Here is a 72,089-nt window from a genome sequence, read left to right as displayed (position 1 = left end):
ACGGTGAAAAGGCCATCGCTCTAGCATACGGGAATCGATTCTGCGTGCCGCTCGACTTCGAGTTGCTCACGGGACACGCGCCGTTTTACCAGGCCGCGCTGGGTGATAGGCTCGAATACGAGCTCACGTTTAACGACTATAGCAAAGTAGTGCGTACGCCGAACGGTGATGAGGCCAGTTATGCCATAGACAACATCTCTCTGGAGTTCGACATGGTCACTAGTCCGGAGCTGGCCAGGCAGGTTCGAAGCCAGTACTCTGGGAAGATGGCTATCCTGTACGATCGCGTACTGAGGCATAGATCAGTCGTGCGAGATAAGAGCGACACTGTGTGGAATATCAACCTGAACGTACCAGCGCGATCGATGAAAGGTATCCTGGTCGTCCCCGTGGAGGATTACGATCCATTCCGGAGGGACAGCGAGAAGTTTTTCAACCCCGAGATTGAAAAGGTGGAAGTGACCATCGAGGGCGTGCCCAACCAGCTGTTCAGTCATGGTATGAGGCCACACCAGCAGTGGGATGAGATAAAAAGCTACCAGTGGGGGATTACATAACAAAGGACCTGGACCTCGGCTCCGTGCAGATCGGTGAATACCTGACCACCAAGTACGCCCTATGGTTGGACATGCGATCCACGGATGATGATAAACTGCACGGTAGCGGGCGCCGTATAGATAACGGCAGCGAAGTGATAACCATCCAGATTACTAAGAAGGCTCAAACCGCTGGTAAGTTGAAATTATATCTGTACGTTATTATGGACGCGCAACTTAATATAGACAATGGGAGATTCGTGCAAGCCATCTACTGATGGGGGGTACCCCCCCACACCCCCCAACAATAAACAAGACCCCCACACCCCCCGGGGGTACCCACAACTACCCACTGACCCACACTGCGCCATAGTGTGCGGGCAGACTGGCTGTGGGAAGACAGTTTTCGTGTTGGATATGTTGGAGGGTTACTACAAGGATGTGTTCGATAACATTGTTATCATGTGCCCTACTCTGAGCATGAATAAAACGTACGCGCGACCTTGGGTGATGACGGACCCGGACGTACACAAAATCGACCCTGGAACACGCCTGCAGGACTGGTTGAAAGCTCTTCACGAGAAATTTAAAGGGGAACCGACGCTGTTTATACTGGACGACTGCAGCGCTAATCGCGAGATAACAAAAAAGAGAGACATGCTATCGTACCTGGCCTTCTCCGGCCGGCATGCAAATCACAGCGTCTGGGTGCTAACGCAGAAGTTCAACTCGGTGTTGAAAGACCTCAGGGAGCAGACGAGATGGGTGGCCTTATTTCACTGCAAGGATAGGGATTCGTTTGAGGAGTGTTTGAGAGAGAACGATGTGATGAGTAAATTAGAACGGGAACGGGTGAAGAAACAGCTCGCTGAAACTAAACACGCTAAGCTCGTTCTAAAGACCGACCAACCAGTAGCATATATAGTATGCTAAAGCTAAGCAAAGCTAAGCAAAGCTAAGCAAAGCTAAGCAAAGCTAAGCAAAGCTAAGCAAAGCTATGATATTTGAAGTATTTGTCGTGTGCAACTTAACTTTCATTTCTCTGTGTTTTGTCTGTATCGGGTATTATATAGTTAAAACTAAATCTTACTTGTTATATTATAAGATGGAGTGTGAGGAATTGCTCGAACAATTGTCGTTGGAGGGTTCCCCCACTGGGGATTCCCCCAAGCGAGAGAAACTGGTGGCGTTGGCTGTTGGCGGCAAAGCCAAACATTACTTTGGAGACTACACCCCGGATAAAATTCACAAAATGTCAGCCGAAGAAATCGATAAGCTGTACGCTAGATACGAGTCCCGGCTCGGAGCAGAAATGACAAAGACAATAGGATCGGCTATGACCCAGATATACACCGGTATTGTATCACACTTCCTTCCCATTCCACCAGAGCGCCGACTTTACCTGTGGGAGGACCTCGAGAAAGACCCTTTTATCGAACACGCCGTGAGCTCTATCAGCTGCGGGCTGTACCACAAATATGGTATGTTGTTGGCTCCAGTGACGGCGGCGATTATCACGGCAAAACATTGTCAATTTGAGAGAAAGAATAATAATAATAGTATAGATGGATGCTGCACAGGAAACCCCAGTGAGTCCCGAGGTGACGGAACCAGTGAGTCCCGAGGTGACGGTGGAGACCACTTCAACAGTAACCAGACAGAAGAATCCTAAGAGAGTAGCTGCCGGTAAAAAACGGTGGTGTAACCAACATAAAGTGACCAACCCAACCCGACTGTTGTTGGCTGTAGGTGTAACTGCTGCCTTGGCTATCTCGTGGTTATATACACGTGAGGGAAACCCTCACCGTGAGGTGGTACCTGAGGTGGTAACCCCCACTGTTGGGGGTGTGGGGGGTACCCCCACCGTCGACCCGCATATCATGTTATAATTTTAATATTTTATATCATATACATAATGTCTGAGGGGAAAACGTTCGTCAACGACGCATACCACGCCACAGTGGTCGCTAGTCTAGCAGTAGGGTACGCTCGGTTGACTAAAATGGTGCTTAAACAACCAACTATCAAGCTAGATTTCAACCTGCAGGATATGGGTATGCTCATAATGAACCTTGGTATGGCGATGGTCACAAAAGACATCCTAGTAAAACAAGGAATAATACCTGATAATATAATGAAATAAATATAGGGATGGCCACGATAGCTATGATGGTCGGTGGGGCGTTAGTGAATGCCCTGGCATTTTCCGGGAGTAATTACCTCTTCTCGAAACTACGAGATGATCATGCGGCTGAAATACAGGAAGAAAGGAAGCGACACGATCTCGCTACTGAGAAATTACAAAGAGCACAGGACGAGTACGTTAAAAAACGCCTCCAGAGGATCGATTTTATTAACGAACAACTCAAGCGTGAAAACCATGCCATTAAAACATTCTACGATGTCGATGAAGCAATGAAAGAATACTACCTACTAACTGGTAAACAATTGGAACCGCTCAATAAACCCACACTCGCTCAGTACTACACACCATCCAAGGGACAAATGAATCGTGAACTGGGCCTCATAGTGTTGGGTATAGCAGCTACTGCGTTGGTTGCAAAGCAATTAAACTAAAATACCTATATAAGTAAACATGAGACCCGCTCCATACCGATGCGAATACATACTTATGGGGAAGACCGAGGCCTGTGGTAGGAAATGCAGGAATCAGGGGTTCTGTTGTTTCCATATGGGAAGTCCTAACTACACGTGTTCTGTGTGTGGTATCGGGGTTAAAGGACACTACTGTCTATGTAAAGCTCACGGAGCGAACGTAGTCAGACATCAACTCATATACGAGAATAAAAAAGGCTACATAAAAGAACGTAGGCGACTGCTCAAGATAGCCACTTAAGGGTTACCTCCCCTTACTGTGAACCAATTAGACATTAGTTCTCTTAGGTGTAAACACGATGTCTACTGTAAGCGAGCTCAAGAGGGTCGCAAAACAGAGAGGTGTTATCGGGTATTCTAGAATGCGGAAGTCAGCATTGTTGAGATTACTAGGTTTAGAAGCCCCTCCTACGGTAAAACAATTAAAAGCTCAAGCAAAACAGCTTGGACACACGGGTTATTCAAACCTGGGGAGAGCCGGGTTAACCGCATTGTTATCACATGCCCCCGTAGCACGTCCCACTGTAAAACAACTGAAAGCCGAGGCACACGATTTAGGTTTAGGCGGGTATTCCCGTATGAGAAAACCACAGCTTGTAGAATTATTACGACAGAATAGAGCTATTGACCTACAGTTCGTGCGCACTGAGCGCGCTGTAGGCAACTATTTGAGAGGTTGGCGCATGCACGTTGATAGAAACATAGACATTACAGATATCAAGCCTCTGATAGCTGATAAGGTTAACCAGGAACTAAATAACCTAGGAAGTATCAAGTTTCAGATCACAGTGAAAATGTCGCTCGATAAGCAGGTTGGGAGTACCACTGAGTATGTTCAGCCTTACTTCCGAGGTCAACAAGAGGTCGTCACACATGCAGAGACCATTGACGCATCAATCGATACAAGTTTTCAGCAGATACGAGAATACCTAGAACGCTATACACACTTGGGGTCCGGGTGGGCTGTAGATAAAATCGATAATGTCTATCTAGACATAGCTAACTACGTGCCGTTCAGAGGCGGGTCATACCTAGCCTTGCCTCCCTACTATAGGAACAAACATGCCATAGTAAACGTTAAGAATAGAGGAAACGATTGCCTTAGGTTAGCTATCAGGTCAGCCTTATTTCCAGCTGGCACTCATTCAGATAGGCTTTCTAGCTATCCCCAAGATGATGGGCTTAATTGGGATGGTATAGATGAACCCACCCCCATATCCCAGATCACTAAAGTAGAAAAACAGAATAATCTGGCTATAAATGTCTTTGGGCACGAAGGTAACACAACAATAGTACACAGGGTAAGCCCGGTGAAGGATCGCCAAGTTATCAATATATTCATGATACAGCGAGGTGAAAAGTATCACTACACATGGATAAAACACTTTAGCAAGCTGTTGTATGACCAATCAGCATACAAAGGAAAGACCCACTTCTGTGAACGATGTCTACACGGTTTCAGTCGAGCTGATTTATTAGAATCCCACCGGGATGATTGTCAAGGTGTGGGGCAGACGGCCATACGAGTCGAAATGCCTAAGGAAGGTGAAAATATCCTAAAATTCAGTAACCACAAGAACCAAATGTCTGTACCTTATATTATATACGCCGACTTCGAAGCCTTAGTTGTGGGTGGGGATTCCCCCAGTGGGGGTAGCTTCACCCACAAGACACAAGAGCATAAGGCCTGCGGTTTTGGATACATTGTCGTCCGTTGTGACGGGGAAACTAAAGCTCCGGTAGTGTATAGGGGCCCTGACGCGGCTGAAAGGTTTCTAAAGTGTTTGCAGGAGGAAGAAAAAATTATTAGGAATGCATTGTATAGAATCGCTCCCATGCGTATGACCCGAGCCGACAGGCTAGCTCACGCTAGTAGCACTAACTGTCACGTGTGCGACTCACCACTTAACGGTGATTCGGTGAGAGATCACTGTCACATAACTGGTAAGTATAGAGGCGCCGCTCACAACGCGTGCAACCTCAAGCTTAAAATCAACCCTAAGACAATAAACATCCCCGTTGTCTTTCACAACTTGAGAGGGTACGACTCACACTTGATCATGCAGGCCATCGCGAAAATCGATGGTAATATAACGTGCATCCCCAACAACATGGAAAGATACATCTCCTTCAGCTTAAACGGACTTAGGTTCATTGACTCGTTTCAGTTCCTCCTGTCGTCACTCGACAGTCTGGTCAAGGCCAACAATACCTTCCCTATCACCGATCGATACACAGACGCCGAGACTAGACCCCTGCTTATGAGGAAGGGTGTGTACCCCTATGAGTACATGGATAGTTGGGCTAAGTTCACCGAGACCAGACTACCTCCTATTGACTGTTTTTATAGTAATCTGAATGAGGCGTCCGTCTCACGAGACGATTACTCGCACGCGACTAACGTATGGAATAAACTGGGTTGTAAGAACCTGGGTGATTATCACGACCTGTACTTGAGGACAGATGTACTGCTGTTAGCCGACGTGTTTGAAACGTTTCGGCAGACATGTTTAAAGCAGTATAAACTCGACCCCGCATGGTATTACACCAGCCCAGGTCTGTCGTGGGACGCCTTGCTTAAAAAGACCGGAGTTAATTTGGAATTGCTCACAGATTACGACATGCACCTATTCATTGAGAAAGGTTTGCGAGGTGGGATTTCCATGGCATCCAAACGATACGCGAAAGCAAATAATCAATACGTGAAAGGTTACGATCCTAACAAACCAACCAATCACATTCTCTACCTCGACGCAAACAACCTGTACGACTGGGCCATGAGTCAGTATCTACCTACAGGGGGATTCGAATGGGTACCCCACGTTGATGTTATGGGGGTTGCACCAGATTCGAACAAAGGGTATATCCTCGAGGTTGACTTAGAGTATCCCAAGGAATTACACACATCACACAACAGCTACCCCCTGGCCCCCGAACGTATGAGGGTTAACCCAGACTGGATGTCTGAGTACCAACATAACTTGTCAGGTGGGCGTGTGACAGACGTTGAAAAACTCGTGCCTAACTTAATGAATAAGACCAAGTACATCGTTCACTATCGCAACCTACAGCTGTACCTGTCGTTGGGTATGAGGCTGACCAAAATACACAGGGTGCTCATGTTCGACCAGAGTCCATGGATGGAGCCCTACATCAGAATGAACACAGACCTACGAAAAAAAGCCACCAGTGATTTTGAGAAAAATCTCTACAAGCTCATGAACAACTCGGTGTTTGGTAAGACTATGGAGAACCTGAGGAAACGCGTGACCGTGAAGCTGGTTTGGTCGAGTGAGGAAGACAAGCTCAGGAGATTGATAGCCAGTCCGGCATTCAACCGTAGTAAGATATTCACAGACAACCTGGTTGCCATACACATGAAGAAAAGCCACATAAAATTTAACCGGCCTGTTTACGTGGGGATGAGCATCCTCGATTTATCCAAACACCTGATGTACGATTTTTACTACAACGAGCTCAAGAAACAGTACGGCGACAGGTGTGAAGTGCTGTACACTGACACGGATTCCCTGCTGATGGAGATTCGAACCGAGGACGTGTACGAGGACATGAAAAAACACCTTGATTTATACGACACCAGCGATTACCCTAAGACCCATACCCTACACAGCACGGTAAATAAAAAGGTCCTAGGTAAGATGAAGGACGAGTGTGCTGGCACGCCCATAGCCGAGTACATAGGTTTGAGACCTAAGATGTACTCCATACTGAAAGCCGACAATAGTGAGATCCGGAAGGCTAAGGGGGTTAAGAAGTATGTGGTGAAACAACACATCAAACACGCCAGATTCAAGGAAGCCCTGTTCAAGACCCGTACCTTTAGACATAAAATGAACACACTTAGAAGTGATGGGCATAAGATATACGGACTGACTATAAACAAGACGTCCCTATCGCCTATGGACACGAAACGTTGGATAGCTATTGATGGAATAAACACATACGCGTATGGACATGAAAAAATTTGAGGCTATTTACTACAGCCCGCGTGGGTACTGGAAAGGAGCTAGCGCAGTAGATAAGCTAGCTAAACTAGCGCGAGTACCCCCGGAGGAAGCCAAAGCGTGGCTTGAAAAACAAGCCCTGTGGCAGATCTATTTGCCGGCACCACGCTACGTGCCTAGAAGGAGGTTCGGTATTAACATACCTAATAGCATTCACCAGGCAGACCTACTGTTCCTACCCCACGACAAGAGGTACAAGTATGCCTTAACCGTAGTGGACGTAGCCAGTCGTTACAAGGAAGCCGAACCCTTGACCACGAAAGATTCGGCCCAGGTAGCCAGAGGATTCGAACGCATATACAAACGCAGCCCGCTGACGTGGCCAACAGAGCTGCAAGTTGACCCCGGACGGGAGTTCATGGGTGCCGTGTCACAACTGCTAGCCAAACACGATACAAAGGTCAGGCGTGGCACGGCCGGAGCCCATCGCAGCCAAGCCATAGTTGAGAGATTTAATAGGACTTTGGCTGAGCGCTTGTTCGGCTATCAGTATGCTAGGGAGATGGCCACCCCTGGAAAACGATCGACTGAATGGGTCACGAGGTTACCCAAGGTGGTGTCGGCAATCAACCATGAAGTCACCCGTCTCACCGGTAAGAAACCGGCAGACGCTATCAAACTAAAATCAATAGTTGCAGAGTCGGCCGCTCCATTGCGTGGGAAGGAGAAACAGATACCAGATAGGGCCCTAGTGAGGTATCTATACCAGCCGGGGGAACACGAGGGCGATAGCCGTAAGCGAGCCACCGATCCTATATGGTCAGTCAAAACTTACAACATAGATAAAGTGGATATGAAAGCCGACGAACCTAACTTATACTACTTGAGGGATGGGCCGGGTAGGGGTTTTGTAAGAGAAGAATTATTGATCGTACCGTACGGCACAGTGTTACCTCCTACCAAGGCACAGTAATTTTGTAGTAGGGGTAATAGTAGCAAGAGCTAATGGCCCAACTAAAGCCTTATTTAGTAAATAAGGCTTTGTAGAGACATTTCTTGAAAGTGGTCCAGAACCCCTATTACCTATACTACTCATCTTGATGAGTATCCCTTAGATACTGCTGCAAACAGTTTGTGTATGAACATTTACTAGTACTTGTAGACTGCCCAGTGCCTGACTGTAATATAAGATTCATCATGTGTATGTCTCATCTTGATCAGTATCCCTTAGATACTGCTGCAAACAGTTTGTGTATGAACATTTACTTGTACTTGTGGACTGCCCAGTGCCTGACTGTAAGATAAGATTCATCATGTGTATGTCTCATCTTGATGAGTATCCCTTAGATACTGCTGCAAACAGTTTGTGTATGAACATTTACTTGTACTTGTGGACTGCCCAGTGCCTGACTGTAAGATAAGATTCATCATGTGTATGTCTCATCTTGATGAGTATCCCTTAGATACTGCTGCAAACAGTTTGTGTATGAACATTTACTAGTACTTGTAGACTGCCCAGTGCCTGACTGTAAGATAAGATTCATCATGTGTATGTCTCATCTTGATGAGTATCCCTTAGATACTGCTGCAAACAGTTTGTGTATGAACATTTACTAGTACTTGTGGACTGTCCAGTGCCTGACTGTAAGATAAGATTCATCATGTGTATGTCTCATCTTGATGAGTATCCCTTAGATACTGCTGCAAACAGTTTGTGTATGAACATTTACTTGTACTTGTAGACTGCCCAGTGCCTGACTGTAAGATAAGATTCATCATGTGTATGTCTCATCTTGATTAGTATCCCTTAGATACTGCTGCAAACAGTATGTGTATGAACATTTACTAGTACTTGTAGACTGCCCAGTGCCTGACTGTAAGATAAGATTCATCATGTGTATGTCTCATCTTGATCAGTATCCCTTAGATACTGCTGCAAACAGTTTGTGTATGAACATTTACTAGTACTTGTAGACTGCCCAGTGCCTGACTGTAAGATAAGATTCATCATGTGTATGTCTCATCTTGATTAGTATCCCTTAGATACTGCTGCAAACAGTTTGTGTATGAACATTTACTAGTACTTGTAGACTGCCCAGTGCCTGACTGTAAGATAAGATTCATCATGTGTATGTCTCATCTTGATGAGTATCCCTTAGATACTGCTGCAAACAGTTTGTGTATGAACATTTACTAGTACTTGTAGACTGCCCAGTGCCTGACTGTAAGATAAGATTCATCATGTGTATGTCTCATCTTGATGAGTATCCCTTAGATACTGCTGCAAACAGTTTGTGTATGAACATTTACTAGTACTTGTAGACTGCCCAGTGCCTGACTGTAAGATAAGATTCATCATGTGTATGTCTCATCTTGATCAGTATCCCTTAGATACTGCTGCAAACAGTTTGTGTATGAACATTTACTAGTACTTGTAGACTGCCCAGTGCCTGACTGTAAGATAAGATTCATCATGTGTATGTCTCATCTTGATGAGTATCCCTTAGATACTGCTGCAAACAGTTTGTGTATGAACATTTACTAGTACTTGTAGACTGCCCAGTGCCTGACTGTAAGATAAGATTCATCATGTGTATGTCTCATCTTGATGAGTATCCCTTAGATACTGCTGCAAACAGTTTGTGTATGAACATTTACTAGTACTTGTAGACTGCCCAGTGCCTGACTGTAAGATAAGATTCATCATGTGTATGTCTCATCTTGATTAGCATCCCTTAGATACTGCTGCAAACAGTTTGTGTATGAACATTTACTAGTACTTGTGGACTGCCCAGTGCCTGACTGTAAGATAAGATTCATCATGTGTATGTCTCATCTTGATGAGTATCCCTTAGATACTGCTGCAAACAGTTTGTGTATGAACATTTACTAGTACTTGTAGACTGCCCAGTGCCTGACTGTAAGATAAGATTCATCATGTGTATGTCTCATCTTGATCAGTATCCCTTAGATACTGCTGCAAACAGTTTGTGTATGAACATTTACTAGTACTTGTAGACTGCCCAGTGCCTGACTGTAAGATAAGATTCATCATGTGTATGTCTCATCTTGATTAGTATCCCTTAGATACTGCTGCAAACAGTTTGTGTATGAACATTTACTAGTACTTGTAGACTGCCCAGTGCCTGACTGTAAGATAAGATTCATCATGTGTATGTCTCATCTTGATCAGTATCCCTTAGATACTGCTGCAAACAGTTTGTGTATGAACATTTACTAGTACTTGTAGACTGCCCAGTGCCTGACTGTAAGATAAGATTCATCATGTGTATGTCTCATCTTGATCAGTATCCCTTAGATACTGCTGCAAACAGTTTGTGTATGAACATTTACTAGTACTTGTAGACTGCCCAGTGCCTGACTGTAAGATAAGATTCATCATGTGTATGTCTCATCTTGATCAGTATCCCTTAGATACTGCTGCAAACAGTTTGTGTATGAACATTTACTAGTACTTGTAGACTGCCCAGTGCCTGACTGTAAGATAAGATTCATCATGTGTATGTCTCATCTTGATGAGTATCCCTTAGATACTGCTGCAAACAGTTTGTGTATGAACATTTACTAGTACTTGTAGACTGCCCAGTGCCTGACTGTAAGATAAGATTCATCATGTGTATGTCTCATCTTGATGAGTATCCCTTAGATACTGCTGCAAACAGTTTGTGTATGAACATTTACTAGTACTTGTAGACTGCCCAGTGCCTGACTGTAAGATAAGATTCATCATGTGTATGTCTCATCTTGATTAGCATCCCTTAGATACTGCTGCAAACAGTTTGTGTATGAACATTTACTAGTACTTGTGGACTGCCCAGTGCCTGACTGTAAGATAAGATTCATCATGTGTATGTCTCATCTTGATGAGTATCCCTTAGATACTGCTGCAAACAGTTTGTGTATGAACATTTACTAGTACTTGTAGACTGCCCAGTGCCTGACTGTAAGATAAGATTCATCATGTGTATGTCTCATCTTGATCAGTATCCCTTAGATACTGCTGCAAACAGTTTGTGTATGAACATTTACTAGTACTTGTAGACTGTCCAGTGCCTGACTGTAAGATAAGATTCATCATGTGTATGTCTCATCTTGATGAGTATCCCTTAGATACTGCTGCAAACAGTTTGTGTATGAACATTTACTAGTACTTGTAGACTGTCCAGTGCCTGACTGTAAGATAAGATTCATCATGTGTATGTCTCATCTTGATTAGTATCCCTTAGATACTGCTGCAAACAGTTTGTGTATGAACATTTACTAGTACTTGTGGACTGCCCAGTGCCTGACTGTAAGATAAGATTCATCATGTGTATGTCTCATCTTGATTAGTATCCCTTAGATACTGCTGCAAACAGTTTGTGTATGAACATTTACTAGTACTTGTAGACTGCCCAGTGCCTGACTGTAAGATAAGATTCATCATGTGTATGTCTCATCTTGATTAGTATCCCTTAGATACTGCTGCAAACAGTTTGTGTATGAACATTTACTAGTACTTGTGGACTGCCCAGTGCCTGACTGTAAGATAAGATTCATCATGTGTATGTCTCATCTTGATGAGTATCCCTTAGATACTGCTGCAAACAGTTTGTGTATGAACATTTACTAGTACTTGTAGACTGCCCAGTGCCTGACTGTAAGATAAGATTCATCATGTGTATGTCTCATCTTGATGAGTATCCCTTAGATACTGCTGCAAACAGTTTGTGTATGAACATTTACTAGTACTTGTAGACTGTCCAGTGCCTGACTGTAAGATAAGATTCATCATGTGTATGTCTCATCTTGATTAGTATCCCTTAGATACTGCTGCAAACAGTTTGTGTATGAACATTTACTAGTACTTGTAGACTGCCCAGTGCCTGACTGTAAGATAAGATTCATCATGTGTATGTCTCATCTTGATTAGTATCCCTTAGATACTGCTGCAAACAGTTTGTGTATGAACATTTACTTGTACTTGTGGACTGCCCAGTGCCTGACTGTAAGATAAGATTCATCATGTGTATGTCTCATCTTGATTAGTATCCCTTAGATACTGCTGCAAACAGTTTGTGTATGAACATTTACTTGTACTTGTGGACTGCCCAGTGCCTGACTGTAAGATAAGATTCATCATGTGTATGTCTCATCTTGATTAGTATCCCTTAGATACTGCTGCAAACAGTTTGTGTATGAACATTTACTTGTACTTGTGGACTGCCCAGTGCCTGACTGTAAGATAAGATTCATCATGTGTATGTCTCATCTTGATTAGTATCCCTTAGATACTGCTGCAAACAGTTTGTGTATGAACATTTACTAGTACTTGTAGACTGCCCAGTGCCTGACTGTAAGATAAGATTCATCATGTGTATGTCTCATCTTGATGAGTATCCCTTAGATACTGCTGCAAACAGTTTGTGTATGAACATTTACTAGTACTTGTAGACTGCCCAGTGCCTGACTGTAAGATAAGATTCATCATGTGTATGTCTCATCTTGATGAGTATCCCTTAGATACTGCTGCAAACAGTTTGTGTATGAACATTTACTAGTACTTGTAGACTGCCCAGTGCCTGACTGTAAGATAAGATTCATCATGTGTATGTCTCATCTTGATGAGTATCCCTTAGATACTGCTGCAAACAGTTTGTGTATGAACATTTACTAGTACTTGTAGACTGCCCAGTGCCTGACTGTAAGATAAGATTCATCATGTGTATGTCTCATCTTGATGAGTATCCCTTAGATACTGCTGCAAACAGTTTGTGTATGAACATTTTGTAGTACTTGTAGACTGTCCAGTGCCTGACTGTAAGATAAGATTCATCATGTGTATGTCTCATCTTGATTAGTATCCCTTAGATACTGCTGCAAACAGTTTGTGTATGAACATTTACTAGTACTTGTAGACTGCCCAGTGCCTGACTGTAAGATAAGATTCATCATGTGTATGTCTCATCTTGATGAGTATCCCTTAGATACTGCTGCAAACAGTTTGTGTATGAACATTTACTAGTACTTGTAGACTGCCCAGTGCCTGACTGTAAGATAAGATTCATCATGTGTATGTCTCATCTTGATGAGTATCCCTTAGATACTGCTGCAAACAGTTTGTGTATGAACATTTACTAGTACTTGTAGACTGTCCAGTGCCTGACTGTAAGATAAGATTCATCATGTGTATGTCTCATCTTGATTAGTATCCCTTAGATACTGCTGCAAACAGTTTGTGTATGAACATTTACTAGTACTTGTAGACTGTCCAGTGCCTGACTGTAAGATAAGATTCATCATGTGTATGTCTCATCTTGATTAGTATCCCTTAGATACTGCTGCAAACAGTTTGTGTATGAACATTTACTAGTACTTGTAGACTGTCCAGTGCCTGACTGTAAGATAAGATTCATCATGTGTATGTCTCATCTTGATTAGTATCCCTTAGATACTGCTGCAAACAGTTTGTGTATGAACATTTACTAGTACTTGTAGACTGTCCAGTGCCTGACTGTAAGATAAGATTCATCATGTGTATGTCTCATCTTGATGAGTATCCCTTAGATACTGCTGCAAACAGTTTGTGTATGAACATTTACTAGTACTTGTAGACTGCCCAGTGCCTGACTGTAAGATAAGATTCATCATGTGTATGTCTCATCTTGATGAGTATCCCTTAGATACTGCTGCAAACAGTTTGTGTATGAACATTTACTAGTACTTGTAGACTGCCCAGTGCCTGACTGTAAGATAAGATTCATCATGTGTATGTCTCATCTTGATTAGTATCCCTTAGATACTGCTGCAAACAGTTTGTGTATGAACATTTACTAGTACTTGTAGACTGTCCAGTGCCTGACTGTAAGATAAGATTCATCATGTGTATGTCTCATCTTGATGAGTATCCCTTAGATACTGCTGCAAACAGTTTGTGTATGAACATTTACTAGTACTTGTAGACTGCCCAGTGCCTGACTGTAAGATAAGATTCATCATGTGTATGTCTCATCTTGATTAGTATCCCTTAGATACTGCTGCAAACAGTTTGTGTATGAACATTTACTAGTACTTGTAGACTGTCCAGTGCCTGACTGTAAGATAAGATTCATCATGTGTATGTCTCATCTTGATTAGTATCCCTTAGATACTGCTGCAAACAGTTTGTGTATGAACATTTACTAGTACTTGTAGGACTGTCCAGTGCCTGACTGTAAGATAAGATTCATCATGTGTATGTCTCATCTTGATTAGTATCCCTTAGATACTGCTGCAAACAGTTTGTGTATGAACATTTACTAGTACTTGTAGACTGTCCAGTGCCTGACTGTAAGATAAGATTCATCATGTGTATGTCTCATCTTGATGAGTATCCCTTAGATACTGCTGCAAACAGTTTGTGTATGAACATTTAGTAGTACTTGTAGACTGCCCAGTGCCTGACTGTAAGATAAGATTCATCATGTGTATGTCTCATCTTGATCAGTATCCCTTAGATACTGCTGCAAACAGTTTGTGTATGAACATTTACTAGTACTTGTAGACTGCCCAGTGCCTGACTGTAAGATAAGATTCATCATGTGTATGTCTCATCTTGATTAGTATCCCTTAGATACTGCTGCAAACAGTTTGTGTATGAACATTTACTAGTACTTGTGGACTGCCCAGTGCCTGACTGTAAGATAAGATTCATCATGTGTATGTCTCATCTTGATGAGTATCCCTTAGATACTGCTGCAAACAGTTTGTGTATGAACATTTACTAGTACTTGTAGACTGCCCAGTGCCTGACTGTAAGATAAGATTCATCATGTGTATGTCTCATCTTGATGAGTATCCCTTAGATACTGCTGCAAACAGTTTGTGTATGAACATTTACTAGTACTTGTAGACTGTCCAGTGCCTGACTGTAAGATAAGATTCATCATGTGTATGTCTCATCTTGATTAGTATCCCTTAGATACTGCTGCAAACAGTTTGTGTATGAACATTTACTAGTACTTGTGGACTGTCCAGTGCCTGACTGTAAGATAAGATTCATCATGTGTATGTCTCATCTTGATTAGTATCCCTTAGATACTGCTGCAAACAGTTTGTGTATGAACATTTACTAGTACTTGTAGACTGTCCAGTGCCTGACTGTAAGATAAGATTCATCATGTGTATGTCTCATCTTGATGAGTATCCCTTAGATACTGCTGCAAACAGTTTGTGTATGAACATTTACTAGTACTTGTAGACTGCCCAGTGCCTGACTGTAAGATAAGATTCATCATGTGTATGTCTCATCTTGATCAGTATCCCTTAGATACTGCTGCAAACAGTTTGTGTATGAACATTTACTAGTACTTGTAGACTGCCCAGTGCCTGACTGTAAGATAAGATTCATCATGTGTATGTCTCATCTTGATTAGTATCCCTTAGATACTGCTGCAAACAGTTTGTGTATGAACATTTACTAGTACTTGTGGACTGCCCAGTGCCTGACTGTAAGATAAGATTCATCATGTGTATGTCTCATCTTGATGAGTATCCCTTAGATACTGCTGCAAACAGTTTGTGTATGAACATTTAGTAGTACTTGTAGACTGCCCAGTGCCTGACTGTAAGATAAGATTCATCATGTGTATGTCTCATCTTGATTAGTATCCCTTAGATACTGCTGCAAACAGTTTGTGTATGAACATTTACTAGTACTTGTAGACTGTCCAGTGCCTGACTGTAAGATAAGATTCATCATGTGTATGTCTCATCTTGATGAGTATCCCTTAGATACTGCTGCAAACAGTTTGTGTATGAACATTTACTAGTACTTGTGGACTGCCCAGTGCCTGACTGTAAGATAAGATTCATCATGTGTATGTCTCATCTTGATGAGTATCCCTTAGATACTGCTGCAAACAGTTTGTGTATGAACATTTACTAGTACTTGTAGACTGTCCAGTGCCTGACTGTAAGATAAGATTCATCATGTGTATGTCTCATCTTGATTAGTATCCCTTAGATACTGCTGCAAACAGTTTGTGTATGAACATTTACTAGTACTTGTAGACTGTCCAGTGCCTGACTGTAAGATGAGATTCATCATGTGTATGTCTCATCTTGATGAGTATCCCTTAGATACTGCTGCAAACAGTTTGTGTATGAACATTTACTAGTACTTGTAGACTGCCCAGTGCCTGACTGTAAGATAAGATTCATCATGTGTATGTCTCATCTTGATTAGTATCCCTTAGATACTGCTGCAAACAGTTTGTGTATGAACATTTACTAGTACTTGTAGACTGTCCAGTGCCTGACTGTAAGATAAGATTCATCATGTGTATGTCTCATCTTGATTAGTATCCCTTAGATACTGCTGCAAACAGTTTGTGTATGAACATTTACTAGTACTTGTAGACTGTCCAGTGCCTGACTGTAAGATAAGATTCATCATGTGTATGTCTCATCTTGATGAGTATCCCTTAGATACTGCTGCAAACAGTTTGTGTATGAACATTTACTAGTACTTGTAGACTGTCCAGTGCCTGACTGTAAGATAAGATTCATCATGTGTATGTCTCATATTGATGAGTATCCCTTAGATACTGCTGCAAACAGTTTGTGTATGAACATTTACTAGTACTTGTAGACTGTCCAGTGCCTGACTGTAAGATAAGATTCATCATGTGTATGTCTCATATTGATGAGTATCCCTTAGATACTGCTGCAAACAGTTTGTGTATGAACATTTAGTAGTACTTGTAGACTGCCCAGTGCCTGACTGTAAGATAAGATTCATCATGTGTATGTCTCATCTTGATGAGTATCCCTTAGATACTGCTGCAAACAGTTTGTGTATGAACATTTACTAGTACTTGTAGACTGCCCAGTGCCTGACTGTAAGATAAGATTCATCATGTGTATGTCTCATCTTGATGAGTATCCCTTAGATACTGCTGCAAACAGTTTGTGTATGAACATTTACTAGTACTTGTAGACTGCCCAGTGCCTGACTGTAAGATAAGATTCATCATGTGTATGTCTCATCTTGATGAGTATCCCTTAGATACTGCTGCAAACAGTTTGTGTATGAACATTTACTAGTACTTGTAGACTGTCCAGTGCCTGACTGTAAGATAAGATTCATCATGTGTATGTCTCATCTTGATTAGTATCCCTTAGATACTGCTGCAAACAGTTTGTGTATGAACATTTACTAGTACTTGTAGACTGCCCAGTGCCTGACTGTAAGATAAGATTCATCATGTGTATGTCTCATCTTGATGAGTATCCCTTAGATACTGCTGCAAACAGTTTGTGTATGAACATTTACTAGTACTTGTAGACTGTCCAGTGCCTGACTGTAAGATAAGATTCATCATGTGTATGTCTCATCTTGATGAGTATCCCTTAGATACTGCTGCAAACAGTTTGTGTATGAACATTTACTAGTACTTGTAGACTGCCCAGTGCCTGACTGTAAGATAAGATTCATCATGTGTATGTCTCATCTTGATTAGTATCCCTTAGATACTGCTGCAAACAGTTTGTGTATGAACATTTACTAGTACTTGTGGACTGCCCAGTGCCTGACTGTAAGATAAGATTCATCATGTGTATGTCTCATCTTGATTAGTATCCCTTAGATACTGCTGCAAACAGTTTGTGTATGAACATTTACTAGTACTTGTAGACTGCCCAGTGCCTGACTGTAAGATAAGATTCATCATGTGTATGTCTCATCTTGATGAGTATCCCTTAGATACTGCTGCAAACAGTTTGTGTATGAACATTTACTAGTACTTGTAGACTGTCCAGTGCCTGACTGTAAGATAAGATTCATCATGTGTATGTCTCATCTTGATTAGTATCCCTTAGATACTGCTGGAAACAGTTTGTGTATGAACATTTACTAGTACTTGTAGACTGCCCAGTGCCTGACTGTAAGATAAGATTCATCATGTGTATGTCTCATCTTGATTAGTATCCCTTAGATACTGCTGCAAACAGTTTGTGTATGAACATTTACTAGTACTTGTAGACTGCCCAGTGCCTGACTGTAAGATAAGATTCATCATGTGTATGTCTCATATTGATGAGTATCCCTTAGATACTGCTGCAAACAGTTTGTGTATGAACATTTACTAGTACTTGTAGACTGTCCAGTGCCTGACTGTAAGATAAGATTCATCATGTGTATGTCTCATATTGATCAGTATCCCTTAGATACTGCTGCAAACAGTTTGTGTATGAACATTTACTAGTACTTGTAGACTGTCCAGTGCCTGACTGTAAGATAAGATTCATCATGTGTATGTCTCATCTTGATGAGTATCCCTTAGATACTGCTGCAAACAGTTTGTGTATGAACATTTACTAGTACTTGTAGACTGTCCAGTGCCTGACTGTAAGATAAGATTCATCATGTGTATGTCTCATCTTGATGAGTATCCCTTAGATACTGCTGCAAACAGTTTGTGTATGAACATTTACTAGTACTTGTAGACTGCCCAGTGCCTGACTGTAAGATAAGATTCATCATGTGTATGTCTCATCTTGATGAGTATCCCTTAGATACTGCTGCAAACAGTTTGTGTATGAACATTTACTAGTACTTGTAGACTGTCCAGTGCCTGACTGTAAGATAAGATTCATCATGTGTATGTCTCATCTTGATGAGTATCCCTGAGATACTGCTGCAAACAGTTTGTGTATGAACATTTACTAGTACTTGTAGACTGTCCAGTGCCTGACTGTAAGATAAGATTCATCATGTGTATGTCTCATCTTGATGAGTATCCCTTAGATACTGCTGCAAACAGTTTGTGTATGAACATTTACTAGTACTTGTAGACTGCCCAGTGCCTGACTGTAAGATAAGATTCATCATGTGTATGTCTCATCTTGATGAGTATCCCTTAGATACTGCTGCAAACAGTTTGTGTATGAACATTTACTAGTACTTGTAGACTGTCCAGTGCCTGACTGTAAGATAAGATTCATCATGTGTATGTCTCATCTTGATGAGTATCCCTTAGATACTGCTGCAAACAGTTTGTGTATGAACATTTACTAGTACTTGTAGACTGTCCAGTGCCTGACTGTAAGATAAGATTCATCATGTGTATGTCTCATCTTGATTAGTATCCCTTAGATACTGCTGCAAACAGTTTGTGGTCGAAGAAACATTTGGTTTACTTTGTGGCCAGATTAATAACATAATATTATACAATATTTAATGATTTTATATGAACATTATAAGGACAATCTTTGTATCGGATCACTGCCATTTGTTTTCTTAGTCGATCAAGATGCCATGTTGAAATTTCAAAATCAGAATTCAAATTGGAAGTTCAAAAGGCATGCGATCCTATCCTGTCATCTGGTAACATGTTTTCATGACTTTTCATGACGTCCTTTGAGAATGCAAATAGTAATCTTGATATTTCGAGGACGAAAGCAATATTTCTGGCTCTAATGGGTTTCCGTATGGTTAAACAAGGGGGCTGCATTGTCCTCAGAAGAGAGGGTGAAGGTCTCGGTGTTTGATACTCACTTACGGCAGCAGAGTTGTCTCCCGTTGACTGTCACGGCATGTCGTGCAAATCTTGGCACTAATTGTAGGAAACATTATGCTGTGGAAGTTAACTCTTCCACATTCACCTATGATTTCATTTTTATCATGCACATATGGATTATTGCACAACATGGCTGACACTGGGAAGGTCGGTTTACTAAATTTCCTGGGCAAATACAGAGGCCGTTTGCCACATGAGAATGTGTTTGTTACTTGCTTCTCAAATTGGGGCGGTGGAGTAGCATGATAGTTAAAGCATCCGCTAGTCACGCTAATGGTCCTGGATCGATTCCACACATGGGTAAAATGTTTGGAGCGCATTTCTGGTTGGAAGATTGCTATAAACAGCGTAAAAGCAAACTCACTCCTTTCTAAACTGAATAAACAATTTAGACTCGTCAAAAGCTGAAATATCTGGCCGTTTCCAGTCTCTCAATACAATAACTCCTCGTAAAGCTGAACTCACTCACTCACTCACCAAGTGCTGCAGTTGCGTGTATGTAAGACATGTAATCTGCGTGTTTGTGCTTTCTGAGGCTAAAATGCTGACGGGTTGATGATTACGGCCGAAACTAAACTCATTCACTCACTAAATCCGTCCACCCTACCAAAGACGTATAAAAAGATGGTGCTTTTTGTTTCTGTGCCTGGATAAAACTAAGGCAGATCGGCTGTGTGTGTATGTTGTCACACTGGTGTGTGTGAGTGGAGTTAAGCCATGGTAGATATGAGAGTCGTCTTGCGCGACAAAACGGGCCCAAGCCCGTGAAACACGGGTAGGCGCAATATACTTTATTGTGACGTTAAACCTCATTTACATTTGTCAAAGGATCTGGTGTATTCACAGGCCGAATATCTTCGAACTGGGGACAACAGTTCCGACAACCATAGTAACAGCGTCAGCGTGTGGAGGGATAAAGACCCAAATGTATCATGGCTCCAGGCTGGTGCAATGTCACGCTGAAGTCCTGGGTTCGATTCCCCACATTGTTACAATGTATGGAACCTATTTCTGGTGTACCCCGTCGTGACTGTGCTTGAATATTGCTGAAAGCGGCGTAAAACCACACTCACTTACTTATGGAAAAATTACATTGTTACCAAGAAGCCCACTTCACGACATCTGTAAGGGGAGGTAAGTTCATCGTTTTGACACATATATTCGTGGGTTACAGTGGTTTTGTCGGATATTGCCGAAAATACCTCGTGATATCTATTGATGAGTTAAATATGACATTAACACAGACCTTTGAATATTATGGCAATTACGTGCCAACTGAAGGCGGTTGATTTATGTGTTGGCGACGCTGTACAACCCAAAGGGGACGATGTTGGAGGAAGTGGACATTTCCACATTTTGTTTGATTGTCAGTTTGAGTAGAGGCAGGCTTTCTGTAACAACGTCAGCGTCAGGTACAGCTACAATGGGGACGGTCCTAGTGTTGAGGCAGTGATTACTGTGACAAATGGCGATCGTCAGAGCTCGAGGGCAGACTCGGGCATAATCCAGGAACCTTTGAATATATACACATGGAAATTAGGTAAGCACCCCTGACATATCTCACGATTGAATGATCCCTGATCTTAACCATTTGGTGCATATCTAGGACATGGTTGGTCGTCGTGTGCAACTAAGGGATCGTCCTGTACAGAACCTGGCCCAGATGGTAGCTGCTTTACATGGGGAATGGAGTAGATTTTCAGAGGATCAGGAGGCTAACAAGAGTATGAGGAGAAGAGTGCTGGCTGGGGCAAATCACATAGAAGTTACGCTCAGTATTGAATGTGAAACGTGTAAGACACACAAAATTACAATTTTAACGTTCACATTCATCTATACGTTGAACATTAAACATTCCTGAACCATACTTGTCCAGGTCTGATTTTGTGTGAAAATCAGTGTTTTTTCAAAAGAGCACTTATCATCATAAATCCTTTTGTCGCTCTTTTATGGATCAGATATGGAATCCTGGAAGGGACATTGTCGCGTTGTCGCCCTCTCAAATGCAAGATAACGGGGCAAAAATTATTCTAAATTAGTGTGCTAAAACACCCTTGACTGGCTCAATTACATTTACAGTATAGTAAAATAATAAAGCATCAAAGAAAGATTTGCATGAAGTTCAAGAAAACGGTCCCATTGCCATTACGAGCACTACACCCTTTTAAAATCCATTGGAGGTAACAGAAGACCAGGGTCTCCTTTCACGAATCAATCTTTACTAAGGTTAACCTTAACTTAACTCCCATTCTTTAACATTGCACCAAGTTTACCTTAGTGACTTACGATCACCTTAGTGCTTTGTGAAAGGAGGCCCAGTGAAATCTGAAATAGAGAACAACTATTCGGGCGCATGCGTAGTGTAACTGACTGTCTGCACATGCGCACGGGTAACAACGCGACAACGCGACATACACACATGTTAGATGGGGCGACGGTGCGACATATTTTGACCTTGAAACTTGTCGCTATGTCGCGTGTCGCGTGTCCCTTTTTGGAGGAATAGAAAAACGTTATTCAAAACTCTACATGCTACATCGCGACAATGCGGCAAATTGGCGTTGTCGCATCGTCGCACTGTCGCCGATCAGATGGTCGGAAACGGGATTCGAACCCACGATTCAAGCATTGCAGCGGTGTTCACCTTTACAGCAAGGCTTGCTTCACAGCCGTATAAATGGCTGGCTAAACGCCCAAATGATGGTAGCCTTGTTGGTAAAGCATTCGCCCAACGCGTAGAAAGGAGAGAGAGTGAGTGGGTTTAGTTTTACGCTGCTTTCAACAATATCAATTTGGGGTAGGGTGGGGAAGAGGTGGGGTGGTGGGTGTTGCAGAAATGACCTTTACACATTGTTCTCAAATGGGGAATCAAACCCGGTCTTCGGCGAGACGAGCGACCGCTTTTTTCACTGGGCTACCCATGTAATTGCTGAAAATGTTGTTAAAAGCTTCTGAAACTCAGAATCAGAACCTACGCTAACATTAGATGCGCAAACTTATGTATTCACATCTGTGATATCTGAGAAAAAGTTCCACGTCATATCACACTGACGTTTAGCTGTCAGAAACTGAAACCAACTCATTAATTGTTCCTGCAGTGACATAGCAACCATACTGAGGACGAATGATGCCATATTCATACGAACGTTCTCACGGGTGCCCGTATGAATACTGTGTCAGTATTGCTGGGAAGCTGAAAAAGAATGCTGTTACATTTCCTCAACTCTAACCGGCAAATAACAAATGATCGCTGTTCATAGCAGTTCTAAGTTGGCTGACGAGAAGAGGAAGAAGAGGAAAATCAGGGGAGACAATTGGGAAGAGCAAGACGCGGAGGAGAGACAGAAGAAAAACTACAAAGTGAGAAAGATGAAGAGAAAGAAAGAAAGAAACCATCGAAGAGATAGAGAGGAAAAATGAAAAGTCAGAAATAAAGAAGCAGGTCACGGAGAAGACTAAGCGGAACAAAATGTGCTTGGAGAAGAAGACAAAGCGGAAGGAAATCACTGAGAAGACAAAGATGAGTAAAAGACCAAGGCGAGAAAGGGAAAGAACACTCCTGAGGAGAAGACAAAGAGAAAGACGAAGAGTACGGGGTAGAAGACAAACAGGAAGGAGAACATCACTGAGGGAAATAAACAGTGGACTAAGAATATATCTTTGAAGAGAAAGTTGATGAAGAAAAGCAAATAGGTGAGGCAAAGAGGAGGAAGAATATCATGGAGAAGAAGACGAAGTGGAAGAAAGGCACGGAGAAGTGAACGATTACTAGCACGGAGAGGAAGATAAAGAGAGTGAATTAGAACACAGAGAAGATAAAGAGGAAGACAAAGATTATTAAGGAGAAGGCAAAGAGGGGAAGAAGGTCTAGGAGAGGAATGGCACAAAGATGAAGGCAAGAAGGACAGGGAGGAAGAAAGACACGGAGATGTAGAACCTTGTCAAGTCGGTTTCAATAATAAATTGTAAAGATATCGAGGTTATCACACTAGTGTATGTTGACTGTATGGTTGTTAGTACTCGCCCTTGGAAGATACTGCGGTGTAATATTGTTACGGCAATATTACACTAGTGAAATACCGCTTGACGTATGACGTCAAAATGGTTCAAAGTTGTGACGTCACAATGCTAATGTCACTGTTATAATTATTTTTTACTAGACCTTTCTTGCCTCGCTGAAAGCTGAGAGTCCTCACACTGTAGTCAATTTCGCTCGCAGTTTCTGTCAATTTATAGTGCGAGTAATTAACAGAATACTAAACTCTCTTCCATGAAACACCATTAAAAACTCATTAAAGATTTTGTATCAAACTCGCTTTCGCCCGTTTGATACCAAATCATTATCTCGTTTAAGTCGTTTATTATACTCTATATATCCTGCATAAGGAATAAAAAATAGTATTTAGTGTGCCTTGGAGAGAGTGTTTTGGGGTGGTTAATATCCTTTGTTAGGAATATACAATATATTTAGCGGGTTTTGGCGAGCACAAGAGTGTGAGAACCTATTTATCATACAGTGTTAGTCTTGCTTCATATAGTTTATCACAAGTCAAGTCACGCGATGCACAGATACCTAAGACGTCACAAATATGTGTGTAGTAATACGTGACGTCACAATCTCGGTAACAATTTGCTTCTGATCACTCACTTGACTGTTTTCTTGCCATAAATGTCCCTGCTAGTTCTTATCTTAAAACATGCATTGTTGTCACAATGTCAGGGTACAAATAACAGCAAACTCATTTGCAACTTCAGAAACCTCCAATTAACCTTTTGAACAACAGATACACTTCATATTTGCGTGACATTCTTCATCTATTCGTGTGCCGTCTGCTCGCTAACTCAGCTGGTCGGAATGCTGGTGTCGGTATCATCGTATGCCCAAGACGTTGTATCTCCACTCCATCTATCATTACCAGGCATGAATGTTCTTGGAACAAAGCATTGACAGATATGCGTTACTGTGAAAATAGTCCCTAAACTTCCATATGACCTCTCTAATTTGCATCGATATTTGCATTTGACCCCAGTGGATACCGAGTATATCCGTTGGTTTTATCCTGCTGAGCGCGCTATCCCTTGTATGATAAAAACATATACTTAGATAAAATCAGACAATGTGTCCATCCACAATGGCATTCCGTGCTTTGTACACTATTGGCATCTCAGACAGTAACAGATTTTTCCAGTGGAAGTTAAATAAACCATGGCGGCATTTCCGGATTGTGTACAACAACTGACATCAACTTCCAGATCTCGTTCCACCATCAGTCGCTCAGCAGAAATACCTATTTTCGCTGCAGTCCAGGGTCCACTTGCACAAAGCGATCTTAGCGCTACAATGATTGTACCTCCCATTCTTCAACATAGACTTAAGATAGTTGTAGCGCTAAGATTGCTTTGTGCAAGTAGGCCCAGAACAGGATGAATGCATGTGCGGAGCACTCGGAATAGCTTAGGCTTCGCCAATAAATCTTGTTTTATTTTCTTGAAAGAATAACGCACTTTGTCAGTCTGAGGAAGTCCAAATCCTGACCTCCACTGTTTGTTTGGCAGGAGGATATTTATAAAGGCAATGTTTATGTGTCTTGAAGACAGAAGCACGTGGAGAGAATGCACAAGTCGCACGACGTCGACGTCGTTGTGGGTGTTGATACACTCTTCAAAAAAGTAGGGGACTGTATTTTCAATGTACGATTGTCGAAATTGGGAGATATATGGGTCTGAATCAATGTTGATACAATAACAATGATGTTTTGAGAATGCATCACCACATGGATTTCTTTCAAAGCGAAGCTGTTCGTTCAGTTATCCCCCTTAATTTTTAGGTGACTGGAGTGTGATATAATAAATCAGGTTTACAATTTTCAGTCAGTAGTGAGTGATTTGACCCTGAAAATCCTGACCATGCACAGGTGCAAGAAAAGTAGCGGAAAAATGGTCTACAGTGATTTATCCACCTGCCTGAAAACGTCAAGGCACGTGTAGGAGGCTCCCACGTTGTGCACGTGCTTCCCATGCATTGTATTTACGTGCGGTGATAACACGAAATGATGCTGCATACACGAGATGAATGTCATCGTAACGTTCCTCAATGGGTTTTCTTTCTACAAGTTCAGGTTCCCCTACTTTTTTAAAGTGTATCTGTCAACCCAACAGCCAATACGATGAATCGGAGAAGGTGTAGACTAACTCATGCATACTCCTGGACGAAGTTGGACGGCTGGTTACAGAGGTTACAGAGGTTACAGCGGTTATAGTGTCACGACGATGGTGTGTTGTTCATGTTGCCGGTAATCATGCACTGTAAAACTGTTGTTTTACATCTTAAACGTTTTCCTAAACGCATGACTTGTCCCGTTTTCTAAACACATAACTTACCTGAACATGTTTAGACTCTAAACACATTTTATGGGATTAATATCTAAACACGTTTAGCTTCTAAACATGTTCAGAAATATGTTTAAATCCTAAACTCATATCTAAAATGTTTAACTTGAAAACATGTTTAGAAATGTGTTGAGATCCTAAACATAACGAAATATGTTAACATGTTTATCTTCAAATAACAGAGCTGTAAGGTATATATTGGCTGAAATGAATGTCTTGCATTTCATTATATCCTGAACTGTAAAATGAACGCAGGTTTCTAAAAAATTAAATCTCAAAAAAGTAAGCGTTTATGTTTATGCCCTCTATTTAAAAAAATGACCATAGAAAGAAAACCAGTTGCGTTTCTTTTGGTGTTCTGTATATGTACTTCAAGCCGGTATCTTAGACCAAGAAGTTGCGAATAAATCATCATTCATAAGAACCACACTTTAAAAGTTACTGACCGTATATCTCTTGTTCATTTTTATACTTATTCAGACCCCTAAGTCTGAGTTAAATAGCAATGAAACATAAACAAGTCTGATAAATGATGATTAGTCAAGCACCAGACCCATAAAAAATAATAAATACAGAAAGCTTAAGTAGACAATCTTTAATTAAATAAAACATCACAACAGGCTAATTTCTGAAGGAAAAAAAGCAATAAATGTGCTACACTACAAGTCCCACTATTAGCCACCTGCAAATACTCATTCTAAAATATGCTCTGTTGTTATTCAGCAGAACTAGATAAAAGATAACCCGTATTACACCACCAAGAGCTTTTACTGACTTAATGTTCAAGTTCAAACATGTTCAAAACTGCAAAAATATTCTCCGGAAAGTTCTTGGTGGGTTCGACTAGGCAGTGTTTTCTGGGAGAAGTCCCATTCGCTGTCTGGGCTGCGTGCAGAGGGAGTGAGGGCCCTTACTGGCCTGACTGTGCCAGGATCACCCAAACCCTCCCTGATGCATATCAGTCTTAATCTGTAAAACATACTAATAAAAAAAAATAGAAAAAAAATGCAAAACAAACTATGAAACGTACATCTTCAGGATCTCTCGAACTTAAATTTTGGAAAGCAAAGTATGGTATGCACACCTTTAGGAGGAGAGCTAGGGCTACAGAAAAGGGTATTGTTTGCCAAAGTTCAAACATGTACATGTTCAAAATAGCAAATTTTAATATAAATGGACCATGGTACCATACTATCAAATGTACATCTTCAAGATCCCCTACCTCTAAACCATAAAGAAAATATCAATGACATATCTACTACAGAATTACGTTGCTGTAAACATGACAGAGCATAGACGTATTAGGTATGTAGCTCTAAGCTTCAGATCACTACTAGGAAACATGGGGTTGCAGGTTAAATCCTTCTATATTTACAGTATGTAGTGCTAGACCTCAACTACTCAAAGCATGGTGAGTACATATGACCTGAATGGATACAGGTGTCTGGAGTCCTGGGAGAAGAGGATTAACGATAACCTTTCTACAGTGGTCACGTATGTAGGTATTGATGAACAAGGGTGATCCAGTATACCCGCATGTACTGCAGGGCCATAAAAAGTTGTTCAGTTATGTTGAATGTTGCTCCAGCTTCGTAGCAAATTTTATATATTCCGAGCTCTTAAAAAGTCTGTGCTGTCCTTTAAAACAAAAGACTGCAAAATTCCCAAAAGTTGAAAATGTTTGGAGTAACAAAGGCAGGACATCACAAGTGACAGGACCGCCCATTTGATATCTTTGCTGACATTAATTTGAAATCCATCAGCTACAACAAAGGAGCCTCCAATCCTCCCCCGTGGAGTCCCTACAATTAACCTTAGGGCTTCTTTCCTTCTAGTTGAGAGGTCACCATTCCTCACCTGGAAAGACAAAGTGAGAACCACATTATCAATGCAGCCAAGCTTTTTTCTAAATAGTATACTCTTAAAAAAGTAAAGAATCTTCATTTTTCTATTTACGATTAAAAACATTTAGGAGATTTTTCGGAGTCAATCCATGTTGATATGATATTATTGAATGTTTTGAGAGTGCATCACCATTTGCACTTCCTTACAATCACAGTTATTTGGAATGTAGTCGCTTTTGAAAGATGATTGGTATATGGCATGTAATTTGCATGTATACGATTTTCGTTTTAAAACAATCGACTAGAACAAACAGTAACAAATTTGTGATGCAAGATGAGTGTCCAAACTAATGTTCTACGTGATTTCTCGACCTTCTGAAAAACGTCAAAACCAAGAATGGGACCCCATGCGCGAGTATGGGGCTACTGCCTTGTGCACGTGCATATCATGCGTTGTGTTTAGGAGTTGTAATAGAGGCGGTGCGTTCATAAGATGTCTGTCCTTGAAACATCTGAGAGAGAGAGAGAGAGAGAGAGAGAGAGAGAGAGAGAGAGAGAGAGAGAGAGAGAGAGAGAGATGGAGGTGAGGGTTGTTCACTTGTGAATTATAAATCAACACTTCAGATATATCTGTTGCGTCGTGTTTGTCCAAAGTTAGCACTCCTTTAGAAGTCCAGTTTGACTTGAGCAGAAGAAATTCTTTGGCAACCTATAAATAGACAAAAGTGTGATCATTAAAGCACACGGAATTCCAGCTATATAAGCGTGACCATTTTGACTTGAAAGATCTCCTTGGGGATGATATATACGTTTTTTTCATGAAACTGAAAACCTTACTTCTGCTTAGCGCTCATAAGCTAATAATACCTCAGGTATGGCACCCCACATGGGTACAATGTGTGAGGACCATTTTCTGGTGTCCCCCACCGTGATATTGCTGGATTATTGCTAAAAGCGGCGTAAAACCAAACTCACTCACTCACTCAGGTATGGCACGTGTTTTTTAACAACACAAACCTGTCCCTTGTCTTCACAGTAAACGGAACATTTGGTGCATGAGACCATGAATGTTTCGGTTTTAACGTCTTTATATATCTGTATAGTCTACCTCGATATCTGTGAATAACTTTCATGACTAGTCACTCTGTCAATTCACAGTTCAAAATGATATCAAATTACACATGCAGAAGTGTGGAGTATAGTGAACAGAACTCCATGCGAAATGTACATTGTGTAGAGCAACCAGTACTTCACCTTCTATGTTGTACAAGTACAGTGGTCTACTGTGGCCTACTTACATATCTTTCATGTAGTTTGAAGACATGCCTAGACACGCTTACGAGTTCTACAGCAACAACATTCTATTGATCTGCCACCTGCATAATGTAAAGGTCCTTGTCTCTTGTGTACGCACATATGAGGTATGTTCAACGTCTGGCTCTCATTTTCCACTAAGCTGAGCGATATCAATGATGCCACAGGGACATATATATATATCCTTCCTCTACATCCCTCACTTTGAAGTCCAATAGAATTCTAAATATACCTCGCATATATGAATACTTCACAGTTTTGCGTTCTGCGGAAAATTCCCTGTTTCACCCTCACTCACTCACTCACTCGCTCACTCACTCACCCTCCCCTAAACCTACTCGCTCGCTCTCCCGCCCACCCAAAAAATCCAGGCCACTCACTCACGGACCAATCACTCACTCACTCAGTCGAAAAACCCAACCCACCTGAAATAATAATGCTGAGTGCAGTTATACCGCCCAATGTTCCACACCAACACGGACGATGCCCAGATCGCGCACAAATACTACAACATTTACCCCATGGATGCCACAGGGACATATATGTCCCTCCACTACATCCCTCATTTTGAAGTCCAATAAAATTCTAAATATACCACGCATATATAAATACTTCACAGTTTTGGATTCTGCGGAAAATTCCCAGTTTCTTGATACCATCCACTATTATCTCAGACCAAGTTAAAGTGCTTAAAATCGCCATTCAAAATAGGCTTCATCGTAAATGTCGCCATTTTTCAAACTGTACAAAATCGAAATTCACAGCGTTATTTGAAGTATGTTTTGAAATGTGAAAATCGGATTATTACTGGGAGTAATGAATTTCAAAAATAGCATATTAATGATCACTGATATCAAGTTTTCATGTAACCAGGAATGATAATTCTGAAACGTAACAGATGTACCCAGAATCGGTTGGGATGTTTTCGAAAATACACTTACACGAACGCCGAAGTGCGCTTTCCGCCGTATTGGAGAGTGTTTACAAAATCACGTTTCGAGAAGGCCGGTATTGAGACGCCTATTACATCATGTATACTTCATAGTCAGCTGCGACAAATGCATCATTGAATTCCCTAAGCATCTTAGAATCAAATTACAAATGGTCTTCGTCACCAATACCAACTGTCTAGACAAAACGAAACGAAATATACTTAGCATGAAAACGAACGCTGTGCTCGAAACACAGCGCTTGACTGAAATGTAAACAATGAAAAATTCCAATTTTACACTGCGTAGCATTTTCGGAAATTGTCCAACATCCATCCGTCTAATCGTTGCTTACAATGGCTCAATACGCTTAGTATATTCAGGGGAAGAGCATCGTATCAAGAAAAAGCAAATTGAAAATAGATACAATGAAAGGATTTGGTAATTCATAAGAAACTGTCAAACTTTTAGTGTAGCGTGACGCCATGACTGACGCAAAATCACGCAGAACAACAACGGTGCTTATCGGCATCTCTGGCTTCTTCCGTCATTTACAATGTAAACGATAAGAACATATAACAATACACAGATAGCCAGAATAATTCTGATTACTTACATCTCACATTTATATACAAAAGATCCCTGAATCAAGCAAACAGTTCTCGCAAAATCCTGTGTACCCTTGTCAGCGAAGCCGCCATTTTGAAAGAAATCGGCCATCGGTAGTGATGTCACACGTCAACATTGTTGCACATATTTGGCAATTTCTTTGAGGTGAAGGTCTGTTGAACAAGAGTAAACACAATGCACATACCTTTCCTATTGCACTTTTAGTATTGTGATGTATATTTTGCGCATCGTTCAGATATTTTTTTCATGAAATTGATTTCAGTATCTACATATATCCATGTTCAACACCATATCATGTGTGGATATATGGTATGCGTTTTTATTCTTTGAAAGCTTTTGATTGTTTGAATAATATTTACATTACAAATTGACTCAGTAAGTGTACTATACCACATTTTAAGCCTCTACGCAAGTGTTGGAAGATCACACGTAGCCATTACTGCAACATGTGCTTTAGTTCCCGTGATGTGCAATATTCAATACGTTGGGACAAATATTGCAGTTTCATGTGAACAGGTTAATAAACAGCGATTTAATTCCTACTTATAAGTAATTTAAAACGGATAATATTAATGAAAATTATTTGTACATTTTATGAAATGTAGGGGCACACATACTACTATTTAAAGGAATTGTCTTGTTCATTGTATTGGTTTGTGTCGTTTTTATAGACAAAACAATTATGAATATTAATTGATGATGTGCGAGTTTGTCAAAACGTTTCATGATTCATTATCATTTTTTTCGATAATAAAGTCAATTCAAATTCGATTAAAATATATCTGATGGCAGAATGTCTAACTCAAACAATATTTATACGAAAATTGTTAAAAACTTATAAACCAGGTCGTGTCTTAATTTGAACAAGCCTTACGTCCATTTTCTAATACTTCTTTACTGAAAAAGCGATCTCTTTGTACCTTTCATTGCATACTTATGAAGGGAATTTATTTCATAATCATGAGAAGAAAAGTCTATTTCCTAAATGAATACTCAATGAATATTCAGGTGTTGTGAAATTTTCACTGTGAACAAAACATAACGAAAATATACTGTCGGTATCCACAGCAAATTCTCTCCATGTGATCGGATTTACATTGACCTAATGTAAACCGTAGCTGAGTTATGCCCCCTTATCTTTATACGTGCATGAATACTCTGTCGACGTTTGACGTCATAGTAGAAAGTCGAATATTGACATTTATTGCAGGTCATTTTTTATTTTGTGATTATGACGTTATGCATTAGCACATACATCCATTTCATATACACTTATGTCGTTCAGATATCAAGCTGTATTTTCTTCGCTCACACTTTCCGTAAAGATGCCAAATATACTACTGACAGAAAATAAGGGAACCAAGAAATTGAATGTAGATGACTTTGACTGTGACAGGGTCCGTTATCGTGGCGTATCTCCCAAACGCAACATCCAATGACAATTGAATTTCGCATAATGCATGCCCAGCACGTGCTACACGTGCATACAGAAGTTAACTCCTGTAAATGTACTAGAGAAGTCGCAATCACTAATGCAATAGAGATTGACACTTACTGACAGAAATGCCTCCGAGGCAGTATCTCGGTGAAGCAACAAAATGGAGAATTGTGGGGATGATAGAGGAGGGGGACATCATTATGTGAAGTTGCCCGGCAGATGGGTAAATCAAAAAGTGTAATTTCACGCCTGTGGGATAAGTACCGTCAAACGGGTGGGGTTGCAACGAGACCTGGGCGTGGTAGACCAAAATCAACGACACCACGACAGGATCGCCTCATTACGTTAATTGCTCTACGCGATAGGTTTAAATCGGCCCCTGCCATCAATAGAGAATTCCGCACACTCACTGGAAGACGCATTTCAACCTCAACCGTTAAAACCCGACTCTATCAAGCTCGTCCGAAAACAAGACGGCCTTTTAAGGGTGTCACCCTTTCAGCTCACCATAAGCGCCAAAGATTGGCATGGGCTAGGCAGCATCAGGGACGGGCTATGCGCCACTGGCGTTTTTGCCTACGATTCACAGATGGCAGAAAACGTTGTTGGCGTCTGAGCGGAGAGCGATATGCCAGAGCAGCAATTCTTGACCATGATCGATATGGAGGTATAGTGTCATGGTGTGGGGTGGGATTACACATGACAGACGATCAGATTTGGTCATCATTAACGGAGCCATGACTGGTCAGCGATACGTTGACCAAATATTGCGTCCTACTGTGGCTCCATTGGCTAGAGTTATCGGCCGAAATTTTGTATTCCAAGATGATAATGCCAGACCACATCGGGCCCGAATTGTCTCCGCTTATCTCCGACAAGAAGGTATCCAGACATTGGACTGGCCCTCTAAGTCCCCAGACCTGTCCCCAATTGAACATCTCTGGGACGTTCTTGGTCGAAGGGTGTACGCCAGGGACCCAGGACCCGCCAACCTGGCCCAGCTTGGTGCAGCTCTCCAAGAGGAATGGCGGGCAATACCACGGGCAACCATCCGGAAATTGATTAACAGCATGCCATCAAGGTGCCGTGAATGTGTTGCCCAACATGGTGGACACACCAGATATTGAACTTGACGCCTAAAATTGATTTAGTGGATATTTAAAGCAGTTTCAAATTCGCTATTATTTCATTAGTTCTCTTATTTCCTGTCGGTAGTATAGAAAAAACCGTAGCAGAGTGTTTTTATTGGTGCACGATAAAAAACGGAGAAATTCACTGTTTTTCAACACACACACAAGTTTTGGACAACTTTTAGCAGTGTCTATTTCTCAGACCCCTGAGGTAGCCGCATATATATTTATACCAACTGATGGGAAATTAAATATTCTACATTTCTGTGCAATTTTATAGCCGTACGCAGATCCAGTACCACGCGAGCGCAAATCTCGCACAACGTTCACTTTTCAAACCTTACGAAAATGTGCGCTTGAAAAAAAACTCGGCATCCAGGGGGTTAAGTGCTCCAGATCGTGAAACTATCAAAAACTGATTGACATTTGTTGATTATTCAACGTTCACAAATGAGTTAATTTGACGACACATGCAACTATGATGTGATTCGATACATTCAGTTGTGAAACAAGTATCTTGCAGATCCCTTACGAGTTTCTTAAAGGTACACATGCATGTTTTATACACTGAATCTAATTTTAATTCTCAGAATCAACCAGGGCCCACTTGCACAAAACGATCTTAGAGCTACAATTATTGTAAATCCTTAAGATCGCGATCTTAGGCTTCGGCTACAATCGCCATCCACTTGCACAGAGCGATTGTAGGCTAAGATCATTGTAAGTTACAATCAAAACTTACAATTGGTCGGAACCAATTGTAAGGAGCTAAGATCATTGTAGTCAGTCGCAAAATGGCGTTCAAGTTGGTGTCAGTTTCACGCAGATAATTAGCTTTACGTTTGGGGATTGCTGATATATAGACCATTCTTAATTTTTATGCATGTGACCTTTGACCGATATCAAAACGAGGTTATACCCGCGAAATCTGCGAATCGTGATGGCGACGAAATCTGGAAGCGATCTGACAGCTGTACCGTCTCTCACTTTTTCCTTCGTGGAGACTTATATTCAGATGAACAGCAGAAGTGCCGGTACTTCCCAACTGAACAAAGGCTTCAAATATTACAGTGAAGGTTTCATTTTCAATTTGCGAAGTAAGTTTCATTCATCAATTTCCATCTGTAAATGGTAACTATCGCACTGGCTGTCAATGTCATTATGTCATTGCCGATTTATGACTGAAGATGTTTTTATTTTCACATAACATGTTATCATATAAATACGGGACACGCTAATTATTATGATGTGCAACGCAGAAGCTCTTTTGTGACTTCTTTTAGTTAGATTAATGACAGACATTTACAATGTTTACATGTCACTGTGACCTACATTCAAGCATGTCAATAATCAAGGTAGTAATTGTCAGATCATATTATGTTAAATTCATATAAAATTATTCCAAGTAATTTCTATTTTCTTGTCTTGTATCTTTTTTCACTTGTAATCGTTTTCTTGCAGCATCATGTGATGACACATCTTGTGTAATAACAGCTGGCTGTCACCGTTCCATGAAGAAAAATGAATCGCCACATAAAGTAACTGTAAGTTGGGTACATGATATTGTCTGGAAACAAAATATATATTTATATATGTATATTGTTAGGAATGCATATTTTGTTAAATGTCTCACTTGTGTTTATTAATTGTGATAGCCTAGAGCCTAGTTGATTCATTTCATACAAGTACATGTACTATTAAATGCAGGTCACCTTAGAGATCAGTCCAGTGGTCAGAGTGGTCAGTACCAGCTGGAACTGTGCTACAGGTCAGAGCCAGTGCTGTGGTCATGTGACAGATATGTCATGAGCCTATTTCTATCAGGGATGGTAATTTTCCACGGAAATCAGGTCCTCCTGTTTCCTTTCGTGTTCTATGTATAATATTAATATATGTCTGGGTATTTTTAACTCAGGATCTGATTCTGTCATCCCTATTGTTTGAAAATATGTTTTTTCTTCCACAGGTGTTTTATACCTGATGGCCCACTATAAGCACCGAGGATTGAAGTCCATCCCACGGGATGTTGCCAAGACCTACATGCCACAGACATGGCACATCCCTAGGCTGGATAAAATAGCCGGTATGTCAGTACCAGAGATAAAGGTGTCTGGTTACAAGAATGATGGAGAGGACCGGCCTGTGAAATCAACCCTCTACAACCCCATTAGGTCTGCCCTTGCACCGTTGTAACCGTTTTTGTCATCTCGCAAGTTAAATTATCCCAGAGCAGCATGGATGGCTGCTTCTCCAGACCGAAAGGTGCTAGACCCCAGGTCCAACCCTCCTTTTGGCCTACTGGAGGTGAAGTGTCCAGACCTGCGGAACAAGGACCTCCATGATCTGCCCTACCTCAGCCGGAAAGACAATGGCCAGCTTGCTCTTAAGATAACATCAAACTACTATCATCAGATCCAGATGCAGCTGGCAGTGACTGGTTTGAAGTGGTGTGATTTGTTTGTATGGTCTGAAAGGCAACACCATCTTGAGAGAATTGACTTTTGTCCTGAGAGTTGGCAAAGTGTGAAAGACAAGGCAGATAAATTCTACTTTGATTACATTCTCTCTTAGGGTCTGTATCACTCTGTTACCAGTCATTTCTCTGTCTATATTAATTACCTATATAATCAGCATTATTCTCAACATCAAGACAGATGAAATTAGATCATTAGATTTAATGCATTCAGAAAAATACAACAAAGGTAAACCTCTTTCATTGTTTAATTGAGGTAAGCATGTCACATATACATAAGACATTTTACCTTTTCATATTTATATTGTAATTTATCCTTTTTGAAACAAAACCTTACAATAGTATGGTATGGGCTAAGGGGAGATAATCACAGTTCCAGGAAATAATTTTGTGAATTTTTACTGAAGCTGTTATGATGCATTCGCATATCCGGTGAATTGAACCATAGCCTTTCATGAATTCAGTTCATTATATAGTCCCCAGTACCAAATATGAATGATTTACATTTGTTTTAATGGAGCATGTGTTACTTGAGCCCTTATGTCTATTTTCAAAGTGAAATATGCAAAAATGTAATATGTACTAGCCTTGCAGAAGTGCAAGTTATGTTGGTTTGCAGTTGTCGCACTTAGTACTGTGGACTATGTCAGATCACTGGTTATTACTATTGGGGTTCCGTATTATTCATTAATCACTTAATCAGGGCTACAGATAAGGAGCGTACAGGCGTAATGTACGCCTAAAACTCAATGACATACGACATAATATAAGATTTCAAGCGTATCATGTATGCACATAAATACCTTTCTACGTCAAACATAAATGAAGTTTAATGAAGTTTAAGATGAAAAGTTGTTTAATATTATAAATAACAAACTATTTCCCCGGCTTGCTGACTCAAAAATATACCAATACTCTTTCAAACCTCTCAGTACACTTCCACTTGCAGCATGAGGGGTAATTACACACACACACCGAAAAGTTTTCTAGAGCCCTGCTTAACTAAATTATTGCATTCATGAATAATAATTTGTTACCAAATAGTTGTGATACATGTCATATTCAGCACTTAGAGTATCCGTTGCAATCCTTACTTTTACCATCTTCTGTTTCCAGTACAAAATACCGACACCTATAAGCCTATAAAATTTAATAGATCTGTATATTCAGAAATTTTACATTTCATGAATATTACATATTTCACCATTTGTCAAAAAAAATTTCTTATATTGCTGCAGCACTGATTCAATGAAATGTAATTATGACATATTTTAAGGTTTGAAAAAAGATATGAAAAACCACAGCATATCATCTGTAAGTACAAATTTCTGTTTAGAATTTCCACTGTCACTACAGTTTCATTATGTGCACTGAATCTATTACAGACTGATGAAAACTAACACTGTACATAAATACTCTCTTATAGCATTAATGTAAATATGATGTATATTTTATGATCTCATAAAAATAAATTGCACATTTCTATTAATGAACATGAACACTCAATCAGTTTTCATTCATTTCTTTTTTATCAATGGTCCTTGAAAACTTGAAGTAATGCAAGCTACAGTCCACAGCTGATTGATGCTGCCCAGCTCTGCAAGAGATACTGTAGAATCAAACAGGTGATTCTCTTTAACTCTTCTGATCAGTCTTTCCACATGAATCCTAAGTGATGCAATGGGTCTCCTCTACTTCACTAGGTGTGAACTGCCCAGAGGAATACAGAAATGGAGGAATGTTAAGACCAACACCTCTCTCACTCAGTATACTGGCAATAGTAAAACCTTTGTCAGTCATAACACTGTCCCCTGGCTCCAGCAAATCTAGAATGCCAGACAATTTTGTTATTTCAACATCTGACATGACACTTGTGTATAGATTAGATACAAAGGTAATAGCACCATTTGGAGCAATGCCAATCAAGCCTTTCAGAGTGCAGGAGCTTTTGTAATGGGAATAAAACATGGAATTTAACACCAAAGCTGAGGGAATTTGGATCCTGAGCTCCGTACAGTCTAAAATGACTCTAGTAGATGGGTATGTTATCTGAAACTCAGGAGGCATGTATCTGTCTACTGGCACTCTGGAGGGCCAGATAGGAATTGATCCTAGAACAAAATACAGAAAATTTGCCCAGGTGATAATTTTTCAACTAGCAGTCGAAATGTGGCAATTAAAACGAACAGCAAGATCCTGCTCTGGTAAGCCAAGCCTCAGACGTACAAAAAACATGAACATTTCATCAATAAGGGCCATGTTTCTTGGCCTACCTGCAAGAGAAATGGCATTTGCACATGGCGTAATACATACTGCACATATTGGAGGCACTTGGCTTTACAAATTCAAAAAACTGTCTGAACAATTTTTAAGAACGAAATGATGTGTAGTACTGGATGAGATCATCATTTCCAGCGAATCTTTCTAATCCAAATCTCTCAATGGTGAGCTGTTGTTTTAACAAATCTTTCTCCTTCTCCAGCTCCAGAATTCTTTTTAGAAGATGCTGTGTATCTGGCAGGCTGACATCTGTCTGGGTCTGAGCTGACAAACTGTCCTCCTCTTCTTCATGGGGGTCACAGTCTAACAGGGAGCTTGTAGGACTGGAAAAATAAAGAATTTTACTTACAGTGGAAATCAAGAAATGTGTGTGTGCATGTTTATGTGTTTGCTCATTTCTGAATATCATGAAACACAGACGTCGGATTAATGTTTCTTTCAAAGGAATCAATGATTATGATTATCAATGAGGTGTTGCAGATACTAATCAGATTTAATGCTTTAAAATTAAACAATGCTACTAAAAAACAGACTTTGGTTTGAAGAGCATTTGAACTGAAGTAGAGCTTAAAATAAGAATGTTTTCTCATCTACAAACATGTTTCTAACTTTAAACCGACCTTTCTGATGAATTTGAATTTTTCGGCATAAGTGGATGACGGATGGCTGGTGCTTTCCTCGACTTCATATTTTCCAAGGTCCAAGGAAATATGGATGGCACAGATCCTTGCTTGAGGGTCCTCCTTACTGGTGTGTACTTGTAGTCCTCGGGCCGGAAATGCTTCGAGCATACAACACTCTTCCTTGTTATCTAAATACAAGTGAAGTTAAAATGAGCCCATTGCCATTATAAATATTTAAATCAAAGCTTTAAAAAGAAGCAAGTCTTTTTTTCGAATGATTACAATAAATAGTTGTAACCTCGCGCACGCAACACACTTGCTTCTTTGAGTATATAATCATTGTTCTTGCGGTCCATCTGCTACTTTTTGAACTTTTTCAATTACAGCACCACACTGAGCAATCGTTACCATGTGTTGTTAATTAACTTAATTTATCGTTTAGGCACCATGACATGTTGTTAAGGAATAAATATTATTTTTCTGTTGTATGCGCTGCTTGACAGCTGCACCTCCGATAGATTGATTGCAGTTTGAATTTGGCGCCTCAAATAACTCGAGATTTAATTCAGAAAATTCTGAATGAAAATTATAGCCTACCGTAAAGAAGGGTCCTACGTCTCGTCGAATAGCAACTTTCCACCTCTTTCGAAGAGCTTCGGGCTTTGGAAACGTGTGAAATGACAGTGAACCGTCGTTTCGTGCAACGGATGTACACAGAGGTACACAACAATGGTCAGCAGCCATCGTTGCGGGTATAACCTCGTTTTGGAATCGGTCAAAGGTCACATGCATAAATATTAAGAATCGGCTATTGCATAAAACTGTATGATTCGCCTCGACACTTCAACAACACGGAGAATGCAACATCGATTTAACGTCTGAAATACCGTATTCGAGGTAGTGAACAGCATCATTATCGAGTCGATATCATAGAGTACAATTCTCACCCGATTCAGTGCTGGAAAAAGTATGAACACCATACCTTTTTGATAAACAAGGAAAAGATAGTAACGAAAGGTGTCTGCATGCGATTAGCAGTGGCCATGACCTTTTCAATAACTCAAGGGCAGCTAATCTTGGTTTTTACGCAAGATGGGAGTGGTTTCCCTTTGCGTATTATACCGTTGCTGTAAAATCTGCCATGCCCCAATACAATGTATGTTATATTGTGACAGCGCAGATCTCCACATATATTTCTTTTTGATCATAGACGTGCCAATAATCTACAGTTTGTTAACGTACAAATTTATGTTTCTTTCTGACATACAAGTATTCTTCAAACAGGAAAATACACTTGCTGAGGCATGTGAAATTTGCGTAAAAGGTTTTTAAACAAAAAGAAAAAATAATTGTCAACAAAATAGCGTAAAGCAATTAACATACTGTAGATAAGTATTTAACAACACATACAAAACACACGGAACAATAACGTTTTCATATTTCCCTGTCATGCATTTTCCACAACACTCCCACTTTCATGTCACACTTTCATATCTTTACACATCTAATGCTTGTGGGATATATTTGGGATTTTACTCCAAATAACACCAACCTGATACCAAACACAGATTCATTGACAGCCATTGACAAATCATGGTACATTTAGGTGCTCTATCATAAGGACATTTTGTTTATAATTTATGTTATTTTTTAATTTTCATGAGTACTAGGTCAGTAACTCAAAACCCAAATTTGTTAATGTACTTGTTTGTATTTCAATATTTTATCATAAAACGTGATATTTCTGTGGTTGCAGTATGAAATTCTTAGTTCATAAGTAATATTAGAATGTAGAAAAATCAGAGAATAGCCCACGAGGTACGAGTTACCACATATGTTATCTTCCACGTTATCATTGCGTTATCGTTATTCATTTGTGGGGTTTTCTTGCTTGTTTTCTCTTCTTTTTTTTGCCCTGTTTTGTTTTGTTTTCATGAAAAATCTGCAAGGTGCGATTAAGGAAGGGATGTCATTTGCGTGCAGTAACCAGTTCCACGTTTTATTTGCGCTGCATGCTATGCGCACTTACAGACACCTGTAGACAGGAGTCCAGTTTAAGACATGTCTACCTCCAACGTTGAAGAGTTCGATCTTAGTTAAGATTACGATCTTAAATCCATGCTGTCTTAAGATCGTGTTTGTGCAAGTGGATTAGAGCAATTGTATGGTGATTGTAAAGTTGATTGTAGGGGCCTAAGATTGATTGTAACTAAGATTGCTCTGTGCAAGCGGGCCCAGGACAACATTCTTCAGCAACGTTTTCCTGAAACCTGTTTCGGTTTTAAAACCATATAATAAACAAAACTACGCTATTTTGTCATTTTAATGCATGTAAAAAGTGGGTAATAAATAATATACCACACTCGGTCTCATTACATACGAATTATACGAAACGGATGTCCTATCACACCGAGCGTAAGCGAGGTCAGATACCATGGGAAGGTCACGTGTATGAGACCTCGTTCAGTATTCTCTAGTTATTACCTACGAGGGCGAACATATCGAGGTTCATATTTTTCATACGATGCCCTAGGGCAAAATACGATGGTGCCATGACGCCATGAGCAATGCTATGACGTTTCCTCTATAACTTTTTGTTCTACAGGTAGCAACGGCGCGTAGACAGTCTGTGTTTGAAAGAAGATATGGCTTCATTTTCCTCAATTTGACGACTTCAGTTAAAAACATAAACTTATATTCGTGCCCATAACATTCTTGCCCGGCCAATATACAATTCCACATAAGGTTTATGGCACACTTGCTCTTGTATAGTAATATTACATAATACTTTCTATATCTGTCATATACGTGTATATTCGTCATATGAACGTGGTCGACATAAATGTAGTTCACTGATTTACATGGTCGTTCTTCAAGGTCGTCATCTTTAACCTTTTTCGAGTCAAATGCCTGAGTTGAAAGACAGAAAGCGAGGCAGGGAACTACTTAGACGTAGTGTTGTGATGAACACGGTCCACAGGAACCTGTCGTGTATCTACATGTGCTGACATAAATAGTCTGGATGATTTACGGGGTCACCTGACATGCTATGTACATGTGAGACAGGGAACATGACAGAAACGACTTCTCAAAGTCAATTTGGAGCGTGTATGCGGTAGGACACGTCCAGTCGATTTGATTTATCAATGTCTTCAATGTATAAATGCTTCTCGGTGGGGGAGGGGGGATGGTTCATGACAAACTGGCCATTATACACATCTTCATCACAGTTAGTTCCTGTTTCCAGTGTTGAATAGAGAGTATCTGCCGTGAGACTGCCCTGTAACCTGTCCGTATGTCGCACGTGCACGTGCATGACGTAGATCGATAGCATGGATTCTAGGATGTAGACCGCTACCACTGTCACACAAACAAACAAACGAAATCTTGCACCATCGAACATAACCATTAGGAGTAGCACCTTCACATTCCGAGAATGAGAATGCTACATAAAATAATATTTTGCTTCTTGTATCGCCTCCCACTCTGTACCGAGAAACAATCTAATCTTAATTAGGTGCACATGGAGAGATGACTACACCATGTACAACCCAATGTTTAGGCACACAATAAGAGATTATTGTACCCTATACGAACCACCGTTTAGATACACAAGAAGAGAATGATTGTACCCGGTACAATCCAATGTTTAGGCACACAAGGAGAGATGATTCTACCCCGAATAAACCAATGCTCTTGGTACACAAGGCGAGATGATTTCTAACCTGTACGACACAATGCTTAGGTACACAAAAAGAAATGGGAGTGCCATGTATAACACAATGTATAGGTCTGCAAGGAGAGATTATTTCTCCCTGTACCACACAATGTTTAGCTATGTACACAAGGAGAGAGGATTGTACCCTGTATGACACTATGTTTAGATCTGCAAAGAGAGATTATTTTACCCTGTGCAACCATATGTTTAACTACACAAGGTGAGGTGATTGTACCCTATACAATAGGCTCACAATGAGAGATGATTGTACCCAGTAAAACAGAATGTTTAAGTACACAAGGTGAGCTGATTGCACACTGTACAACCCAATGTTTAGATCGGCAAGGGGAGATGACTGTACCCTGTACAACCCAGTGATGATTGTACTCTGTTTAACCCGGTACCAGAGGAATAATCTAATCAGTCTTAACATGGATTAATAATATACTGTTGTTTTGTACAAGCACGAAGCCATAAACGACATAAGGAAACATTCCAGGAATATATCATGCTTTTGGAAATAATACATCACTCTTTTCCACAAATGACAGTTTGACAATTCAGCATTAAAGGTCTTTAAACACATGAATTATTCTTTTAAACTGGAAACAAAACGTTTATACAGGAGTTTAATTAAAAGTGATGTACATCCAACCCTCTGTCCACAGTGACTGACAGTGATTCGTGTCAGTAAATGTCACCACTATTTACAATGGACTACGTTTAGGCAGACGCTCAAGACTAACATGACCGGGTGTGTGGCGTGCAGAGTCACAAAGCTGTGTCATATGGTGCAGGTGTGGTAAAGCTGGGTTTTATAGCCACACCAACAACACACGAGGGCACTCAAATAGGGATCAACCCTGGGTTTTCAGCGTAACAAGCCAAGGCATTTACTTCAAAGGTACCTTACCAAAATTAGAATATTACATCATCAAAGCATAATTACACCACGCCGTTTACAAATTGGACAAATGTAACATACAAGTATGTTATTTTGGGGCATTACACCTTCCGGTATGTGGCTGTGACTGAGCGGGTAGGTGACTTTGGGTCTGGCCAGTTAGCTACCTCACTCTGAAGGTGTGGGTTCGAATCGTTGATGGGACTCAACCCCCAAAAGTACCACAATCTGTACTTTATTAAGTGCGTAAAATCCCAAGTATGACATGTTTCATCATCAAAGCAGTTTGGGGGTTTGTTTTTTTGTGCCAATATCGGCATTCGATGTTTTCGTGGTGGGTGCCAGTTGCATGCCGAACTGCCTTATGCCTGATAACCACGGAGGTTGTTCTGAACACAGTGGACATGAGGGCTGAACATCCTAACGAACTGACATCTTCCATTACAAAAAGAACCACAACCTCAATCAACATCAGGTCAACAGTATATCACAACATATATATCACTATCACCATGGCAACAGCCATTACCATTAACATTTCATGTGTTCACGGACAATATGGTAAAGCCAGATACAGTTCTACAGTTACATTTTGCTTCATACGTTAAACATATGCATGCATTGGCTAGCCTTTCCGCTTTCTAAAGGCAAAACCAAACAAACCGTCCTCCGGTCAACAAAACTCTCAAATCGAGCGATCTTGCTGCAGAATATGCAGGATGTCAATAGCTAAGTGCTTTCATCAGTTGATTTACTACCCCAACGAAAACAGCATATGTGTCTACCTGCCACAGTCTCCCGTAATAATGACGTCCATTGTTTCAAGCCTGCCTAGCTGAGGCTTGAAAAGACAATGTCATGGTTATGTGATAAATTGATCGTTTAATCTTACACCTTGACACGGCGGTCACGTGCATCTGACCTGGATTAAAAGATTATCGTTAAAACGTACCTGAAGCCCGGAGGCCATGGTCAGACACAACAATGGCAGCCGATACTACTATATCCAGGTGATTAAGTCTTTCGATGGAACACATTAAAATTTCACATTGACCTTTTTTCCGAACAATATCTAAGTACTGCTAACATTTTAGCAAATCATATGGAACTTCCACACATTCAAAGTAGATTTATATGTATTAACCTCCCAAAATCCTTCGTTTAGATGACAGATTAATTTTTCTTTCTACAAGTTGTAGACATTTGGTGCCAGATCCTCCAGGTACCCTGGTTCTGTGATGTAGAACTCTCTTCCCTTCAGACGCGTTCCTTCCTTGACTGCTTTTAAATTTGGTCTAAACACCCACTGGATCCTTACCTGCTGACAATTGTTCATGTTTGTTGTCGTACCAATCAAACAATTGATCTAACGTCTCACCTGTGTACTTCAAAGCACATTCATGAAACATTATAAACAATGCTAAAGTTAAAACAGAGGTACACAACGAATCCCCCAGCAATTTATGAGAGACGACGCAAGGTAAACTTAGCCACTCATAATGTTATATGTGAACATGTTGAGGTACAACATGTATTAGAAAACTGTATAAGAGCTGTATTGGACACAATATCTGGTAACCTTAAAACGAGGATAAATTTATCACGAACAAGTATAACACTAAAATCATCCCACAAATGTTGACAGATGTATCAAAGGCTTTCACATTCTGTGGAAAACACGGGACAAATTACAAATGCGTGTAGTTCATCTCAAGACTGGTTTGAACAGTTAAAACAGTTCCTATTTTTCAGAGGTTTTAATATAGGACAGTTTGCACATGCTCGGTCGTGTAGTACAGCTCCATTTTAGTGGGTTCGGTATCATTAAGCGAACGTTGAGAGTCTTTAAACATGTCCCAATCAACTATGCCCAACGTGGGTATCTGAATGGATTCAACGCTTACATGTAAAGCAAAACAATCATAATTAATATAAAACGATGAAGTTCTACACGTTTAGACGCCATATGAGATAGGAATAGTAATTAATTACTACATTACACCTGCTTTAATCAAATATCACCCCTGGCATGTCAAGACTAATGACGAATCCTCGGCTCTATTTTAACCTGGAATGTGTTTTTAAAGTGAATAACTGAAACGCCTTTGCATGTGTTTATGTCGTGAACCAGGAAACGCTGGGTATAAAAATCGCTATACTGAGTCACAAATACATGCTCATTATATAGTCATACTTGTACAAACGTCTCTGCCTTTTTTCAGAGATTTCTTATGCATTAGGAATTGGTTTTATTCTATTTATGAACACGTTCCCATAGTTTATAACGCTTAATGCCCGTGATAATTTATCGCAGGTGCTCAGTCTACTCCAGCCATTTGTTTGTTTCAGTGATGACAGAGGTGTACGTCTTATTGCCGTTTTTCTCGATCTCTATCTTGTTTTGTAAAACATTATCATCGTGTGTTTTGTTTTAAAGGAGGTGGTAGGCTACGGCTTATAGAGTTAGCTCGTCACCCGGAACCCCCCGCGTTCCATTTCTCACCTGGGTACAATGCGTTTGTATATTAGGAGTACCAAATATGTCAAAGCCACAGGTGCTTACGGTAAAATGTAATGCGAGATAACTTGTGCACAAAGATATAATATTTTCTTTCGATCAAACCCGAAACTCATGATGTCAAACACTGTTTTCCCATTACGATTACTGACAAGGCTGGCACATGTCATCGGTTCCTAATTGCGTAGACCGATACTCATGCTGTCGATCAAAAGATTGTCTGGAGTCTCGGGTATTTACAGACATAGAGCTGTAACATTGCTAAGTGCAACATAAAATTCGGCTCACTCACCTAACGGTTACAGAGGGTAATCACACGTTTTTCCTATTGAATATAAACTTTATAAATTTGAGGATCGCTTTTCTATCATGGAAAGTATGTGATATTCCTAAGAAAGGTCGGGTAGTATACATACGTTATCACTCTGAAGTAGTCATACCTGGCCGTGGTTTATTTGTATTATCAAATATGATGTAAGTTCCTTCAGTGACATTAGCAGTTCCATCAATGCCATTGTATAATGACAACAATCGACAATACATATGCATTCGCCAGGGGAACATAGATGTTCATAGTCAAGCGCTGTACTTCTAGCCTGTTACGTAACACCCTTCAGCAGCTAACACAGGTTGTTTCTGTACACCGAGGACAGCGACATCTCCAGGATGGATGAGGAGTCAGCCCGTATTCACCGGACCCATAAATTGTCCCGTTTGATAGAACGACAGGGACAGAAACGGCGCCCCAGGCTACCTCCAGCTTCTAACAAAGTCCCCTCCAGACGCTGAGACGGTCATTGTGAATCGGCATCGGACAGAGGGCAACACCGTTACCATGTCTTGGCTTACGAACAGTCTAACCCTTCTCGGTAAGTACAGTAGTGTGTACACAAACACGGGGCTTGAATAACTGTCATATCCCTGTTGTTAAGTGGAATCTGTCCTGTTATGAACAACAATATATGCACACACTGAAACTCCATAACTTCCATATCCCTGTCGTTAAATGGAATCAGTGTTGTTATGTACAACAGTATATGCGCACACACACTTATATAGGTTCCTCAGTTTTGCTGTTAATAGCATATTGTATACTATATTCTACTGTATTTTGTAAAATCCGGTGATAGCTAAGTTGTATTCGTTATAGCCAAAGTCTTGTCACTCATTTCGAATAAATTATGCATAGGACAGAAACAAATCAACCCCAGGCTGCAGCACTTTCTCCTTGGAAGCATATAATCTCGGAACTGCATTTCCACTTCACGAACTGCTGTTCGGACTCGAATGGCTGCAGAGACATATTGTTTCGACCACCGTTATGTTCATGCGAAACCCTTATTCTACCGCGAGTTACTGTATTAAAAACTAATATAAGTGTGTAAAATACCTACACATCTCCAACGATCATTCTGTGCAGTTTTTCCTAGCGGTCTTTATGTCACTTAAGCATAAAAACCCCCAACTCAGATTACACCCCACACGGTACAACCTTACAAGGTGTGGTCATATATTATGCGGAATTATGCTCGTATATATATACACGAGAACATCTTTTCCGCTTCCATGCTATTTATACACAGAACCTTTCAACTGTTTTGGTCTGGCCGACTAATGACCCATATGCGCAGGAGAAATATTTTACCACACAGCAAAAAGCCTACACGTCCTATCATTCTGTCTAAATGGTCCCTTAAGTTGTCAAGATTTCTGAAATCTGTCTGGGACATCTGACGTTTCCGGAAGTCCGTCTGTCCGCCAGGTAGTGAGACATGTGTCCTTATACAGTCTTTACATTTAATTTAATTCAGTCTGCTTTTGCAGTGGGATATCTGACAGAAAGTATTTTTGAAGGAAATGCGATGTTGCTTTCAGTTTTATGTATCAAGTCAGTTTTAGACTTGTATATGTCAATCAACAAAATATGTTGGAGACTGGGGCGGTGGGGTAGCCTAGCGGTTAAAGCGTTCACTGGTAAGGCCCTATATGGGTACAGTATGTGAAACACATTTATGGTGTCCGATGTCGATATTTTGATGGAATATTGCTAAAATCGGAGTAAAACTGAACTCACTCACTCACTCACTGTTGGAAATAACAGAAAATTCATGTGATAAGTGCTAGGCATATCGCTGGTCAAATAATGATTAGTATCACAAAAACTAGTGGGATCTGTCGATCGGTTCGACTCATCCGAATTCGACACTACTGGGTCCAAGTGTAGGAAGTTGGAAGTTGATTTCATGTGAAGTGATTTAAATGAAATGCTATTAACTGCGTTGACTTTGAGAGAAGGCTATTAAACGCAATTGGCTCCGGTCATAAACGTTTTGTAAAATTACGAGTTAACGTAAACATGTGATCATACTACATTTTGAAAATTAACAGATTTATGTCATGGGGGCAACAAAAATGAGCTCCTTGCATTGTACACATATTGGGAATCGAACCTGGGTCTTCGGCATGACGAGCGGACGCTTTGACCACTAGGCTGCCACACGTACCTTAGGCTAAGAAGGTTGTTGAGCAGAATTCATTTAAGTCATGGTATGAACAGCAAACCAATAAGTACATACACGCACGTTAGAGTGTCTGATATTTGAGTATCCATTAGAAACATTGACTGGCAATGAAATTGAACACTTTTTCTACGTATGAAATAATCTTAAGACTGATTGTCGCGTTTTGCGAAACAGAAGCTTCTTGTTTAAATAAATAATCTACCCCAAACCATAACTGATGACTAATTGTTCTTTGTATATTGTGAAACATATCGATACCCTCACAAACATAAGTATTTGGTGTTTATAACTACCCTGTACAACTATTTATATGATTGTTTCTCGTTGTTTCAGCTGGACTTTTCTGTCATGTCTTCTCACAAGGTACGTCATCTTCGTGCTTTCTGTTTATACAGTACGGAATGTACTGAAACTTCATACTCGACATTAGCTACGTCAATGTTCTTATTGATTGTTGTATGTCTCTTTAGTGCACTTGACAATCTGTTCCATGTAAGTGTAAAGAAAAACATTGGTACCCGTAAACACTGCAGTGTGACATAACTGTTTTAGCTGATCTACCTTCAAAGTCAATGTTCCACCTTCACGAACTCATTATGTAAATCAAGGTGGCCAATACTAACACCCTGACTTTAAATTGGAAAAGATACATGTCCACACACGTCTTGGACGTCTTGTTAGTCGTGATATGGGTGATATGTAAGGATTATATCTTACCGGGTCATATACAAACAATCGCTCACAATTCTTAGCAAAGTTATAAACGTGACAGCCAGAACATACTTTATGAAATCCCAGTGTAACACACAACCGTTCTATGTGCTTCAGGTGTATATCAGACATTGATCAATGGCAGGACTAGTTGCCCTTCTTGTGTCGTGAGACTATGGGGCATTTAAAGGTTATGCACGTAAAACACATCAATCATATTCAATCTACTTGTATATTCTCAACCATCGCCATGGTTAGTGAATGCCTTTGTAAGACAGATCTCTGTAAGACACTCACAGCACCATCTCCGCTAACCATGACGGCAGTTTAGCAGTTAGGACAACCTGCTACGTCACGTGATCACTGGTCTCATCATACACTGATACATAAATCATGCATGATGTCACATAAATAAAAGTAGCATCCACATTTACGTGCGTTTTGACATTTTATCTCTCGAGACAAGGTAGTATTCCAGTCGGTCATTTTATAGTCCGCCAATAAAGATGATGTTTTTGTATGAAATTTAGGAAATTGTAAACTTTCTATGATTACAAAATTATCGAAATTATTTGTGAGCATATAAAATTTAAAGTTCGAGTGGTTCACAAAAGGGATTTTTGACATGACACGATGTCTGCTTTAAAACAATCCAAACCTTGGCATCTATAGAATTCGTCGTTGTCATGATAGATGCTTCAGAAAAGGTGCTCCCTGCTATAATTCACAGGCTGGGTCTAACTCCTGACAAAAAAGTATGTTGAGGACGTATATTCATACATTTATAGGTTAACTGGCATGTAAGGTTTTAAAGCAAAAGCTGTTCTCATAGTTTCTTGTTGTAATATGACACTTAGGTAGTATCTAACAGCTAAACTCCTCTCACTGTGTAATCACAAAATGGTACTGTACTGTACTTCAACAAGAGTAATAATAACGAAAATAATAGTTCCAGCCAGCACTTCGTCCTTCATGTTCAGACTGCCAATGCGACTGTGGATTTTAACTCACTTACTAACTCATGTTCAGAGCTCTGATTATTCTTTGTGAAAAAAAACAAAACAAAAAGAAAACCATGCAAAAAAATATTACTGTGGTATTTCACTTTCAAAGATCCAGTTTTTCTGAAGTAGCATCTGAAGACGTTCGGGAGTATACTTTCAACGTGCCTACATTTACACACCTGATAATTAGATTTAACAATTTAACACCTATCTTACTGAGCAATGTTGTACGTTACCAACAGTTAGTCAACAGTTGTGTACTTTACGTTCAATTTTAACTCGCCCCGTGAAGGTCCCGGGGTAGAACAGGCCTTCAGCAACCCACGCATGTCGTAAGAGGCGACTAACGGGATCGCTCGCTGACTTGGCTGACACGTGTCATCGGTTCTCATTTGCGCAGGTCGATGCTCATGCTGTTGGTCACTGGATTGTCTGGTCCAGACTCGATTATCTACAAACCGCCGCCATATAGCTGGAATATTGCTGGGTGCGGCGTAAAACTCAACTCACTCACTCTCTCACTCAGTTTTAACTCAACTGCATTATAAAATAAAAATGCCCAAACATTTTAGGCAATATATTCACAAAACTCATTCTGCCTACTATTCTGGAGTCTGATGTTAATTTCAGTACATTGTGGGAAATGTGTTTTATCATATTTGAGTAAAGACTCTAAGTTAAGCCAAAACTCAGACTTAAGTTTGTTTAAAAAAATCGAGGCCTGATAATCGTGTCCTATTTTATGTTAATGGCATGTGACTTCCGTCAGTGTTACCATAAACCTACATAAAGCGACACCTGCCTGGAGTGTGACACACAGGCTTACTGGTGTCAGAGGGTACATCACAGTTATCAGATATATCATCATCTTAACGTCATCACGATCACGATGACTACAAATAACAACATCCAAATGCAGAACAATTAAACACAGAGTGTGTCACTCACCTGTCTCAGTCATCACAGTTATGTGAACTTACCGGGATATCTGACATAAAACATGACTATCCTCACCTGTATATGTGATAACATAAGAGATACAAGTTATTAATGCACGTAATGTCCTAGCGTGAATTTGGTTAAACTAAACTCTCTTCTTTGAGTGGCAAAGAGTTCGGAAGTACAATAAAGATTAACAGAAATGCGTGTCCATAAAGTTTGTCAGTATTTCAGATTAAACCAGTTTAAAGCTAAACATGTCTTAATATTTGTTTAAAAGGTAAATTGTGGATATTCCATACTCCTTTATGTCACTTTATGGTTGTTATTCATCTCACATCCTGATGCAAACATAGAAAATATCTGCGTATGTACCTGAAACCTTTTCTTTCCCCGTTGAAGCTGCATCACAACAATAAATTGATAGCAACCCCGGAGTATCCCTTTAATAACACTGTCAGTTTCCTGGCATCCTAATGACCTGGTGCCTTTGTTTGTCTGAGAGTACAGGAATCTTGGAAGATGGACTTTATCACTGCATGAGCATATTCATATTGAAATAAAGACACGTTAACTATTTGTTTCATTCTGTATGCAAATTTTAGCAGTGTGATCAGAATGGCAGTGAAGGTAGGACGTTGTTTGATTGGCTAGTCAGGCAGTGTATTTTTACCTTTCTGCTATTCAGATGGGCCACTGTTATTAATTGATGCTGTTTTCTGATTGGCTGATAACTGAAAGGGCGGGGTTTTGGTGCAGTATTGGCCAGACCCTTGTCACAGCTTCCGCGTTGTCGTATGAAATCGTAATGTCACATAGCTGTCTGTGAAGTTATACTTTGACGTGTTTTGATAAAAACTGACCTGAATATATATTTGCCTTTTTTAAGGGAAGAATGGGTTTAGGTCATATGTTGTTACGCTGACACGTACATTGGTGTAGTGTTGACATCTCCATTGATTCAAGATGCAAGACGAGCGTAATTCAATAAAGCGATTTCCATTCCACAATGTACCTTTGTTAAAACCACAGACTCTTGTATTAGAAAGTATCCAGAGTTTGTTGTGGAAATATGCTCCATTTATCTCATGACAATAGCAATTGTTTTTCTATTCTTCAGGACCTAACAACTTTCGCATCCTTGCCCCCGGTGAGTACACACGTCATTATACACTCTAACACATGATGCACGGTCTCAGTAAAACTACAGCTTCGTACTTTTGTTGGGTTGAGTCCCACCTAGGATTCGAACCCGCACTCCCAGACTCAGTTGTGCGGTCATAACCATTACTACCTACTACATGAGATGTGTTTATAGGTGTTAACCGTCTACCGCTCGTGGTATATATGTCAGACCCACGGTGAAGCCAGATCGTTGTATGTTGACAAGATTACATACTGTAACTCAGTACACATTCACATTAGAGTCTTGGAATGACATTTAGATATGCTACACATAAAGGCGAAACTTTGTACATATCAACTGGTTCACCCTCCGGAATGTGGTGTTTCTGAGTGTAGGTTTACCCCGACATCGGGTAAATGATGATTTTGGTAAGAACATATTCAGAAACTTCGTGTTCCATTTGTGACCAGCTCATGTTTTTCCGGAACCAGCCGAATAGTGGTTACGGAAAGGGGCGAGTGGTGTCGAATAGCCGTGTGAAATAAAGTCGGTCAAATCCATACGTTCGCAACAGCATACATGATTATAAATGAATAGTTAAAAACAGAATCCTCCTCTTTGTGGAATGTGTTTTTCACTCGCTTCGTAAATGGTATACGGATGTCTCTCATCACCATTGTTACACCAGACATCACTGTATCGTCTTTTTAATCTGTTTCTTCAGGAAACCCAATGACAGCCGCTTTCAAACCCAATCAAGGTTGGTGACATTTAAATACATAGTTCTTATTCATCTTCCATGATTTTTTAGTTAATTATGTCAGTGCAATCTTGTGTCATTAGTGAGTGAATGTGTTTTACGCCGCACATAGCAATGTCCCAGCTATATGGTAGCTGTAAATAACTGAATCTGGAACAGACAATCCAGTGATCAACGGCATGAGCATCGGGACACGAAGACATGTGTCAATCAAATCAGCGAGCCTGACAACCTGATCCCGTTAGTCGCCTCTTACGAGAAGCATGGGTTGGTGAGGATCTGTATATTTATTGGACAAGTTGCGAATTGTTGTTAATCAGGAAGAATTGATAGGTAAACCGGGGCCATGCTATATTTTCACAAATGGAAAGATTCATTGCAATATTATTTGTATTATCAGGCCAAACTTTTCGAAACTATACAATTATATTAACCGGTGTCATGTAGATGTCATGTAGGGTGTGGCAGCCCGAGAGGAATAATATGTAATACTGGCGTTATATCAAGAGAGAGCGACAAAGACAATAGTGTCATAGTGTCCGTATTGTGACGTCTAACATTCCTCGTGCATCTGAATCTCAGACAGAGAACACTGTCGTAGTTTCAGGAATAGTCACCATACGCTTTAATGGCTAAAGGATTAGGCTATCAAAGTATTGTACATAAACACCAATGCTGCACACATAACGCCGTTCTGTCTATAGTAAGGATTAGATTAAGGAGGTTTTGCAACAGGACAATTTTATTGTACAATTGTACAGTATTTCAGGAATACTCGCCGTGGAATATGCACCGTAAGTTATACACACCAACATCCAGTAAGCTTGAATAATGAGACATAGTGTTATACGCCCATGTATTGTATATATAGACGTAGCGCTGCTTTCGACACTATTATCCTGATGTATCTGCTTGGTGTTGGAGTGAGTGAGTGAGTGTTTACTTTCACGCCGCTTTTGGCAATATTGAAACCATATAACGACGGGGTCACGAGAAATTGGAATCGAACTCGGGTGTTCCGCGTGACGAACTACCCCATCGTTCCCCGTGGTGTCGGTGAAAATATGTAGCTGTCAACACCGGAGAGTAGCCAGACCCAATTATCCAGCAAAACAACTGTCATTGGGTGGTGAAGGCAACACAGTGGTGAAAATATAAATGAGTGACTGAACAAGTAAAATGGCGAGTTTGGCCCATCCCGATAGAGCTAAGGGAAGTAACTCAGCTGAATGAAATTTGTCAAGAGTTACCAAGGATGAAATTTGCAGTTACAGGGTAATTGGGGCACATGAAGACTCACATTCACCATATATTTTAGATTAATATTCCTAATGGTCATGTATAGTGTCATTATATATATTGTAGCATATATTAACAATTAGATTATCGTTGATATAATATCATAAATTATTATCTATATCGTACCATATATTATTAGAATATTATCCACTGACTAGCTTTGAAAACTTATTTCCAGTGTATCTACGGTTGTGGTTCAGCATTAGACAGTATTTAACCCATAGTTCTTCTCCCGTGCTGGCATACCTCAATATATCTGCTTAGATAGTATGCTTCAGTTAGCCCTGTACTCTGTTTTATCCCGTCACTAGAAGACGTCGAGTTGGGTGTAATCCCGCTGCCGGCAATAGTTCATCACGACTTGTCATTCCACAATGTCTTCTATATGCAACATGGTATTGTCTTGAACAGTCAGGGGACACAACTCCGCCATGTTCAACGCAGCTATTTACATCGAAGGGGCTTGTGTTTAAAATGACTGGGGGCATTATGACAAGCTTCTGTATAAAGATGCGTTTCTAAGTATTAGCAAATACCCTGACAGTTATGACATTCTTAAACTTATACAGACAAAATATACTTTCAGTATACTTAATATCAGTTTCACCTACATGAACATGCTTGCATTCCTATTCCTTTGAGAGCCTGTATATTATTAACTGTTCTGTATGACTGGTATTTAGGTATGACGTAATGTTTTCACGGGTCTAACATGTGATTATTTTCAACATAGGTTTTCCAGAACCATCAAACCGATTCAATGGTAAGTTTGTGTATTGGCTGGTCATTCCTCATCCACACCCGATCATTTCAGTTTTTTGCTCTGCTCATTTGCACGTGTATTTTACGCAACGTGCAATAAATATTTAAAGGCGTGTTCTGCAATACATTAACCCGGGTACATAACATTGAACTTCTTATTCTGATTCCAAAGTTCTTTGAGGTGCCGAGATTCTTAACACAGTCTGGTGTATCTGTGTAACTTCACATACAACAATACAATTATCAATAGCAGTTGTTCAGTATTCTTGATGTCTTTGATGAAGCTTATGGATCATTAGTCGAGAGTCGACATGCCTTTCACTCTTTACAACTTGTATAATTATGTAGGTTTCCAACACCCTCAGCCGCAACTACCGTCTAACAGACAGGGTAAGTCAGCGTAGGACACCCGCTATAGGCCTTGCAGTAGTCTCCATCTTAGTGTAGAAATCGTTCTTTACATTTTACATGATTTCCATCTTAGTGTAGAAATCGTTCTTTACATTTTACATGATTTCCATCTTAGTATAGAAATCGTTCTTTACATTTTACATGATTTCCATCTTAGTATAGAAATCGTTCTTTACATTTTACATGATTTCCCTCTTATTGTAGAAATCATTCATTACGTTTGACATGATTTCAATTCAAGTATTGCAACCATAATTTACATTTTCCACGAGTTCCATTTTTAGAATTGAAATTATTTTTTTTACATATAACACACTTTTCATTTTTAGTGTAGAAATCATCTATTATATTTTTAGCCGAATATAAGATATGATTACTATTCCTTTCCTTTGTATATCATCACATACTTCGTTCGACATTGGTTTCACACAACCAGCGCATCCTGGAGGCTAAGGGAGATAACTCTTTATGCAGTTGGTGGTTACCTGTAAATAACAGTGTAACTCAACAAACGTGTATAGAGTTTATTTATAGAGATGCGACACATGAAGATGTTAAGATGTAGGTGGCTTACTTTGATGATATGTACTGAACAGAATAAGTTATGGATCAAGGGTCCTTTTGCATGACAAAAAACAATACCCCTAATCCTGATCCTAAACGTTTTCGTTTAGTACATGTGTCCTTACTGCTAGGCTTTCAATCACCTCACCACCAACACCAACATTATCAACAACAACAACAACAACAACAGCAACATCAGCAACAACAACAACAGCAGCACCACCACCAACAGCAGCAACACCAACAACAGCAGCACCACCACCAACAGCAGCAACACCAACAACAGCACCACCACCACCAACAACAACAACAGCACCACCACCACCAACAGCAGCAACACCAACAGCAGCAGCAACAACAACCGAACGGTCAAGGTATGTTACACACTCAGGGTGACATGAGTGTTGTAGGAAAATGGCAGTGAAGGTCTGTATAGACAAAGCAGTTATTTGGATCGACAACGTCTTTATTGTAATGGATGCAACGTTTGGAAGTAGAAGCTAACGCCGTTATCACTCGCAGGTGGTTGATGAGACTGAAATTCCGACATGTCAGTGTAACAGGAACATTCGAACACAGAACACGTATGCATGAGGAACGATTTAATATTGAGAATAGTCCACTATTACTGATAGCTATCAGTTATGAATAACTCGGTAATAACGAATCACTCCTTATTCCAAAACGTAGACAGCAACAGCGCAGTCCTCCAAAATGTCATAATGGATGCAACGACCTTGATCTTAGATTGATAAGTAACAGGTGCTCTCTCGCCAACGACAAGGAACCGTGAGTTTGTGTGCAGTGTGAACTGCGAAGAATATACAGTAGAAAAATGTTTCCAGGAATATTATTTATATGGTTTCTAGTCTATACTGATCTGATCTCATATTTCTACTCTAACACCCCAAGCTCCGATGTCGCCCAGTCCTCCTCAAGGTAAATTTCATACTGTTAGCATGCGCTGTAGACATGGCAACTGTATGCTTACTGTTCGCAACCGGATGTCTTCAATGTATGCCTTGTTACACCCGAGGCTAACGACCTCCTTTATAATTAAGCTGCTTGTAGAGTATTCTGGGATATAGACAAGGTGAGACACCTGATGGTGTTTCGGTTGCTGGAGAAAGTCAGGTAACGTGTGGCGTCAGATCTGTATGACGCACCTGCAAGCGTTCTGATTAGGTCAGTCAGATTAACTGCTTCAAGCATCTGTATATGTGTGCTTGAGCTATATATTCCACTGCCTTAAAGCTATATGTACATACAACAATCATGTGCAGCTCGACGTCATGCGCTTGCCGTGTGCATATGATGTTTATTGTATGAATGTGCTTTTGTGCCGCTTTTACAATATTCCATTAATACAATGCTTCAGATGTATTACCACTGGTGGGCATTAAACCATGGTCAGTAGCAAGGTGAGCTCTGCCAGCTATGCTACCGTCTCGTTATGAAATTCCCATACATGACAGTGGTTGTTAATAGTTGGTTTTTGACGTAGTTCCATAATGACATACTTTTCAATCTTTGACAAATCTGAATCAAGTTGCTGCTACCTGTAATGCTTACCAGCTTCTGTTCTTGTCAGCAAGGTGTGTAGATCAGCTGCTGTACAGCGGATTGTTATTGTGTGCTTCACGTGTTTTCTTTGTGAGGGTATGAGTGAGTGATTTGGGTTTTCCCTCATTCTTCAGTATTGCTGTTAAATTTCAACGGATCACTTTAACGAGGAACAAATATGGATAATTCTTAAATAAATACTTTTTTTTATAAATAACACAAGTTTGTAAAACATATTGTGTTGACGATTATTGGTAAAACCTTGTCTAAAGTCTGAGAAATCATCAAAGGTAGCTGTTTAAATTTGCTTTATAACAGTAAGATTCTTGTAGCATGTGAGACAACACGACCCTCTATGTCGTGAATGTTATTATCACAAGCTTACCATGATCTTCAATACTGTCTACACAGTTCCTGCCAGCTCCAAAACAGCTGTGACCGCAACAGCTGGTAAGTGAGGTCTCAGAACAGCTTCAATATTAAACTGTCGGCCTAAAGATAGATTTCTTGTGGGCTGAATGAGTGAGTACGGTTTTACATTTTATGCCGTTATAGCAATATTTCAGCAATATCACGGCGGGGGACTCCAGAAATGGGCTTCACACATTGTACCCGTGTGGGGAATCGAACCCGGGTCTTCTGCGTGACAAAACGTCTCTTGGCACTTTGGACTTGACCGAAACATACCAAGGTTCTCAACACAGTTGAACGTCATGAACCTTTAGTCCAAAACGGAAAAATGACATCCGTATAAGCGTCTTTGTGCATTACCTTGTGTGACGGTTTTGCATTTCAGTTATAAGAGATGCTGCTGTTATTGCAGGTCGTCGATCGACACTGGAAGCAGCATAGAAACGTGAAACCTATGCTGATGAAATGACCATTTATTGTTTGCAATGACGTTTGGTGGCTTCTTGTTTGGCCCAAACACAGAACCATGTCTTGTTTTAGTCCTGCTATCGGTTCACAAGAACACGACCTCGCCTTCTCTGTAATAACCGTACACTTTGACCCTTGTGGAAAAAACCCAGAAATGGGCTCCACACATTGCACATCCATGTAGAGAATCGAACCTAGGTCTTTGGTGTGACGAATGATGCCGTTTGTTTTGCGTTTTTTCTACGTTATAAATTTTCATGCTTTACTCTTCAGCCTGCTGTCGTTTCACGCGCAAACTGCAAAGCAACTTGCAGCTGCAGTTTGATTGGCAGGGGCGTATCTGATGTTATGAAAAAAAACCCCCAAAACAACAAAACAACAACAAGTCTGGTTTACACATGATTTTGGCTTAAAAGGTTGAGCAAACTCTCAGTACGATAAGGCTTTGCGACCTACCGGACTTACACAAAAGCAAAACACACACATACATAAAAAAACCCAAAAAAAAAAAAAAAAAAAAAAAACAAAAACAAAAAAAGACAACAGGTTCCCCATCCCCCTGGGAACACCCCTCCTGTTTCTGCTTCATTCAGAAGTGCATATTTGTCTGCAGGTCCGACTCCCCCTGCTTCCGGGACCGCAACAGGCACTGTCCCTCCCACGATACCAGGTATGAATATACATATTTCCATCAAGGTCATGTCATCACAGTGCTACAATGTGTTACTGGGACATACTTTAAAACGATTGACCGTCCAGATTTGATGACTAAGCTGGCCATTGTCTCTGTGTACTCATTTTAGGTATAACAGCAGTGGTTCGCAGTTTGTCTGGAACTTTTTGTCAGCACGAACGATAATATTTCTGTAGTTTTGAATTACATACATTGTGTACAAATTCAGAGTTTCGTTGCCTGTATAAGCAAAGACAACGATTAATAAATTTACTGAAAAATGTAAGCGATACAAACAAAATGGTTATAGCTCAATGAAAACGTCCCCGTAGTCTTACTGATCCATGATGAGTTCCGGCTTGGCATGTTCTCTTCCGTGTATGTGTATGCTCGCTTTGCGGTGCTGTTAGGCAGAAGGAACAATATCATCTCATTCACTCACTATCACTGTGTTCTGTATGTTTTAAACCTTTTGTTTCCCGATTTCAGCTGTGGTCACACAGTTCATGGGCATGAGCATACACGGTAAGTGTTTTAATTTAAATACAAAACAAAAAAGAAAAGTTAAATGTAGATAATGAACCATGGCTGTGACGTAATGTCAACACGGCCAGGAATTATACCGTCAAATTTCAAACTTTCATGCCTTTTTAGAAATATTGATGACTAATGATAATGACGATTCTTATAGTCATTAATACATGACACAAACATTCTTTTGTTTCAGACATCTGCGCTACCTTGAGTGAGTACATAAAGACCTCTGACGTCACTACTTCATTGTGTGACGTAAATCACTATATGACGTGACAATGGACTGTCTCCTTTTGGATTAAAATAGGGATGATATACAAGTGTTCATGTAGTATCGCCCTCACGTGTAGACTATTAAAAAGTGGTAAATTTATCGTATGTAGAAGTGTTATGGAAGTGTTTGCATTCAATATAGCCTCATTAACGTCATCGTGTTTATGTTTTCAGCATTGAAGGGGACCGGAGCCCAGTGTATGTATAATGCTTTACTTATTTGTAGTGTGAGTGAGTGAGTGAGTGAGTGAGTGAGTGAGTGAGTGAGTGAGTGAGTGAGAGTGACCGCCAGGACATGGAAATGTAGGGATTCGAACCCAGTTTGGACAGGTCGAAAGTGAACTTTTTGACCGCGGGTCTATTAAACTGCCTCTTAGACATGAAATATGTCGCGAATCACTACCTTGCAAAAGAGGGAATGCAAAGAACAAACAAACCAGTTTATTGAATGGCATGTTTTGTAGTAGTGCTCTTTTTTGTTCATCTGTTTTAAGATGTCTAGTAACATTTTGAAAATGAAGATTCGTGGTTATACACATGTAAAAGTGTATAGTTTATTTGGCAGTTCATGAAACGTTCGAATATTGAAGTGACTATCTGGACTGTATTAACAAGATGTCGAGCTCAACGCGCAGAGTGTATGAAGTTTACCTCGTCCTGTAAAATGTGCCGGGGTTTCACTGTGACACAGTGGTTGGACAATGGCTGATTGTCTCTTATCTGTTTCAGCTGATGCCTTGGACACAATCATCAAACATCGATTCCCAAGTGAGTATAGAACATATCATATATATCATATATATCATATATATCATGTATCATATATATCATATGTATGTAGCGCACATATCCAGGCATCTAGTACATGGTCAAGGCGCTGGTGTGTATCATCAGTTGACGTCAGGATTTTACTGAATTGTTGACTTTCTATAGAATTCAGTGAGTGAGTCGAGTCTGGACCAGACAATCCAATGATTGGGGTGCACTGAACTGTCCATCAAACCAGCGAACCTGAGCACACGATCAACTCGAAAACAAATGAAAGATAACTGTTTAGCAATAAAGTAGCCCACTATGATCATTTTGAGACAAAGTGTGTGTATTTGTGTTCCAGATGTATCTGTGGTGACCGGGTTCAGGAACAGAAGCAGCCCCATGGAGTACAAGCAGATGTTCGGCTCGGGTCCCTGGGCCTGTAAGTAGCGCCACCTATCGCCATTGAAATCTCAGTGACATTAACGAAAAAGATAAATAAATAAAAATAAATAAGTGAAGATAAAAAATTGATTTGTGTCGAACAAAGGGGGTTGCATAAAGTTAACGAAATACTGAATTACTTAATACTGAATCATTTGGAATGTTTCGTCTGCCATGAATGATGTTCACACATTTACACGAATGTATCCCTCCATGGTGACTTGATGTGCTAGTTGTTTGGCAGGTGTTCTAAAAATATGAAAACGTATTACATAGTAAAGAAGTTGTCATACATAAACCTTTGGCATTACTAACTATTCACCACCATCTAAACTGCAAATCGGACAAAAATATGCATGTTCCTCTTTATTCGTTTCAGGTGCATTCGACTTCTATGCAGGTGAGAACACGAGTCTATATCTATATACTCACAGAAATAAATAAAGGAACACATAGAAGTACAGGTGTTCTTTTATTTATTTCCAGAATTTAACCACAGTGCAACGCATACCATGAATATGCAATATTTTATCAGTTGAATCTGTCAGTGACACTATTCTTGAGTGAGTGAGTGAGTTTAGTTTTACGCCGCATTCAGCAATATTCCAGCTAAATGGCTGCGGTCTGTAAATAATCGGGTTTGTCATGAAAGACAGAGTCATGAAATTCTTGACAGGAGCTGTTTCAAGTTTCACGATCATTTGGTCTGACCATCCACAAACATCATTAAGATTGATAATCGTTAACTCCGTATCGATTGATGATTGACAAATATTGGAGAAATCTCTTGGAAAATATGTCCGAAAGAAATAAAAGTATTCCTCATCTCAGTTGAGTGGTGACAACAGGTGTATATGGATTACCTTACCAAAGAAAACAGTTTTCTAACTTAATTTAGACGTGAACATAAATAACGAGTAAGTCAAATTTTAACATCACATCGACAATATTTCAGCCGTGACACGCGAATAAAGGCGCAACATTCAGTACCGTGTTTGTAAACTGGAAAAATGTAAAATTATGTCAAAATTGTAAATGTAATTTTTTGTCAAAATAGTGAATGTAAAATATTATCAATGACACAATTTTCACATTGATATTCATAATGTTCCCTACTATCGTCCATACCCCGAGTATGGAGGTTTTATCCAACCTTATTGATTACTGACAGCTGAAAACACTTACACATGCGTGCAACGTGCACAATTACTATTTATTAATGATTATATTCATTTGTTACAGACCGGAACCCACTAGAAGTCGGTAAGTAAAGTCCACAACACACGTTTCTAATTCGTTCTTCCTCACAAGTTTAGTCGTTGCCGTCATGCCTGACTTAGGTCATGAAGAGGTATACGTGACGCAGTTGCGTCCCTTGGTAGTTCAAGTCCACCTCATAGGCACAGGGCCTGAGGACACTCCGGGGCATGGCCGACATATTGTCTGTACAAGGCGGCGTAAAGCCAAAGCCCATATTCTTCGTAAATTAGGTTAAATATTCAGACAGAACTTATGTGATTTTGATAATTATATTATTTATCTTATTAGTATTTTCATTTTCTTCACAGCCGGTGCGTTTTCGGATCTCGTTGATGGTAAGTTGCTTACACAGTATAATCTCTATAAATTACCATTAAAAAACATTAACATGCCCGAAACGTCATTTCCCTAAAGTTCTCTTCTGAAACCGCAGACCCGTGCCCGATACGGACTTTACTACAAGCGTGGGTTTATGGTCACCACCAGTTATGACACTTGGCGTTCCTTGTCCTTCATCTCAGTTCATAATAATAATAATTAGGCAGTGTTTCCTGGGACAAGTCCCATTCGCTGTCTGGGCGTAGGGCAATACCAGGATTACCTGTCTGTCTGGCAATACCAGGATTACCCGAACCCTGCTGCATATTATTTTAAACATGTAAAATATTGAAAATATGCGATCTGTGTAACTGAGGACAACATATACAGGCACCTGACACTGTCCCACAGAAGAAGGTAGCTCTCTTTCATTAGAATCTAGCTGAATATAGTCAGGCTGGTTAATATAAGACAAAATGTTATGGATGTCATTTTCTTCTGTATTATTTACACAACTTTCTGGGCTATTCCTCGCCCCTTCGTCAGGTGTTGTCAGGTGAACAATGGGCAAGGAATAGCCCAGAAAGTTAAAACATTATGCATGTACATCACCTATTGTAACAAGCAAGAACCGAAGTTGTTTAGCTAATATACCAAGTATGATTACACTTCAGAACAACTGTTTATTATTTATATAAACGTTTTATTTACTTTCAGGTGCTGGATGCAACATTGCTTGTGACAGTAAGTAAACAAAGATTTTGTTTCATATCCAGGATTTGACACTGATGTAAATTTATATACCATGGGAACGGAATGTCCAGTTATTTGGACCCGTGCTCACTGTCCAGCTGTCTTTGGCCCGTGCTCACTGTCCAGCTGTCTTTGGCCCGTGCTCACTGTCCAGCTGTCTTTGGCCCGTACTCACAGTCCAGGTGTCTTGGGCTCGTGCTCACTGTCCAGCTGTCTTTGGCCCGTGCTCACTGTACAGGTGTCTTTGGCCCGTGCTCACTGTACAGGTGTCTTTGGCCCGTGCTCACTGTCCAGCTGTCTTTGGCCCGTGCTCACTGCACAGGTGTCTTTGCCCCGTGCTCACTGTACAGGTGTCTTGGGCCCGTGTTAACCTTTCAGGTGTCTTTGGCCCGTGCTCACTGTCTCGTGTGTTCGATTCCCACTTTGCTACGATTAGGATCTGTCATGCATTTGGGTTTCACAAGTACAGCCCTGGGCCCACTGAAGGAACTGAAATCCAGTCGGATTTAAGTACACTCGATCCAAATGGTTAAAGTGTTCGTACGTCACGCCGAAGACCCGGGTTCGATTCTTCACATATGCACAATGTGCGAAGCGCATTTCTGTCCTTTTCCGCCGTGATACTGCTGGAATATTGCTGAAAGCGGCGTGATAGTAAACTCACTCACTCCAACGGCAAGCAGATACACGGTGATACTGCGTTCAAAGCAGCGCTACACTTGCCATACACCGATATGATATTGCTGGAATATTGCTATAAGTGGCGTAAAACTAAACTCACTCACTCTGTTTTCAGAAATTCTTGGGCCTCGCAAGATCGGCATGATGGGAATGCTGGCGGCGATGAATGGTGGTCAGAATCCCATGGGAGCGATGGCAAATCCCCTAGCTGCTCTAGGAAACCTGATGGGTGGTATGGGAAACCCGATGGGCAATATGGGAAATCCTATGAACGGTATGGGAAACCCAATGGGCGGTATGGGAAACCCAATGGGCGGTATGGGAAATCCTATGAACGGTATGGGAAACCCAATGGGCGGTATGGGAAACCCAATGGGCGGTATGGGAAACCCTATGAACGGTATGGGCAACCCGACAGGAGGAATGGGAAACCCAATGAACGGTATGGGAAATCCAATGAACGGTATGGGAAATCCTATGAACGGTAATCCTAACAATGGTGGGAACAATATGCAAAACCTGATGGGAAATATTGCTAGCCTTATGCCAAATGCAGGTCCCAAATCCGGAGCAATGGGAAATGGACGACCCCAAGGTCATGGCCCTAGCAACGGACATCACTTTGTCCCCCCATCCCCCCAACCTCCACGAGGCAACAGATGGGCACGCCCTGGACCTGCCCCAGCTAAAGCACCACTGCCTTTCCCCGACCCCAGCATACAGAACGCTGCACCATGGGGAAAGGATCCCTTCCAGATTACACCTCCCCAGCCACAGCCACAACAACCACAACAGCCGCAACAGCCGCAACAGCAACATCAGCCACAGCCTGCATCTCAGCCACAGCCGACCCAGGTCCCATTCAACCAACAGATCCCCCAAATTCCTTCCCATCAGAATCACTTCCCCCAGTCTCCATTCCCACAACCACCAAATGTCCAGCCTCAACCTCAGCCTCCTCAACTGCAGCTCCCTCAACAGCCACAGCCACAGCCACAGCCACAGCCACAAGGACTTAGTGCCAATATGCCAAACTTGCCTCAAGATCAGGTTAGTTTACTATTTAGAATTTTTAGATCACGTAAATATGCATTATAATTGATAGTCCTAGTCACTAAACCCGGGAACCACCTTGCTATTAGTATTGTCATTCTGGATCCCTGGTAGTCCACCGACTCACTGACTGAGGTTGGTTTTACCCCGCTCTTACCAATATCCCAGCAACATCACGGCGGGGGACACCAGAAATGGGCTTCTAACACTGTACGAATGTGGTGATTCCAACCCGGGTGTTCGGCGTGATGAGAGAGCGCCTTAACGTTTAGGCTACCCCACATCGCGCCCCCATCCCCGGTAGTTTAAGCCATGGACACATTACCAAATACCAATCCTTAATCCGTGCACTCGACAATCCATTTCATAGGGTGAACTACTGTCCGGACTAACGAAGTTAAGGGGTATTTTCCTAACCAATTATTTGTTTCCTGAAATTCGCCAATGTTATTAAATAACATCCAGCTTCATTCATATATGTAAAATTATATAATTTGAATTAAGAAAAAAGCAACGTCAGAAAATTTACCAGTCTCTGTTATCTGCCGAAAGAGTGTTCCATTGGTCGGAAAAGACTGAACATTAATGTTCATAAATACTGAATGAATAACTGAAACCTCGCCATAACAGGTGTTTCCGTAAAGTGAAATCATATCCGGCTTGACCGCATTTGCAGCCAAAGCTATTCATCCGTAGTAAGTCTCTGTAGTAACATAGACATTACTTCCGACTAAGTGAGTATAGTTTTACTTCGCTTTTAGTAATAATCACAGCGGGGTTCACCAGAATGGGCTTCACACATTGTACCCATGACAGGAATCGAGCCCAGGTCTTTAGCATGACCAACGAAACATTGAGCTACATCACCGTCCTCTTAGGCTGCCAGAACATCACCAACAGCTGTGGTAGCTTACTTCCTTTCTAATGTTTTCCCCTTTTCTTAGGATCCCCAAATAGCTCCCCATCTGTCCGAGGCACTGATGAGGATGCCCGCGCCACAGAGGACCCAGTTTGTGAACGATGCCATAACAGCCTTCTTCAGAACACTCGGAATACAGCTGCCCAACCCACAGCAGCAGCCAGCCAACAATCAGAGAGGTAGGCCTGGTGTAGACAGGAGAAAGTGAGCGTGTCAGAGAATATGGTTTTACGTCGCTCTGAGCAATATTACTCATGAAAGGGGCTCCAGAAAAGTTTGCTTCACATATTGTATCGATTGGGAAAAGAGCGTATATCTTCGGCATGTGACGGAATGGGAGACCGGAAGTGTGCGTCACATGTTCATCCACAGGGAGTGGAACCCAAATCTGCGGCCTGGGGATCGAAAACACTCACAACTATGGCACCGACCATCTTTACTGTGTTTTAAACTCGTAGTGGCATGTGCTGGTACAATGATATGATATGCTAGTTCCACTGAAAAAGTTCAGAGTTGAAATTTACGTCATTTCGGTTTTACTCCCACGATCTCATGCAGTGATGTACCGGAAGTATGTAAATATCCCGTGTGTGTCAAAAGCGCTTGTAAAATCTCCATATCATCATAAGTCCCGTAATATTCATGCTCGTTAACCTCAATCTTTAGTTTACTTTTAACTTTATTTTGTGTTTTCTTTCAGGCTGGTGATGACAGAATCAACCCTCATGATTAGATTGGGTCAGGGGTCAGTGTCGGTTGATGGCGTCATGTCCACGGCAATGACAGCATCAGCTACAACGCGATCATGAACCGATCAGCTCGAAGCTCCGGAACGTGGGCTTTGTATGAAAGCCAGGTGACTGAATGCGTGCTTGCTCTTTAGTTGTAATAAAGAGCTCAGTAGATAGTATGTCGTGTTACTTGTTATTGGTCACCATATAGCTAGAATATTGCTGAGTGCAGCGTAAAACTAAACTCAGTCACTCAACTGTTATTGCGCAATTATTTGTTCTTCAAGAGGAGATAACTCTGTAGACTCCATTTACGGTTCAAAAAGAGTACTTTGTAAAGTGAGTGAGTGGTAGATTATGGTTTTATGCCGCTTGCAGCAATACCACGATGTCCGTGTCACACCCGGGCTTCACGCATCGTACCCATGAGTTGATGTATATCACACTAATGTCTCTCTCCTGTCTCAGTTATACGTCGATAACGCAGTCAGACAAGGTATGATAACTCGAGTGAGCGGGTGAGTGAGTGAGTGAGTGAGTTTAGTTTTAAACCACATTCTGCACTATTCCAGCTAAATGGTGCCGGTCTGTAAATAATCGAGTCTGGACCAGACAATCCAGTGATCAACGTCATGCGCATGGATCTATACAATAGGGATATGTAGACATGTGGTCAACAAGTCAGCGAGACTGACCACCCGATCCCGTTAGTCGTCTCTTGCGAGAAGCTTGGGTTACTGAAGACCAATTCTAACCCGGATCTTCACGGGTCTCCAAGATGAACAGGGACTGAGGGTTCACCTAGTGAACAGAGGGTTCGATCGGCACGATGAGGACCCGGGTTCGATTCCCAACACGGCGACAACGTGTAAATCCCATATGGTGTCCCAAGCCGTACCATTATTGGAATATTGCTATAGATGGCGACAAACTGAACCCACACACTCAAACCCGAAATACCACGCGTGTTGACCTTCTTACTCCAAACAAGCGCCAGGCTACCTACAAACATTATTATAGGGGTTCAGCTCGTCCGGGAACTGAACTGCTGGGCTTCGCTTTGAGGTCATGTGCTTTGTCCACCAGACCAAGGAGCAGTAATGTCGTTAAAGGAACACGGATCAATCTGTGTAGCGTCCCTAAAATGGCATGTTACATATCACCAAACATGCACAGCCAACTTTTTAGTACGGTGCTTGGGTCGAAGTATTTCCATTCAGCATTTTCGGGGATATGTACAGATATGAAGTAAACATAAAGCACTGTCAAAAAAAGTAAAATAATATATTGTTAACTGCAGTGATGCTGGTCCTTCGCCAGGACGTTTGGAAGTAGTCAGTGTTTACACCATTTCAAGAATACATTCTCATGGAAAACGTTTGAACGTCACATTGTGTGCTACAAGATTTACACCAGTGACCTGTGATCAGGTGACCGGGTTCTGGCCAATCGAAAAGCCGGCTTTCGCCCTTTTATTGTGTAACATATACAGATAAATACAAACAAACAAACAAACAAATATAAACGAATAAATAAATAAATAAATAAATAAATAAATAAATAAATAAATAAATAAATAAATAAATAAATAAATAAATAAATAAATAAAACAAAAGAGCAAACAAAACAACAACATTAATTCATCTACTTACTGCCTAAACTTAGATATTTGGCTTTCTTTCAACTATACATATGCATGTTCAGTCACGAATACTGAGCCAAGCCATTGCAACCAGTTGTAAATGACGAAGGGGAGATAACTACTTGACGTGACCAACCTAACTATTTCTCAAACCTGTGACATACTTTTAAAATCAGTATTGTATTGTTTGGACATCATGAAAACGTGAATACCTGGGATTAATTCACATTGTTTAAGAAGTTTAAGAGTTCCCTGTGAACCAGCAAAATACAACATAGACAATTCTATAATATTCAATAATATATATTGATCAACCATGAGTAAACTTGATAACACTACAGATATCTAGTACAATGTATTTGAGTCACAGATATAAAATATTAACTCACCAGAGTCTTGACATCACAGTGAGAACAGGTGTACTGATTGAAGCTTGTTGACAATGGCAACAGTTGAATAGACAGGCACAGTCGGTCTGCAAACGTTAATAAACTTGATGGTGACAGACAGATGTGCATAAATCGGAAGTAATCTAAGTCATGTGGTGGTCCCGTCACTCAGTAATACAACAACTCAACTCAATAATCATGCTTATATAGCTCTTACATATTTCTCGAGCGTTCTAGCAAGGCAAAGCTACATCACTATCCTCTCAGAACGTTGCAGAAAGCCATCGAAAACACAAGACACAATCAGAACCATCTGATGACGTCACAGACAAGCCGGTCACAGCGCTATCTCAAAAGGAGTGTCGGTTAATGAAATTCTGTTGTGATTGAACACATGTGATGTGAGAGGCGAGTCAAAACTCAATCTGATATTACAACTTACAAAAAACACGCTTTCATAGCAACATGTCTGACAACATACAAATACATGAACTTTATGTTGTTCACGCCTGTGGCTGAATAAGGTTAGGGTTTGATTTGAATCTATGAAAATCATGTAGATTTCTCATATCAAACATTGAACCAATATTAATCCGTTCCTTTTCCTTTTGCATCTTCATGTTGTTTAAAAAATCAGTTAGTTAGTTTCAGAAAGCCTGCTTCAGGAAACCCTTCAATCACTGGATTGTCCAAACTGCAAACCCAGTCTTCTATATAAAATGTTGTGAACACGTGTTTATATTTAAAGAAGATTTCCTGGTTTTGACGTTTATGCGCCATGACTAAGGTCTAATCGAGACAAGCACCCGTAAAATCTCCACTTGCCGCTCATCCTGTGTGTATCTCATTTGCCAGTTGTAGCTGCAACCACCTTTTCACACGTCGTTGTCAGAATATGTGTCTGTGTGTGATGCTTGCTTAAACGAATATGCTTATGTGCTTGATACGTCACGCATTGCACGTGTGTCTTTGTTTCATCCTAGCACGACCTAATGTGTGTCTGTGGTTGATGCTTCACGTAATACACGTGCATCTGTGTTTGATCCCCACGTGACTGAACGTGTCTGTGCTTGACGCTTCACGAATTATACATGTTAAAACCACTGTTCTCTGAGTGTGTGTGTGTGAGCAATCTTATTTATGCTATTCACATTACACATTAGAACCACTGTATTTGATCTCATCGATACATAGCCATGATAGGTTCCCGGGCTCATGCTGACTGCATTACCAAATAGCAAAATCTTTGGCTGTACAAAACACCGGGGCATGATCCGCCTTGTGATTCTGTGTGAGCATTACATTGCTAGTTCAGAGGTATCTCATTGGACGGACAGGGAGTAAATTCCATTTTTTTACTAAACAGCCTATGGTCAGGATCCAAAATTTCGGACTCCAGTTGAAACAAACACCATGCCTCATTTTATTCCAGCTATGTTAGAAGCCAATCCAGGGAGGTTCTTGCACCTGTTCACGACTTACGTCAGAATTTAAGAAGCGATTAGATATGACACCGGGTGTTCACCAAAGGGTGAGAGTAATTTGCTCCACATGAACACCCGTAGTATGGGTATTAATGTTAATACAGCTGCGTAGGACGGGTGGTGGCCATGGGGTTAAAGCGTTCGCTCGTCACGCCGAAGACCCGGGGTCGTTTCCCCACATGGGTAAAATGTGTGAAGCCCATTTTCTGGTGTCCCCCGCCTTGATATTGCTGAAATATTTGCTAAAAAGCGGTGTAAAACAGTACTCACTCACCACATTGGACATCGTTTCTGTTACTGATGCTAGGATGTTGTGACAGTTGACAACGACTCCTTGTCATAGTCGAGAAGGGAATCAATACGGACAAACACCTTTGGCTCGAAGATTGTAAAATGGGGAAAATCGCTCCGTGCCAATGATGATGACAACACAAACGTCTGGTGGTAAGAAGACATCAATGTCTTATTTAGCTATTTATACTCTCCCAGGTTCAAAAGATTAATCATTTCTATGGCTGGATAACAGCCTCTTCTACATATTCCCATAATATAAAAGGGTGTATGATTGTGTACATAATGATTGATAAATAGTTATAGAGAATCACGTGCATTCTGATCAGAATGGGGGTTTCCACGAAGACATCTAACAATGAAAACCCAAGCATGAGTGACCACCTGTAGAAGACGTCACATAGACGCAGTCAATCGAGTAATCAGTAGCAAATTGTGTCTCCGAGCTTGTGACGTCACGTGTTTCAAGACACATATTTGTGACGTCATGGGTATCGGCGCACATTCATCGAAATTTAGCTTCATGATTTAAAATCGCATTTAAAAAAAGAACAACCAAACAAAAAATCCCTACAAAGTAAGATTGAAATTTTATGATAAATCGGCTGTCACACTCGTGTTTTGGAGTAGGGAAAAGAGTGCTATACACACTGACGTCACTTGTTCTGACTGATACACGATTCAGAGTTGGAAACCGGATTTGACTGAAAACAATCCCCGAACAATCCAAAACACAGGACGTATATCACCTATAGGCTGATAAAAATGGTCGATAATTTGAAATACCGTTTATAGCAATACTGTTAAAGATCACATATACTCTAGGGTGTAAAATACATACGTCACTAATTGGCATCGTTATAAATGAAACCCCGTCATTACAACTTCTCATTTCGCTCTTATACAGTGTACATTTCTCACCCACGAAATTTCAGTCAGAGCGGCGCGTCTCCGTGACATAATGTGAGGTATAGATATGAAGACAGATGAAGAATTCATCTAAATTTCAGGGAGAAAAATTACTTTGTATATAAATCACGGCAAAATGTTGTGAGAAATGAAACCTATATGTTCTCACAGTCTACTGTCATTTAATTTTGTTGCCTGCTTTGCCTAGTTTCCAAGTTACAAATTGTTTTCATGGACGATTCTGTCAAAATCGCTAGGTGTCGCTAGGCCTTATTTGTTCGAGCCAGACGATTGTGTTAGTGAAAATAATGATCAGCCTCGCTCATCACGACTACGCTTAACTCCTTCAACTACAACAGTGCTACATTAAGAGGGGTGCATGCCCACCAGATACAGTTATTTGAAAATATCCCAGGTGGTCTTTGTCTGATTGCCATCAAGTATCAAACCAGCGCGGGTTTTCTTAGGTTTTCTAATGCCTGGATGGTATAATGACTGATCCAGTCTGACCCCATTTTTGTGTTTTTTCGACCTCAATATTTAATCACATAATGTAAAAAGCATATTACGTATG

General features: G+C 40.6%; 2 protein-coding genes and 1 pseudogene across 4 annotated transcripts; 2 read left to right on the top strand and 1 right to left on the bottom strand.

Annotated features, from left to right (window-relative positions):
* The first annotated feature begins 34,235 nt into the window (after nt 1-34,235).
* On the top strand, nt 34,236-35,820 carry LOC137260451 (uncharacterized; annotated as a pseudogene).
* Nucleotides 35,821-36,063: 243 nt separating this feature from the next.
* Nucleotides 36,064-39,472, bottom strand: LOC137260342 (THAP domain-containing protein 1-like). The gene is made up of 3 exons (XM_067798020.1): nt 39,326-39,472; nt 38,726-38,916; nt 36,064-38,428 (listed from the first exon to the last, which is right to left on the bottom strand). The coding sequence occupies exons 1-3, from the start codon at nt 39,470-39,472 to the stop codon at nt 38,194-38,196; spliced, it is 573 nt and encodes a 190-aa protein (XP_067654121.1). The 3' UTR covers nt 36,064-38,193.
* A 7,117-nt stretch (nt 39,473-46,589) lies between these two features.
* On the top strand, nt 46,590-66,979 carry LOC137260009 (uncharacterized). 3 transcript variants are annotated; one of them, XM_067797690.1, is made up of 23 exons: nt 46,590-46,737; nt 48,724-48,753; nt 52,165-52,194; nt 52,895-52,930; nt 53,692-53,724; nt 54,963-54,992; nt 55,340-55,381; nt 56,098-56,340; nt 56,879-56,905; nt 57,941-57,979; nt 59,022-59,078; nt 59,571-59,606; nt 59,809-59,826; nt 60,063-60,086; nt 60,618-60,656; nt 61,003-61,083; nt 61,465-61,485; nt 62,328-62,348; nt 62,654-62,680; nt 63,381-63,407; nt 64,213-65,147; nt 66,095-66,248; nt 66,770-66,979. In XM_067797690.1, exons 1-23 carry the CDS (start codon nt 46,704-46,706, stop codon nt 66,775-66,777), a joined length of 1,992 nt encoding a protein of 663 aa, XP_067653791.1. In that variant the 5' UTR covers nt 46,590-46,703; the 3' UTR covers nt 66,778-66,979. The 3 variants fall into 3 exon arrangements, with proteins under 3 accessions (XP_067653791.1, XP_067653790.1, XP_067653789.1); XM_067797689.1 differs by lacking the exon at nt 57,941-57,979 and having other exon boundaries at nt 46,595-46,737; XM_067797688.1 differs by lacking the exon at nt 53,692-53,724 and having other exon boundaries at nt 46,596-46,737.
* Nucleotides 66,980-72,089: the final 5,110 nt, after the last annotated feature.

The sequence above is a fragment of the Haliotis asinina genome, chromosome 13 (genome assembly GCF_037392515.1).
Source record: "Haliotis asinina isolate JCU_RB_2024 chromosome 13, JCU_Hal_asi_v2, whole genome shotgun sequence".
Classification (NCBI taxonomy): Eukaryota; Metazoa; Mollusca; class Gastropoda; order Lepetellida; family Haliotidae; genus Haliotis; species Haliotis asinina.
This window is presented reverse-complemented; position numbering and strand designations above follow the sequence as displayed.

What these genes read in the sequence shown, in the direction of transcription:
- LOC137260342 (XM_067798020.1), bottom strand. Translation starts at nt 39,472, where the DNA reads ATGGCTGCTGACCATTGTTGTGTACCTCTGTGTACATCCGTTGCACGA. An exon ending in ACGTAGGACCCTTCTTTACG is followed by an intron (nt 38,917 to 39,325) that starts GTAGGCTATAAT and finishes ACTTGTATTTAG; the next exon opens with ATAACAAGGAAGAGTGTTGT. An exon ending in AATTCAAATTCATCAGAAAG is followed by an intron (nt 38,429 to 38,725) that starts GTCGGTTTAAAG and finishes TTATTTTTCCAG; the next exon opens with TCCTACAAGCTCCCTGTTAG.
- LOC137260009 (XM_067797690.1), top strand. Translation starts at nt 46,704, where the DNA reads ATGTCTTGGCTTACGAACAGTCTAACCCTTCTCG. An exon ending in ACAACAACCGAACGGTCAAG is followed by an intron (nt 56,341 to 56,878) that starts GTATGTTACACA and finishes TAACACCCCAAG; the next exon opens with CTCCGATGTCGCCCAGTCCT. An exon ending in CATCAAACATCGATTCCCAA is followed by an intron (nt 60,657 to 61,002) that starts GTGAGTATAGAA and finishes TTTGTGTTCCAG; the next exon opens with ATGTATCTGTGGTGACCGGG.